The sequence below is a fragment of the Salmo salar genome, unplaced genomic scaffold (assembly GCF_905237065.1).
Source record: "Salmo salar unplaced genomic scaffold, Ssal_v3.1, whole genome shotgun sequence".
NCBI classification, from domain to species: Eukaryota; Metazoa; Chordata; class Actinopteri; order Salmoniformes; family Salmonidae; genus Salmo; species Salmo salar.
The window spans coordinates 1-68909 of record NW_025550321.1 but is presented as its reverse complement, the minus strand read 5'-3'; the positions used below and the strand labels follow the sequence as shown (position 1 = coordinate 68909).

The following is a 68909-nucleotide window of genomic DNA, read 5'->3' as shown; positions in this document are numbered from 1 at the left end:
ATGAGGAAGTCAATCTCTCTTCCATGAGATTGACATGCATATTATTAATTTTAGCTCTCTGTGTACATCCAAGGGCCAGCCGTGCTGCCCTGTTCTGAGCCAACTGCAATTTTCCCAAGTCCCTCTTTGTGGCACCTGACCACACGACTGAACAGTAGTCCAGGTGCGACAAAACCAGGGGAAGAAAATGTCTCAGGTTTTTGCCTGCCAAATGAGTTCTGTTATACTCACAGACACCATTCAAACACTTTTAGAAACTTTAGGGTGTTTTCTATCCATATATAATAAGTATATGCATATTCTAGTTACTGGGTAGGATTAGTAACCAGATTAAATCGGGTACGTTTTTTTATCCAGCCGTGAAAATACTGCCCCCTAGCCCCAACAGGTTAACAGCATGCCACTGCCTTTACTCAAAGCCTAACCCTAACCCTTTACTCAAAGCCAGTGACATGTCATTAGTAAAGATCGAAAAAACAGCTGCCCTGGGGAATTCCTGCTTCTACCTGGATTATGTTGGAGAGGCTTCCATTAAAGAACCCCCTCTGTGTTCTGTTAGACAGGTAACTCTTTATCCACATTATAGCAGGGGTGTAAAGCCATTATAGCAGGGGGTGTAAAGCCATAACACATACGTTTTTCCATCAGCAGACTATGATCGATAACGTCAAAATCTGCACTGAAGTCTCACAACACAATCATTTCCTCATCAATTTCTCTCAGCCAATCATCAGTCATTTGTGTAAGTGCTGTGCTTGTTGAGTGTCCCTATGAGCGTGCTGAAAGTCTGTCAATTTGTTTACTGTGAAATAGCATTGTATCTGGTCAAACACTATTTTTACAGAAGTTTACTAAGGGTTGGTAACAGGCTGATTGGTCGGCTATTTTAGCCAGTAAAGGGGGCTTTACTATTCTTAGGTAGCGGAATGACTTTAACTTCCCTCCAGGCCTAAGGGCACACACTTTCTAGTAGGGTCAAATTGAAGATGTGTCAACATCATCCCCTGTTATCCACAGTACTTCCATCCAAGTTGTCAGACCTCAGTGGCTTGTCATTGTTGATAGACAACAATAATTTGTTCACCTCTTCCACACTCACTTTAAGGAATTCAAAAGTATAATTATTGTCGTTTCATAATTTGTCAGATATACTTGGATGTGTAGTGTCAGCGTTTGTTGCTGGCATGTTATGCCTAAATTTGCTAATCTTGCCAATGGAAAAAAATCATTAATGTAGTTGGCAATATCAGTTGGTTGTGTGATGAATGAGCCATCTGTTTCAATGAATTATGGTGCTGAGTTTGCCTTTTTCCCAGAATTTAATTCAATGTGCTCCAAAGCTTTTTACTATCATTCTTTTATTTTATTTATCTTGGTTTCAAAGTGTGGTTTCTTCTAACCAAACCCTGAGAGACATGATATCTGGATCCATGTTAAACTAACCTCTAACCCAATCCTGAGAGACATGATATCTGGATCCATGTTAAACTAACCTCTAACCCAATCCTGAGAGACATGCTATCTGGATCCATGTTAAACTAACCTCTAACCCAATCCTGAGAGACATGATATCTGGATCCATGTTAAACTAACCTCTAACCCAATCCTGAGAGACATGATATCTGGATCCATGTTAAACTAACCTCTAACTCAATCCTGAGAGACATGATATCTGGATCCATGTTAAACTAACCTCTAACCCAATCTGAGAGACATGATATCTGGATCCATGTTAAACTAACCTCTAACCCAATCCTGAGAGACATGATATCTGGATCCATGTTAAACTAACCTCTAACCCAATCCTGAGAGACATGATATCTGGATCCATGTTAAACTAACCTCTAACCCAATCCTGAGAGACATGATATCTGGATCCATGTTAAACTAACCTCTAACCCAATCCTGAGAGACATGATATCTGGATCCATGTTAAACTAACCTCTAACCCAATCCTGAGAGACATGATATCTGGATCCATGTTAAACTAACCTCTAACCCAATCCTGAGAGACATGATATCTGGATCCATGTTAAACTAACCTCTAACCCAATCCTGAGAGACATGATATCTGGATCCATGTTAAACTAACCTCTAACCCAATCCTGAGAGACATGATATCTGGATCCATGTTAAACTAACCTCTAACCCAATCCTGAGAGACATGATATCTGGATCCATGTTAAACTAACCTCTAACCCAACCCTGAGAGACATGATATCTGGATCCATGTTAAACTAACCTCTAACCCAACCCTGAGAGACATGATATCTGGATCCATGTTAAACTAACCTCTAACCCAATCCTGAGAGACATGATATCCCTCCCAAGCTTCATTATGGACCCCTCATGTCTCCTTTGTAACTAATGTTCCTATACTCTGAGTATAACAATGTTCAACGTTTACCCCAGGATCCAAGAGTGTGCAAAGCTGTCATCAAGGCAAAGGGCGGCTACTTTGAAGAATCTCAAATATAAAATATATTTTGATTTGTTTAACATTTCTTAATTTTGATGTCTTCATTATCATTCTACAAAGTAGAAAACAAAGGGAAAAACCCTGGAATGAGTAGGTGTGTCCAAACTTTGGACTGGTACTGTATATCTGTTTTATTTCCTATCTTTTATACATTCATACAGGTTCTCAGAAATTGAGTTTTTTTTCTGCTGTATGTTATATGTTGAAAATGAGATGTTATATTGTCTTTTTTCAGGATCACAGAGGCCTTTATCAAGGCGAACCCCCACATCCAGATTCAAGGTTCAGGGGGAAAGATGTTCACCATCTCCGCAGCAATAGACGACATGGAGGCCTACACTAAACTCACTGGTCCGTTCAACCCCATAGAAATATAAAGTGTACAATGGCTCTGGTCTGTTCTACTTACCCAGACAACCAGAGCTTTGAGAGTTTTATGCCAGGCGTCAAGGCTGTCCAAACAGGCTGGGTTTGCCATACCTGTTTTCTTTGTGTGGTACATTCCTGTCCATACAATTACTGCTGGGTTTGGTTTGCATGATTACCTCTCATCTTCCCACGCTCCTTATCACCTTGTCTCTCCCTCTCACCTGTCTCTCTCCCTTTCTCCTCCCTTCCCCTGTAGACAATATGTTTGAGCAGATTCTGTACTCGTCGTCCTCTAAGCTGGCTGAGGCCAGAGAGATCCTTCAAAACATCACCTGCAGACGCCTCTACAAGTGTGTGGGACAGACCCAGACTGAGGTGCGCGTGGAGGTTTCACAGGTGTGTGTGTGCGTGTGTGTGCGTGTGTTTGGAGAGAGGATATCCTTCCAGGGCTTACTAGCAGAGCTTTCTACGAGATTCATATTATGTGCCTCCAGGGGCGAAAATCTGATATCCACTTTGGAGGGGACAATTACATGAGATTTTCTCAAGAGCCATTCCTGAGGGGGACACCAAAAGTAGTGCTGTAACACATAGCCTACATTGTAATATGGTAAATGTATATTGAGGAACCAAAGAAATAAGGTGTTTGCCGTACTCCTAACTACCGGTACCCAAAACTACACAACTAATCACAACAGCAATACCATTGCCTTTAACAAATCTTAGTTCAGTCACCAGTTTAAGTTGAGAGTGGGGGTATCCATGGCATTTTCCAATTATGTTCCTATTTTACAAGTCAAACAAATTGAGAACCTTTCATAATGTTGCCAAACAAAGACTCAACAAACTTACCTGAGACTCCCTGTCTCTGCCAGTCTGTCCCTGCATATCTGTCCCCAACTCTGCTATCTGTGTGCCATCTGTTGCCTGCTCTGCCTAATGACATCATTGTGAAACATTTCCATTAGAATTTCATTTCTTTCTTATGAACATTTTATCAACTAGTCTGAGATATTAGGCTACTAGGGTTCTTACTTTGCGTTTTGGTGTATTGAAAAATACTCTGATGTCCGTCTTTTATTTTTCTGCCATTTTTCTACCTGGCTGGCTGGCTGGCTGGCTACACACACAGTGTGTAGGTTATTTACAGTAGGAGATGGGCTTCTATCATCTTCAATCATTCTATTTGGGCTTCGATCTAAAAGGTAGCTAGCAAATGTGAAACAGATTAAAATGACAAGAGTTGACAGCTGTATGAGTTCACCATTTACACAACATATGCTGCAACCTTTTGTAATTTTAATAGTTTGTTTCATATTGGCTGGCTTCCAACAATAGCTGAATTTGCAAAGCTAGCGAGCACCAATTCAGTTTCAGTGGTGTTTGCTATAATCTTTGCTACCCGGGTTAAATAAAGGTGAAATAAAATAAATAAATAAAAGTTCCCTTGCGACAATTTAGCTTTTGCAACGAGACCATTAAATATATTTAAGACAATGGTAGAAGAGAGTGTAGTTCTGTTCAGTTTGGACTTCAGTTTATCGCTAACCTTATCACAGGGACTTTGAAGCAGTAACTTACATCATCTGCATGCTGATTCCATCTTTGACGAGGCCACATAAATGGAATTGGTACTAGCTAGCTTAATAGTTAATATTTGCGCGCTAGCTCTGCATATTCAGCTAGTGTGTGTGCACGCGATTGACTGGATGAACCTCACGGCAGTTACGTGCATTGAGTGCCTTTCAGACAGTAGATACGACCTCTCTGTTACCTAGCAAGCTAAGGAACTGGCAATGGATCAAACCATTGTGAGGCAAAGGGCGGGGTGTCGCAATCTTTTGAAACTTAAAAACGCGCTATTAAGTGTCTATAATCAGCACAATTGCTTTCATTGCGTATTATTAATATTATTTAAATGACATAGTTATGTTTCAGTGATATATTGGGGGGGACAAATCATATTTTTCCCAGGATGGGGGGTCGTGATTTCCGCCCCTGTGTGCCTCTCATCCTCGTCTTCTCTTCCCCCAGAAAAAGCTCCTGGAGTGGGCAGGCTGTGTGGCGAGGTCCAGGCCTCGGAATGACCTTAAACATGTTACTCTGCAGCCAGAGGACTTTGTTGTCCATGTGAGTGTCCAGTCTTTTCACCTCAATCAGGGAACTGATTGAATACATTTTACCATACCATCCCCCCCCGCCTTCTCTATAGGTAACCCTTTGTTACCAGTTGCTCTGTTGAAAATGGGTATCTCTTTGCATGTCCATCTCTCCTCCCTATCTTTCTCTCCATCAGATCATCAACATGGACTGGGGTATGAAGGAGAAGAACCCCATCAACAACATGCGTTTCTACTGTAAGAACGACCCAACCAAAGCTTACCAGATCAGCAAGGACCAGGTCACTACTTCAATGCACTTACGTATACCTATTTTAGAATTATCCAATCATTTTTGGAGCTTGGAAACATGATATAAGGCAATTGTTGTTCCTGTAGGTGTCCAAGCTGCTGCCAGAAAGGTTTGCTGAGCAGCTTATCAGGGTCTACTGTAAGAAGACTGATGAGAGGACCATGGAGGCAGCTAAGAAGAACTTTGTCCAGTGGTGTATGGATATGAACTTCTCCAAACCTCAGGTCAGGAGGCCTCGCTCTTTCCTTTATATATCATTTTACCTCAAGCTTTTAGCGTTTTTACATTGTGTGGGGAAGATGACAGTGCAAGGCCAAGCCAGCTAGCTATCACCATCTTACCTGCACCACACAGAGTATTTTCCCAATGTTTAAAATTTACACTGGTATCCCTGTGTGTTTGTGTTCACATTTGTTTAGGATGGAGATGTGATTGCACCAGAGCTCACCCCTCTTAAGGCAAGCTGGGCACACAACAATGACACTGAGGATAATGAGGGGAGGAAGAGGCTGGGCCACTGAGGATAATGAGGGGAGGAAGAGGCTGGGCCACTGAGGATAATGAGGGGAGGAAGAGGCTGGGCCACTGAGGATAATGAGGGGAGGAAGAGGCTGGGCTGCAATCAATGATGACCAGACTCTTTTAAGAGGAAGATGAGAAACAACAGAGAATCCTTCTGTTTACGGCAGTGGTTACCAATCATGGTCTTTGAGGGCCACAGGGTATGCAAGGTTTTGTTCCAACCCAGCACTAACACACTTGGTTCAGCTAATCTAGGTCATTAAGATGAACTGACTAGCTGAATCAGGTGTGTTCACGATGGGTTGGAACAAAAGCCTGCACACCCTGTTGCTCCCTAGGACCAGGGGTTGGTGACCACCACCTCAAGAAAATGTGAGTCAGGCTTTCGAAAGAAGTCACTTTACTCAGGGTTCTGTTCACTCTGATTCAGTTTTCCAGGGATTAGATCATGTAGTCTTTCTTTTATTTACTTTTGATGTTTTATTTCAAGCGTACATTTTAGGTTTGGTTATCTTAACGTTATGCTATTTCATGATAAGATAAGTGTAGGAGTATGTGAGTATACATACCTGTTCTCCCAGGCTATGCATGTTGACGTGCCACTCTCACACATGGCTCTTTCAGATAGCCAAGCAACGACTTTTACATATTTATCCATCCTGGTGGAAGTTACTCTTTGGACAATCATGCTTTACCTCGTAATACTCCCAAAGCTGAATGTGAACTTATCCTTAGTGTTATATTTGATCAACATGCAAACAAACAGGTAACCGTTGTTTGTGTTTCAGGGCATTGTCTTTCTTTTATGCATGGTTTCTACGCTGTTTTAGTTGTTATATACCCAGCTACCATAGTTAGCCTGGTCATGCATATCTACAGTATGTAGGCTAAAGTAGGAGTTGGCTAAGCACATACAGATCAAAGATCAGGGTACAATGTAGCTTAATTATCTTCAGAAAAGCCACCACTTTAACTGACAAACAATGTTAAGTTATCATATTATCTTCATCCATGTACCCTACTGAGGCAAGCAGCTATCTGTCTAGTGTTTGGTATCATTTGGGAGTCTCGTTATGTTATCTTCATTTAAACAACATGAACACAATGTTTACCCTAAAGTCTGCCTCGATGAGCCCACAGCTGTTGATCAGATATGTTTGTTGATTTAAGTTATGCACTTTGTTTTAAATAAATAATATAATTTTGAATGAAAGACTAATGGGGTGGAGAGTCTCACCATTTGAAGGGTTTTGTAATACAGAATGTAACCGGCCACATCATCTGCGAAATACGACCCTCTTCTCTGCCTAGCTATCTGAGTTCTGTTTCCTTAGAACTTTGTGTAGAAGACAGCTCTAGCATCCTGAATCCTCAATTTAATTATAGGGGTGAAAACAAAACAAATCTCGGTTAACCCATGGTCTATGGTAAATTGCTTGAGTCGTTCATCTTAGGTTATACTATGCATTCCATCCCGTTGTGAGAGGGTCAGTGCTGTCTGGGTTCCTTGGGACATCCCTACCCTAAACCTTAACCCCTAACCTTAACCCCTAACCTTAACCCCTAACCTTAACCCTTACCTTACGAAAATAGCTGGCTAGCTAACCTCGATAATTACTCTAAACTACACAATTATCTTTGATACAAAGACGCCTATGTAGCTAGCTAAAAAACAATTGCTCAGATCAATGTAATGTAATGAAATGTAATATTACCTGCGGAGCGAAGTGCAGCACGACTACTCGCTCCAAACCCGGAAGTCACATTCCTACCCTAAACCTTAACCCTTACCTTAACAATGCTGCTCGCTCAATAGGCCTATTTGGAAGTTCATAACTTGGTAGCCTACAGACAGAATAATCTTCTCTTTTCAGCAGGATCCATTTGCTTAACAACCTGCGATTGTATTTGAAATATTGCGAAAGCCCTGTTGTAGCTGCATCACTGACAGATTTGCCGCATGTTCCCAACTTGTAGGCATGCCTTGTGATTGGGCTACACACAATCCACAGCTATTTTAAAAATATAAGCTATTGCTCCTCTGTGGCTAAATTACAGGCCTACTCCTGGTGTAGTAATCTGAATGATTTCATTTCTTTCTGAACAGACAGAAGTAATTCTATCACTTTGGCAAATGTATTTTAATGTATCGGGTGCTGCACCAACTCAAGCACCCTTCCTGCGGGCCGATGATTCTATAAGGAAATAAATGATTAGGGTTAGGGTTAGACCATAACCCTAACCATAACCCTAACCATAACCCTAACCCTTCCTGCGGGGCTATGATTCTATAAGGAAATAAATGATTAGGGTTAGACCATAACCCTAACCCCAACCCCTAACCATAACCCCTAACCATAACCCCTAACCCCTAACCCTAGCCCCTAACCATAACCCCTAACCCCTAACCCTAACCCTTCCTGCGGGGCTATGATTCTATAAGGAAATAAATGATTAAGTGCAACTGCTGGAGAGAAGAGTTGCAGGCTCGTTTGTGTCAGAACACAGAGAGTGAGGGAGATTATAGAAACTGAATCTCCTAGTTCTCTCACCACAGCAATGGCCACTCGTTGGTCTATATAAAGTTGTGGCCAAAACTTTTGAGAATGACACAAATATTAATTTTCATAAAGTCTGCTGCCTCAGTTTGTATGATGGCAATTTGCATATACTCCAGAATGTTATGAAGAGTGATCAGATGAATTGCAATTAATTGCAAAGTCCCTCTTTGCCATGCAAATGAACTGAATTCCCCCCCCAAAATTCCACTGCATTTCAGCCCTGCCACAAAAGGACCAGCTGACATCATGTCAGTGATTCTCTCGTTAACACAGGTGTGAGTGTTGACGATGACAAGGCTGGAGATCACTCTCTCATGCTGATTGAGTTCGAATAACAGACTGGAAGCTTCAAAAGGAGGGTGGTGCTTGGAATCATTGTTCTTCCTCTGTCAACTATGGTTAACTGCAAGGAAACATGTGCCGTCATCATTGCTTTGCACAAAAAGGGCTTCACAGGCAAGGATATTGCTGCCAGTAAGATTGCACCTAAATCAACCATTTATTGGATCATCAAGACTTTCAAGGAGAGCGGTTCAATTGTTGTGAAGAAGGCTTCAAGGTGCCCAAGAAAGTCCAGCAAGTGCCAGGACCATCACCTAAAGTTGATTCAGCTGCGGGATCAGGGCACCACCAATACAGAGCTTGCTCAGGAATGGCAGCAGGCAGGTGTGAGTGCATCTGCATGCACAGTGAGGTGAAGACTTTTGGAGGATGGCCTGGTGTCAAGAAGGGCAGCAAAGAACCACTTCTCTTAACCTCTATGGGCTAGGTGGGACGCTAGCGTCCCACCCGTGGTGCACTCCATCAACAGCAGGTGCATTTCAAGAGCGGCAAATTTGAATCCAAATAAATGTCAAAATTCAAATTTTTCAAACATACAACTATTTTACACCCTTTGAAAGATAAACATCTCCTTAATCTAACCACGTTTTACGATTTCAAAAAGGTTTTACGGCGAAAGCATAAATTTAGAGTATGTTAGGACAGTACATTTACAAGAGTTGTGTGTAATGTTTTGTCAATTCAAAGACAGGGTCACCAAAACCATAAAACCAGCTAAAATGATGCACTAACCTTTTACAATCTCCATCAGATGACACTCCTAGGACATTATGTTAGACAATGCATGCATTTTTAGTTCTATCAAGTTCATATTTATATCCAAAAACAGCGTTTTACTATGGCATTGATGTTGAGGAAATCGTTTCCCTCCAATAACCGGCAGTCAAGTCAACACCACAAATTAAATAATTAAAATTAGAAAACATTGGTAAAATATTATATTGTCATTTAAAGAATTATATATTTACATCTCTTGAACGCAATCAACTTGCCAGATTTAAAAATAACCTTACTGGGAAATCACACTTTGCAATAATCTGAGCACTGCGCCCAGAAAAATACGCGTTGCGATACAGACTAGACGTCATGTTGGGGAGATCTAAAATCGAAAATACTATGTAAATAATCCATTACCTTTGATTCTCTTCATCAGATGTCACTTCCAGGTATCACAGGTCCATAACGAATGTAGTTTTGTTCAAAAAAGCTCATCATTTATGTCCAAAAATCTCCGTCTTGTTAGCACATGATCTAAGCCAGCCGGACTTCTCGTCATGAACGAGGGGAAAAAATATATTTACGTTCGTTCAAACATGTCAAACGTTGTGTAGCATAAATCATTAGGGCCTTTTTTAACCAGAACATGAATAATATTCAAGGTGGACGAATGCATACTCTTTTATAACGTATTGGAACGAGGGTACCCAACATGAACTCGCGCGCCAGGTGTCTAATGGGCCATCATCGTTCCATGGCTCTTGTTCGGTCAGATCTCCCTCCAGAAGACTCAAAACACTTTGTAAAGGCTGGTGACATCTAGTGGAAGCAATAGGAAGTGCCAAAATATTCCTCAGCCCCTGTGTTTTTCAATGGGATAGGTTTAAAGGTAATACAACACATCAGGTATCCACTTCCTGTCAAATGTCTCAGGGTTTTGCCTGCCAAATGAGTTCTGTTATACTCACAGACACCATTCAAACAGTTTTAGAAAATTTAGAGTGTTTTCTATCCATATGTAATAAGTATATGCATATTCTAGTTACTGGGTAGGATTAGTAACCAGATTAAATCGGGTACATTTTTTTTATCCAGCCGTGCAAATACTGCCCCCTAGCCCTAACAGGTTAAAAACACATTGGTTGCCCTCCCTCCCATTCACCCAACACTCACAGACCACATACAATCATCCACCTCTCCTAACCTTAACCTCAATCCTACTAGGGTTTAGGGTTAGGTTTAGGGTTTAGGGGTTAGGTGGTAGGGTTAGGGTCAGGGTTAGGGTAGGGTTAGGGTTAATCCTACTAGGGTTTAGGGTTAGGTTTAGGGTTTAGGGGTTAGGTGGTAGGGTTAGTGTTTAGGGTTAGGGGGTTAGGGTTTTAGGGTTAGGTTTGTTAAGGAATCCACAAGGTCGATCTGATTCCTTCAAGCTAATTTCGAGACCAGGGGAGGGTTGGGGTTAGGGGTTAGGGGTTGGGGTTAGGGTTAGGGGTTAGGGTTGTGTTTGTAAGGAATCCACAAGGTCGATCTGATTCCTTCAAGCAGAGACCAGGGGGAGGGTTGCACTCTGCTTGCCGAGGAGTCGAGGGGTCCGGGCACAGATCCGCCCAGGTTGTAGAACCCTATAGTTTCCGACTTTAGTAGAGTTGGTTTTGGGGTGCGTTGGTTTTAGGTGTCTTCATCCTTGGGCTTTCATCCATTTTAAGTCCAGTTAGGGGTTAGGGTTAGGGGTTAGGGTCAGGGGTTAGGGTCAGGGGTTAGGGTCAAGGGTAGGGTTAGAGGGTTAGGGTTAGGGTCAGGGTTAGGGTAGGGTTAGGTTTCTAGTTTTGAGTCGGTTGATCCACTTCCATCTCTGACACATGGAAGCCGAAGGGGAAGGGGAATGGGTGCACAACATAGCATTGACGCGCGGGCCAGGGGGGTCCGGGAGCACCCGGCCAAAGTTGTAGACCCCATTGTTGCCCACTTGTAGAAATGCCCTAGGGTTTGTTGGTTGGGCTTAAAACCGTCCGTCCGTATGGTTAAGGGATGGTTAAGGTTAGGGTTGGGGTTAGGGTTAGAATGGTTAAGGTTAGGGTTAGGGTTAGAGATGGTTAAGGTTAGGGTTGGAGTGGTTAAGGTTAGGGTTAAGGTTGGGGTTAGGGTTAGAATGGTTAAGGTTAAGGTTAGGGTTAGAGTTAGGTTTAGGTAGGTCTTTCAAGGTCTGTTTGTCAACGGAAGTGGAAAGCATAGGTTAGGGTTAGGGTTAGAGAGGTTAAGGTTAGGGTTAAGGTTGGGGTTAGAGTTAGGTTTAGGTGAGTCTTTTCAAGGGTCTGTTTGTCAACGGAAGTGGAAAGCATAGTTCAATCTAGGAGTTACTCCCCATCGGATCCTTCTTTTTATCTCCACGTTGTCTATGTATTTACTCCATGTCCATCTGTCTCTAGTCCTGGATGTTTTCATTCATAAGTAAAATTTGAGAGTTATTCCCGTCCAGGATCCAGGAATTATCCCATGTCTAGTCAAATCCAGCTGGTCTGTTTTGGGTAAACTCGACGTAGGATCATTTTATTACATTTTTACATTTTAGTCATTTAGCAGACGCCTTTATCCAGAGCGATTTACAGTAGTGAACGCATACATTTCATTTCATGCATTTTTTTGTTGTTGTACTGGCCCCCGTGGGAATCGAACTCACAACCCTCTCTACGGTTGTCATGCATCCGCCCTTGGAGTTCCGTCCCGCATCCTTGTAGATACATGGTGGGTTCAGGATCAGGCAAACTCCTCGAGTTGCGTACCGTATGAGGGTCCGGTTTCTCGGTTGGTTGCCATGTGTCCATACCAGCCATGTCAGTCTGTCACGCTTGCGAGTTTTGGCAGACAAAAACCCCAAGGAGGAAACCGCCTATACGGCTGTCATGCATCCGCCCCAAGTGTAGTCCTTGGTCAATCCAGTGGTTCGGGTGGCAGTGACCCATGGGGCTACTCCCTTCCAGGATCGTAGCGTTCCAGTTGTATGTCATCCCTAGACAGTGAATTTATTTCATAGTCAAAAGGTCAAAAAGTGGTTTGGCTGTCCAGGCTGAGTACGGCAGAAGGAGGGGTCCCCCAGTGAAAAGTTGCTTTGTGGGATCCAATGCTCCGCCAGACATCATCTGAGCACCCCAGGGATCTCCCGGCCCGGGGATAATTCCAGCGGCACCGCCCACCTCCCAAAGCACCTTTTTACTTTATTTAAAAAAACTCCCACCACACTCAGAGAAAACACGCGCTACTGGACATACTACCAATCCAATTCTAAATTGGGGTAGGTAGTCGTCCAGCGCGGTACGTGAGTCTTCATTGGACGGGGCGGAGATGTTGGCCTATTGGTCTGCACAACAGGACCTGGAGAGGTCCCGAAGGAGACCGGTCTTTCCACCTTAACCGGCAGTCTCATTCAGGGCGTGGAAGGGCCTATGTTGCTTAGGAAGCAATCGCTGCGGGGGAGTCCCCTGGGTCAGGGTCCCCAGAGTAGTTGGAGAAAAAATATTTCTCGTCCATTGGGGGTGTAGGTGGGTATATATATAAAAAAAATATATATATATACACAAAAGGAAGATGGTAGGTTGGTGAGAGGATATTTTTGGTGGGTCCGTGGTCACGGTAACTCTGAAATGTTATTAAAGATCTATTTTTATGGTCCTAATGACCCCCTTTTTTTGTGGGATGTGGGGTTTGGGTTGTGTATGTGTAGTATATGTCCGGGAGTGCCTTGTTGTTAAAGTTTGGGTGATGATCCAGCTTGTGGTAGTGGTATTAATATCCAAAGGGAGGTTCGAGATCCATCCTAAGGCTGTAGGTCCCGGTGAGATTCTTTGGTTCTTTGCGGGAGCTTTAGAGACGGCTGCGTACCAAGATATCCCTCAGGTTGGTATTTCTTTTGAATGCCAGAATGGGTGTGTGGAGAGGGAGTAGTTGCTTTGAGAGTAGCCTCTTCTTAAGTTTAGTCGCCACCTGACAGCTTGGTGAGTTGTAGGTAATGATGATTGGTATGATTTTGTTGTTTTCTTTGGGTTTGCCTCTCCATGAGTGTGTCCTGAGGTTATGTTTTGCTTTGTTAAGGGCTGTGCGGGTATATCCTCTTTTTCTTCTTAAAGCCTTGGAGAGGGTGTGAGTTGCAGTTTTAAGGTCTTTTGGTTGAGTGCATATCCTTTTGTATCTCAGGAATTGAGATTTCAGTATGCCTCCACTGGTGTGTGGAGGGTGGAAGCTGGTAGCATGCAGGAGGGCATGTGTGTCTGTTTTCTTGAAGTACATTTTTGTATCCAATCTGCCTTTCTTGAGAAGGTTGGGTCCTTTGTAGGTTATGGTATCCAGGAAGTGTACTTCAGAGCGATTTATTTTGTGCGTCAGGTGGATGGAGGGATGGTGGTTATTTAGGATGGCAGTGAATTATAAGAATTCTTCTACGCTCTGTTTCCATATGCCCCATATGTCATCCAGGTATCGGTAGAAGCGGAATGGTTTGAGTTGGCATAGGGGGTAGACAGTGTTTTCCCATTCTGCTAGGTAGATGTCTGCGTAGGCCGGTGCAAATCTTTTATCCATTGCCACTCCTTTTACCTGTAGATAGGTGCTGCCGTTGAATTCAAAGTTGTTGTGCTATTTCAAGAAGACGTAGGAGGTGATGATCTGGTCTTCCTGGTTGTGGGTATCGTAGTAGATAGGTTCTTACTGCTGCGAGGCCTTGTTCCACTTCAATGTTGTTGTAGAGGCTCTGGATGTCCATGGTAAAGAGGAAGTCTTCCGTGGTTACAGGTGTGTTGGCAACTTTGCCGAGAATGTCGGAGGTGTCTTTGATATAACTATTATGTTTTGATGCCAATGGGCGTAGGTGTATATCGATCCATTGTGATATTCCATATGTTTCGATAGCACAATCCGAGATGATCCGTCTCCCTGGTGGGACTTCGAAGGGGAGAGGCCAAGAGAAGGGGTCCTTATGGATTTTCGGAAGTAGGTAGAAGCTCCTGCTTCTAGTGGGTTTGTAACCTGTGAGGTAATCCTGTTGTCTGGAGGTGATGTGATTCTTGCGTTCTAATTGTTTTAGTTCTCTTCTTATGAGTGCTATCCAATGTTAGATGATGTTGGGGTGTTGTAATTGGATTGCTGAGTCTCATGAGTCTCTGTACGTAGGTAAAAATATTGGTCCTGGCAGGGGTAAGATTCATCCGGTGTGGGATGAGTTTCTTGGTATGTTGTAGCCTGAAAATGTGGCTCTGTACGTAACGGAGACGACGTATTCACAGTGAGACTCGGTTGCCAGTCAAAACTTTTTTCGGCTGACCCCTCTATGCGTCTCCTCTTAAAAGATGTAGAGGGCTTAAATGAGTGTTTCTGCCCCGTCTAAATTTTTGGGCCTGTTTTGTGGTGCTCTTGTATCGACGTGGTAGAAGCGTTAGAGTCCCAGCTATGTCGTGAATCTTCCATGTTATGTGTCCCTGTGTAAAACTCAAAGTAAGGGAAAAGAAAAGTACAAAGTAAATAGGTAGCCAAAAGGAGATACCTCTGACGTCCGTGTGGATCCTGCCTTCCTTACAGCTACACAACGGATCTAGAGGTATCCCAGCCACGACGCGTTTCTGCCTTACTCGGCTTCATCAGGTAGCAGGGAGATGAAAGGTAAAAGTGTGCCAAAATGTGCACTCGGTCGTGATACGGGAAAAAGCCGTTTTGGACCGGAAAAATGGTTTATGTGTGTGTGTGTGTATGTGGGTGAGTGTCGTGGAGGTTGAGACTCTATGGTCTGAAGTTCGATGAAGTATCGTGATGATTGCAAAAGGGCGTTGATTCGTGGGAGTATAAGCTCCGTGATGAAGGAATCCCCCCAAAAAGGCCGTGGACGCAAGGATTGAAACGGGTTGAAGATATCAAAATTCCGGGTGTAGCATGAGGCTGGTGCCTGGTGGTTTAGTAAGAAATGGTGGTCCAAAGTGAAATGTATTCGCTGGAAGTTGGAAGATCAAAATTGCATGTTGTCCAGGTGCAAGTGTCTTCAAAAAGTTTTTCCACCCAATGGTGCTGAGACTGAGGGATGCTCTTCTTTTATAGGAAAGGAAGGGGGCGTGGTCACAAGGTGAGTGAAATCCTATTGGTGCATGAGGCGTGCATGCAGCGTACATGTGAGGGGTATGGCCATGATCATCCAATGAGATTGCTGCGTTGCTTTAGATGAAGGGTCTTTAACCTGTTCGTGTTGGTAGAGGCCTCCTCCGTTGATTTCTATGGGGAATTGTATGGGGTGGTAGCCCCTTGCATTTTGGGGTACCATTTGCGTTGTGGGTGTCCGAGAGGTTCCGGGTGAATTGCAGAAAAGACTAGAAGTCCGAAGGGTTAGAATGAGCCATTCGGGAAGTTCCTGTGATGTGTAGAAGGTGGTGTGTTTGACCTCTGCTCTGCCATTGACTTGTATGTTAACGTGGAGAATGGTCGGCTCCGGTTTAGGGATTTTGGCTGTAAAATCCCATGTGGAATTCTGTGGGTCCAGAGGGGGTGGATGGTAGAGTGGACATCTGTAGGTTATAATGGATTTGTAGTAGGAGGTATGTGGTATCCGACAGGTCTGGTTATGGGTCTACCATTATAGTTGGACAGTTTTTCCTCCGCTATTGGAGTAGCGTCACTTGGAGGCCGTATTACAGTAGGGTGCGATGTGCAGAGAGAGGTTGTATCCATGGTATTTTTTCCTTTGTGATGCTAAAGATCTTGATCCTGGTTTCATTTTTAAGGGGTAATTGTAGGTTGGGGTCCCAGAGAAGTGTTCCCTTTTAAAGATTTAAAAGGTGCTTTTTATCGTCTTTGCTGATGCATTTTAGCGGAGTTGGTATTATCGTGTTCAGCTGCATTAGGGTTCCCGTAATTGCGGTTGAGTGTCCCGTTTTGATGTGTTCAAATCCTCTTTGAGGAATGGGAAGTATGGGCCCGAAAAAACTTTTTGAGGTATTTCCAGTAATATTTTCATCCGAAGTTGATCCTACCCATCCTATAAGGGGGATACTTACCTGGGGTGAATATTGATACTTACCTGGGGGGGGGCACCGGTGTTGAATACTGATACTTACCTGGGGGGGGCACCGGTGTTGAATACTGATACTTACCTGGGGTGGGCACCGGTGTTGAATATTGATACTTACCTGGGGTGAATACTGATACTTACCTGGGGTGGGCACCGGTGTTGAATATTGATACTTACCTGGGGGGGGCACCGGTGTTGAATATTGATACTTACCTGGGGTGGGTTAGGGTTAGGGTTAGGGTTGGGTTAGGGTTAAGGTTAGGGTTAAGGTTAGGGGTTAGGGTTAGGGGTTAGGGGTTAGGGTTAGGGTTAGGGTTAGGGTTAGGGGTTAGGGTTAGGGTTAGGTTTGAAAAAAAACAGACGAATCTGATATGCACTGGCACAGGCAAAACTTTAAATAAATGGTAAAACCATAGTATAAAATACCTTAATTAAAAACAGGGGAGGGAGAAGAAAAAAAGGGGGAGGGAGGGGGAAAAAAATACAAATAAAAAATAAATAATAAAAAGATTGATAAAAAGATTGCCCGGAAAATAAAGCCTGGGTTCACAACCCGAGATGCAATCCCTAAGGGATAGAGGCCAAAACCCAAGGTCAACACAACAAACCTGAAATTAGGATGGTCATAAAAGTCCAGAGGTTGGAGTTCGGCACGCCAGCTCCAAGAGTTAGGGCCAGACGAGGGGATATAAGGGTCAGATAAGGGGGTATGAGGGGTTAGATGAGGGGGTATAAGGGGTTAGATGAGGGGGTATAAAGGTTAGGGTTAGATGAGGGGGTATAAAGGTTAGGGTTAGATGAGGGGGTATAAGGGGTTAGATGAGGGGGTATAAGGGGTTAGATAAGGGGGTATAAGGGGTTAGATGAGGGGGTATAAAGGTTAGGGTTAGATGAGGGGATATAAGGGTTAGATAAGAGGATATAAGGGTTAGATGAGGGGGTATAAGGGGTTAGATGAGGGGGTATAAGGGGTTAGATGAGGGGGTATAAAGGGTTAGATGAGGGGGTATAAAGGTTAGGGTTAGATGAGGGGGTATAAAGGTTAGGGTTAGATGAGGGGGTATAAAGGTTAGGGTTAGATAAAAAGGTATTTAGGGTTAGAACTAAAGGGATGTAAGGGTTAAATAAAGGGATATAAAGGGTTGAGGTTAGGGTTAGATAAGGGGTTATAAGGGTTAGGGTTAGATAAGGGGGTATAAAGGTTAGGGTTAGATAAGGGGGTATAAAGGTTAGGGTTAGATAAGGGGGTATAAAGGTTAAGGTTAGAACTAATGGGATGTAAGTGTTAAATAAAGCGATATAAAGGGTTGAGGTTAGGGTTAGATAAAGGGGTATAAGGGTTAGGGTTAGATAAGGGGTATAAAGGTTAGGATTAGGTTAGGGTTAGATAAGAGGATATAAGGGTTAGGGTTAGAAATAAGGGGATGTAAGGGTTAAATATAGGGATATAAAGGGTTGAGCTTAGGGTTAGATAAGGGGGTATAAAGGTTAGGGTTGAATAAGGGGGTATGAGGATTAGGGTTAGATAAAGGGATATGAGGGTTAGGGTAGGGGTTAGGTAAGAAAGGTGCAGAGGTTGAGGTGAAAGTGAAAGATTAGGGTTGGGACCTGAGAACTGGGGCTTGGAGTTAGAGTTAAGATCAACCCAAGAATCAGGGTCAGATATAGGGTCTAGAGGTTAGGGTTAGGCATGAGGATCTATAAATTAGGGTAGATAATTAGGATTTTAGAATTAGGGTTGAATATAAGGGTCTAGGATAGGGAATCAGGATTTCGAGGAGTAGAATTTCAGGAGTGGGGAACCGCCCGACAAACACACAAATAAAAAGTACCGATACAGGGCAATAATAAGTGCTACTACACAAAGGCAAGACCACAATAAACGGATCAACGTCCCACACTGAGTGTAAAAATAAGTGCTATCAAATTCAGATAAGTGCTCAAAAAAAGTAAAATAAAACCACGCCACACTAAAAGATACAGAAAATTAATATACATAAAATAAATACCATCATAAATGCTAAAAAAGCATATAAAAATATATATAAATCATAAATAAACGATTAAAAAGAGACATAATTAAGTATAAAAATAAATGCTTTGATAAATAAATAGACAAACATACCCCACTAAATATACAAGTGCTTTCAACTCAAAATAAGTGCTATGGGGGTATATAAAAAAGATAAGGTAAGACCACGCCACAATAAATAAATAATAATAACATAAATCTAATCATATAAATAAAATAAGTGCCATAATATTAATAATAAGTGCTTGAAAACATATATAAAAAATAAATAAATAATTAAATTATTTGGTAAACTAACATTTATCTTGCGCGGTTCTCCCACAGCCCCCCACTATCCTATCCCCCAACCAAAAACTCCACTCATCCAACCCCACCAGAGATGGCACCTCCCACCAGGTAAATAAGCCAGAATAAATTTAATATTTTTCATTCAGGCCCTTGGGATCTATTGTTTGGAGGCGCCCAATCCAAATTCTTTCCATCCCCTGTCGTTGTTTCCTAGACCAGCCCCCGTTTGTCTCCAGACCAAAGATACTCAAATGATCAATTGCATGTAGGCTAAAATGTAAATACAACACAGTGCTCTTATTACCTTTAGCCATATTGTATAGGTGTTGTTTTAGTCTAGCCTGTAGTGCATTCTTGGTTTCTCCTATATACATCTTTTGGCACAATTTGCACTTAATTACATAAATCAAGTTTACCGTTGACAATTCGATTCTCTGTCTTATAGGGAACCCCAAGCCCGAGAAGGCATTAGTAATATATTTTGGTCTCTCCAGATATTTTTCCAATTTGTTGGGTACCTCTTTCGGCCGGAAGGCAGAGTGGACTAATTTATCCCCAAGGTTTTTATTTTTCCTATATGCTGAGATTATTCTACAATTCAACAGCCCATCCACCGCTTGTTGCGCTTCCCGGAAGTTAGACCTCAACGTCCTGCTAAATCCACCCAGACTCCCAGAGTATGTAGCAACAAATGGTATCAGATTATGTGTTTCTGCTGTTTTATTGTAACCTTCTTCCATTCCGAATAATTTTCCTACCTCTGCTTTTATCTCCCTAAGGAAACGTTTTGAATATCCCCGTGGCCTCAAAGCTTCAAAAAGAATGGTTGTTGCCTCCTCCACATGCTCACCCAATGTACAAATTCTGTTGAACCGGATCAACTGGGATTTAATTATCCCTCTAAAGGTATGTTTTGGATGATAACTTGCCTTATGTAGCAAAGCATGCCTATCTGTCTCCTTAAAGAAGACTTTAGTAGCCAATGATTTAGTCTGCCCCTCAGAAGGTACAAAGAAAACCTGATTGTCTAAAACTCTAGTTTGTCTCTTTGTATATTGTGGGATATTGTAATTGCAGGATGATGTGTATTTAGGGATTCCAAGAAACACTCAAACTCCCTCATAGAATTCACCCAAATCCCAAAGATGTCATCCAAATACCTAAGATACAAAGAGGGGAGGGTCTTACACTTCACAAACACTGTCTCTTCCAAAAACACATATATAAGTTGGCAAAGGCTGGGGCAAACTTCTTCCCCATGGCCGTTCCATGGATCTGAAGATAAAACTTATCATTAAAATTAAAATCATTCCTCAAAAACTCAACTCCAACAAATCTAAGATTTCTTTATCCGGGCGCTGAGGGTCAGGAAACCTATCAAAGGCCCGTTTAACTGCCCGCAGTCCCAAAGGGGTATCAATATTTGTGTATAGTGAGTTGATATCTATTGAAATAAAAACGCCCCCAATGGTAGTTCAAGACCTTTAAGTTTACCAACAAAATCATATGTATCTTTTACATAGGAAGCATGCTTCTGTGATAGTGGATTGATGAAATAATCAATATATTCAGCAATTCGATATGATTCCGATCCACAGTCACTAACAATTGGGCGTCCACTAGGGATCTGAAATGGCACCGACCACTCTTCCAAAGGTTTATGGATTTTTGGGAGGAGATAAAATTGTCGCGGTCTAGGTACATCTGGGCCCAGAAGATAGGTATATTGCTTTGAAATGATAAACTTTTTTTCAAGCAATTCCAACAATATCATCTTAATCATGTTTTTGGTTTCAGATTGAATAGAGTGATCTAATGCAACATAATTTTTCGGGTTATTCAGTTGTCTGTTAGCTTCCAATAAGTACTGTACTCTATCCATGATTACAATATGTGATCCTTTATCTGCAGGCTTAATAACTATATTCCGGTTTGACCCCAACAATTTAATAGTGTCTGACTCCGATACCGTCATATTCCCCCCAGTTACCGGCCCAGGTCGGAAGCGCCTAAATGCCTCGAGATCCTTCCTAATCAATGTTTAGATGGATGGAGATATCGATTGTATTCTGGGTTCCCAAACCGAGGGATCTGTAAACGGTACAAACGGAATGTCAGTATCATAATTAAAATGATCCAACAATTTCAGCCTCCTATGATATATGTGTAAGTCCCTACGAAGCTCCATCCGGTCTAAAATTCCGGGAGTGGGGATAAAAGACAATCCCCGTTCCAATACATTTCTTTCTATCTCAGAAAGCATATATGAGTGCGAGAGATTAGTAATGTTTGAAGGTGGAGCTGTATTAAAGCACTGTTCTCCCCTTACCTGTTTAAATTATCCAACTAAAAATTTAAGATGGTATGTCCTGTTTCAGGTGTCCAATGTACTGGGTCCCGTGGCAATGTGTGAAACCTAAGTTTACTAATCTCAGGTAAATAATTACATTGCTCTAGGATCCTTCGATTAAGTTGATCCAAGAGTGACTGTTGCTGTTTTTCCAGTCTATCTGAGTAGTTAATAATAGGCACAGAGTATTGCATTAGGAAATGTACTTTCTGCCACTTTCAACAGTTGTTGTAGTTGCTTCCAGGAGGTCAACGCCAGCTGTTTCAACAGGCAGTTGTTTAGCCCTCCTGATAACACCACCTTCTCCACTGTTGGATGTTCTAGTTTTTCTACTACTCCTTTTAAGTGGTGGAATGTAGCCCCAGGGAAGCCATCTGCTTGCACTCTGGAATCGGTAAACCCAGGTATCCGTGAAATATTAGAGTCTCCAATTATAACAATTGGTTTTCTAATTGTAAGTTCCCAATCCAAAATGTTCCTGGTAGAATTTGGGTGTCTAACTGGTTCAAGGTTAATTGATCCCGGCCTCCTAACAGGTAAATTAATCACCGGGATAGAGGAGGAAGAGGAGGAAACCCCTGGGTAGGCTTCGGCTGATATGAGTCCCACTATTTTACTCTTACCTCGGCCAAGAGGAGAAGTCCCCGAGGGGAGTAACAGCGGGGAAACCGGAGCGGCGGTAAATTGGGACCGCCCTGGGGGCTCAGACAAGGACGTATTCAGGAAAAGTTCAGTTTTGTCGTCACTTATCATCATCTGTTCCTCCCCCTCTAGGTTCCCAATCGCAACCTCACACGGGTCCCGCTCCCCTCCAACTCCAGGTTCCTCCTGGCCAGAGTCAGACAGAGGCAATAGTATTACTCCATTGTAGGACAACATTGCTATATAAGAACCTCTCAGGGCCATTAACAAGAGCCTGCCTCACCTGTGTTTGTTTTCCAATCTCCACCCCCCTTGGGACCAACTCTATTGTTAATGGATCTCCAGCCAATGCTTGGGGTCTAGGGGAATATGTTTCAGCCATAACCGAGATAGTTTTCCCCCTCTGGGAGACTGAATCCAGCTCTAAAGCTGGTAGACTTGGGGGCATCCTAGGGGTGCTCCTCTTTGGTCCGTTCTTAGCCCCACCCTTAACTAAACCACTTGCTGGACTACCATTTCCCACTCCCACCACATTACTGGGGGCTGGAGACAGGACACCCGACAAGGGCGGGAAGGCCTCCATAGTCAATTGGCCTGGACCTACCACCTCGCTAGCACTTGCCTTTGGGAGCATAGCCTGTAACGTTGCCACTGAGGACTCTAAACTTAAGTCTACATCTTACCCTTGCCCAAGAAACCGCTCGATCAAAGGAGTTAGTATCGAATCTCCCCACCTCCTGTAGCCCTGCTGCCAGAACTGAATCATAGTGGTCCACTAAGATGCACATATTAGTGTCCATCCAGTGGTCCGTATTCTCCTTTACCAGTTCCAAAACAGTGGGATTGGGTGAGGAAGGTTTGATAAAAGCCGTAAGTCTCACCACCTGCTTCATCATGCCAGGCGGGAAAGACCTTTTCCTGTGATGCCGGGCTATCTACTGAGAATATTGCAAAATGTGCTTTCACCGAAAAGCTATTTTAAAATCGGACATATCGAGTGCATAGAGGAGTTCTGTATCTATAATTCTTAAAATAATTGTTGTGCTTTTTGTGAACGTTTATCGTGAGTAATTTAGTAAATTCACCGGCAGTGTTCGGTGGGAATGCTAGTAACATGCTAGTCACCTGCTAATGTAAAAAGCTGGTTTTTGATATAAATATGAACTTGATTGAACAAAACATGCATGTATTGTATAACATAATGTCCTAGGGTTGTCATCTGATGAAGATCATCAAAGGTTAGTGCTGCATTTAGCTGTGGTTTTGGTTTTTGTGACATTATATGCTAGCTTGAAAAATGGGTGTCTGATTTATTTCTGGCTCGGTACTCTGCTGACATAATCTAATGTTTTGCTTTCGTTGTAAAGCCTTTTTGAAATCGGACAGTGTGGTTAGATTAACGAGAGTCTTATCTTTAAAATGGTGTAAAATAGTCATATTTTTGAAAAATTTAAGTAATATCATATCTAAGGTATTTGAATAACGCGCCACAGGATTCAACTGGCTGTTGAGTAGGTGGGACACAAGCGTCCCACCTAGCCCATAGAGGTTAAGGGATGGTTAACCTGTTATGGCTAGGGGGCAGTATTTTCACAGCCGGATAAAAAACGTACCCGATTTAATCTGATTATTACTCCTGCCCAGAAACTAGAATATGCATGTAATTATTAGCTTTGGATAGAAAACACTCCAAAGTTTCTAAAACTGTTTGAATGGTGTCTGTGAGTATAACAGAACTCATTTGAGAAGATTCCATGCAGGAAGTGTCCCGTCTGACAATTTCTTGCCCTTCTTGATTATCTCTATCCATTACAGAGGATCTCTGCTGTTACGTGACACTTCCTACGGCTCCCATGGGCTCTCAGAAGGCGGCAAAAAGCTGAATCGTGGCTTTGCAGGCTCTGGCTGAAAAAAAGTAGCGCGTTTGGGTAGTGGCTGGTCACAGTACTGTGAGACTCAGGCTCGTGCCCGCGTCGACCCCATGCTTTGTTTTCTTTCGTCTGTTTACCTAAACGCAGATTCCCGGTCGGAATATTATCGCATTTTTACGAGAAAAATGGCATAAAAATTGATTTTAAACAGCGGTTGTCATGCTTCGAAGTATGGTAATTGAATATTGGCCTTTGGTCGGTGTTCAGACGGACGGTTCCTCCCGCCCCACGTGGAATTGCCTCTATCGGGGGAGCCCCTGTCGGAGACGGTTATCCACGCCTTGATGACAAGCTTCAGCCGCGCTCCGTTCGTGCGAGATCTAGCCGACCCGTCTGTCTCAGTGGCCCTACATTGGTGTTCCGGTTCGGGGAGTGGAGTACCCAGGTAGCTATGCCTGCGGATGACGTTCACCCATGCCGTACCGGCGCCAGAAACACATGTATTTCTCAAACCCTGTCTTTTATCCACGTTGATGGTGTTCCGAATAAACCCTCCAGCTAAGACAAGATACCTGATTAAGCGGTGCCCCGGCACCTGTGGCTCTGGCCACGGGCAGTTCAGGGCCTCCCGCTGGGCGCACGGTGGATTGACCTAGGGCCTCCTCCCCTCACGGGATAGGAGTGGTCCCTGGCTGTTCTCCGCTTAGTGTGCCCAGGTACAACCTCTATGTTGTGAGTGGCTTTCTGGTTGATCCTGCCAGTAGCATATGCTTGTCTCAAAGATTAAGCCATGCAAGTCTAAGTACACACGGCCGGTACAGTGAAACTGCGAATGGCTCATTAAATCAGTTATGGTTCCTTTGATCGCTCCAACGTTACTTGGATAACTGTGGCATTTCTAGAGCTAATACATGCAGACGAGCGCTGACCTCCGGGGATGCGTGCATTTATCAGACCCAAAACCCATGCGGGCCAATCTCGGTTGCCCCGGCCGCTTTGGTGACTCTAGATAACCTCGAGCCGATCGCGCGCCCTTTATGGCGGTGACGTCTCATTCGAATGTCTGCCCTATCAACTTTCGATGGTACTTTCTGTGCCTACCATGGTGACCACGGGTAACGGGGAATCAGGGTTCGATTCCGGAGAGGGAGCCTGAGAAACGGCTACCACATCCAAGGAAGGCAGCAGGCGCGCAAATTACCCACTCCCGACTCGGGGAGGTAGTGATGAAAAATAACAATACAGGACTCTTTCGAGGCCCTGTAATTGGAATGAGTACACTTTAAATCCTTTAACGAGGATCCATTGGAGGGCAAGTCTGGTGCCAGCAGCCGCGGTAATTCCAGCTCCAATAGCGTATCTTAAAGTTGCTGCAGTTAACCTGTTAGGGCTAGGGGGCAGTATTTGCACGGCTGGATAAAAAAATGTACCCGATTTAATCTGGTTACTAATCCTACCCAGTAACTAGAATATGCATATACGTATTATATATGGATAGAAAACACTCTAAAGTTTCTAAAACTGTTTGAATGGTGTCTGTGAGTATAACAGAACTCATTTGGCAGGCAAAACCCTGAGACATTTTCTGACAGGAAGTGGATACCTGATGTGTTGTATTACCTTTAAACCTATGCCATTGAAAAACACAGGGGCTGAGGAATATTTTGGCACTTCCTATTGCTTCCACTAGATGTCACCAGCCTTTACAAAGTGTTTTGAGTCTTCTGGAGGGAGATCTGACCGAACAAGAGCCATGGAACGATGATGGCCCATTAGACACCTGGCGCGCGAGTTCATGTTGGGTACCCTCGTTCCAATACGTTATAAAAGAGTATGCATTCGTCCACCTTGAATATTATTCATGTTCTGGTTAAAAAAGGCCCTAATGATTTATGCTATACAACGTTTGACATGTTTGAACGAACGTAAATATATTTTTTCCCCTCGTTCATGACGAGAAGTCCGGCTGGCTTAGATCATGTGCTAACAAGACGGAGATTTTTGGACATAAATGATGAGCTTTTTTGAACAAAACTACATTCGTTATGGACCTGTGATACCTGGAAGTGACATCTGATGAAGAGAATCAAAGGTAATGGATTATTTACATAGTATTTTCGATTTTAGATCTCCCCAACATGACGACTAGTCTGTATCGCAACGCGTATTTTTCTGGGCGCAGTGCTCAGATTATTGCAAAGTGTGATTTCCCAGTAAGGTTATTTTTAAATCTGGCAAGTTGATTGCGTTCAAGAGATGTAAATCTATAATTCTTTAAATGACAATATAATATTTTACCAATGTTTTCTAATTTTAATTATTTAATTTCTGTTGCTGACTTGACTGCCGGTTATTGGAGGGAAACGATTTCCTCAACATCAATGCCATAGTAAAACGCTGTTTTTGGATATAAATATGAACTTGATAGAACTAAAAATGCATGCATTGTCTAACATAATGTCCTAGGAGTGTCATCTGATGGAGATTGTAAAAGGTTAGTGCATCATTTTAGCTGGTTTTATGGTTTTGGTGACCCTGTCTTTGAATTGACAAAACATTACACACAACTCTTGTAAATGTACTGTCCTAACATACTCTAAATTTATGCTTTCGCCGTAAAACCTTTTTGAAATCGTAAAACGTGGTTAGATTAAGGAGATGTTTATCTTTCAAAGGGTGTAAAATAGTTGTATGTTTGAAAAATGTGAATTTTGACATTTATTTGGATTCAAATTTGCCGCTCTTGAAATGCACCTGCTGTTGATCGAGTGCACCACGGGGGGGACGCAGGCGTCCCACCTAGCCCATAGAGGTTAATACATTCTATACAACCATGTGGATGCAAGTCTCAAGCTGAGGCTATTATATAAACAGTTTTATGGTAATATGGCTATATTGTCTCTTCTGAGTATCACAAAATTGTACCAAGCAGACCAGTTCGTAGCTGGATTCTTCACCAGTCTTCCATACCTTCTCCAGAACACAAATGTCGCTTGGCTCCCCAATTCTGTGAGTTGGAAGAATTTCCTGTGTCTCTCTATGGGCCATGTGGCCAGAGACTCTCCTGGAATTTTACCACTCCTTCACACAGGGACTGGGTGAGGGAAGGTAGGTTGGGGGATGGTGCAAAGGGGGGGAGGGGGTCAACTCTCCTCCCTGTACTCAAAAGGCCAACGTCATGACATACCCCCCCTGGTGGTTTGGATCTTGTTTATCCTGCAAGTTACAAATCAACATAAAATCATGACCACGTGATGTCCCGTTGGTAGAACTGTTATAGGCTCTCTGGAAGCGGAGCAGTCCACCACAAGGATGGGCAGTTGATGTCCGGTTGGTGATCGCCGTTGCGGTCTCCTCTAGTGGTGTACCTTGGTAGGTTCCCTGGAAGCTGCAAAGTACCCCAGGAAGGGCCAGGGGATGTCCTGGTTGGTGATCGCCGTTGCGGTCCCCCCCTCTGGTGGTTTACCTTGGTGGGCTCTCTGACAGCGGGCATGCCGCCACAAGGATAGGCTGTGGGTGTCCGGATTTGGGGTCGCTGTTCCGGACCCATCGTCCAGACTGGAAGATCTGGGCAGTAACTTAGGCAGATGTTAACAACGCACACACACTCATGAAATATATATAATTACATTCATTCCCCAATGAGCGGCGTTGTGGCAATAAGTGATGGTTGTATGGGGACTTTGTTTATGGCTCTATCACTTCCTAAGTGTCAAAGGAACTGAACCGAAAAGGAATGAAAGCATAAACAAAACAAAAAAATATACAAAATATAGTTCTCACACAAAAAAAAATCATCTAATTGGACTGTATTCTATATATGTCCAATGTTCTGGCAAAATGATTATCATGGCATTGTCTCTAATGACATATCTAGGGTTTTTCCTACTTGGTGTGTTGCTTAGGCGCTATCCTAAGTTTAACTATATGATAAGTCTACAGCTGTAATGCACTAGTTTTGGGCAGTCTACAGGGATGACCTATGGACTTCTGGTTAGAAAACTGGTGAGTGCTGTAGAGTCAAAGGCCTAGAAGTAAATGTTCAACTTTACTAAGGCTGGTATATTGCTTGGGCCCTTAAGCCGCGACAGCAAACTGATGATGAGTGTTGACAAATGAATATTGAGCAAAATGAGGTCAATTAATATTTTAAAAGAGAAAATGAAAAAATAAAACTTCAAAAAGAATGGAGCTCATTTATTTTGAGTCGATTGATGCATTACATGACATCAAAGCAAACTGATGATGAGTGTTGACAAATGAATATTGAGCAAAATGAGGTCAATTAATATTTTAAAAGAGAAAATGAAAAAATAAAACTTAAAAAGAATGGAGCTCATTTATTTTGAGTCGATTGATGCATCAGTACGTGAATCAAAGTAAACGAACGTAAAAAATACCCATTCAAATCGATCAGTTTTCAACTAGAGAGATTGAAACGCGTCGTATCTGTCTCAAGCCTCCGTAACTGTTTATGTTACAACTCCACATCTGCAATAAATGGTGGTGGAGCTAGAGCGGTGTTTGTCAAACCATGAGACATACCAATAATCGGTATTCTCACAAAAACATCTGTAGCATCTGAACCGTTTGACCTACAACATCGTATGACCACTCCCTGGAAAGGGGAGACCCTCACGAACACGGTGGTGTTCTCAATTTGTCTCTACGTCCCCCACAAGTGTCAGGGGACTCGTCTGAAGTCGGAACCCTCTATGTGCAAACATCTGTTTGTAGAATCCAAAATCTTTGGGCTACAAACTAATGTGACCCCACTTGTCACAATGTTCTCCGTTTTGCCCTACGTTTTCCACAAGTGTCACGGGACTAATCTGAAGGTAACAGGTACTGATTAAAATGATAGATTTTTTAACCAGGGACCTCTCGCACCCTAAGCCATAATAGTACAACTATACCAACGATCCGTTTGGTCAAAGAATTTTCACTTTCCACAAAAATGACGGTCAGGATATGAATCGATGTCTCCATGTTGCTTAAGAGCTTCACATAGCATTGGTGGTATAGTGGTGAGCATAGCTGCCTTCCAAGCAGTTGACCAGGGTTCGATTCCCAGCCAATGCAGAGCATGAGATATTCACTAGGTTTAGGAGCTGGGTGTCATTTCAAGTGTATTACATTGGAATCAATGTCCTTGTTAGTGGAAGTCAGATTTGCTCTTAGTTTTTGCAGGTTTTCTAAATGAAGTGCGATATTGAGCCAACTAGTGAATATCACTCAGTCCATCGCCTAAACCATTCAGCCACCTCGTCCTGCGCCCAAGAGGTGGCTGTTTGCAACTCAGTGGCCAGAGATCTGCCTGTCTGAGCTTGTTAAAAGATCTGCAAAAGGGCTCATCCGGGATTTGAACCCGGGACCTCTCGCACCCAAAGCGAGAATCATACCCCTAGACCAACGAGCCTTAGACAAGAATAAAATTGTTTTGCTTTCTGCGGCAATTACAATGAGGATATCAATTGTTCTTGTCCATGGTGCTTGGAAAGATTGAACCTCATGTGAGTGTTTGTGCTATACTTGTGAGCATAGCAGTCTTCCAAACTGTTGACCAGGCTTCAGTTCAAATCTTTTGTATTTCATCTGCTGTGTCTTTCACATTCTGTCTTCTTAAGCCGCGACAGCAAACTGATGATGAGTGTTGACAAATGAATATTGAGCAAAATGAGGTCAATTAATATTTTAAAAGAGAAAATGAAAAAATAAAACTTAAAAAGAATGGAGCTCATTTATTTTGAGTCGATTGATGCATCAGTACGTGAATCAAAGTAAACGAACGTAAAAAATACCCATTCAAATCGATCAGTTTTCAACTAGAGAGATTGAAACGCGTCGTATCTGTCTCAAGCCTCCGTAACTGTTTATGTTACAACTCCACATCTGCAATAAATGGTGGTGGAGCTAGAGCGGTGTTTGTCAAACCATGAGACATACCAATAATCGGTATTCTCACAAAAACATCTGTAGCATCTGAACCGTTTGACCTACAACATCGTATGACCACTCCCTGGAAAGGGGAGACCCTCACGAACACGGTGGTGTTCTCAATTTGTCTCTACGTCCCCCACAAGTGTCAGGGGACTCGTCTGAAGTCGGAACCCTCTATGTGCAAACATCTGTTTGTAGAATCCAAAATCTTTGGGCTACAAACTAATGTGACCCCACTTGTCACAATGTTCTCCGTTTTGCCCTACGTTTTCCACAAGTGTCACGGGACTAATCTGAAGGTAACAGGTACTGATTAAAATGATAGATTTTTTAACCAGGGACCTCTCGCACCCTAAGCCATAATAGTACAACTATACCAACGATCCGTTTGGTCAAAGAATTTTCACTTTCCACAAAAATGACGGTCAGGATATTAATCGATGTCTCCATGTTGCTTAAGAGCTTCACATAGCATTGGTGGTATAGTGGTGAGCATAGCTGCCTTCCAAGCAGTTGACCAGGGTTCGATTCCCAGCCAATGCAGAGCATGAGATATTCACTAGTTTTAGGAGCTGGGTGTCATTTCAAGTGTATTACATTGGAATCAATGTCCTTGTTAGTGGAAGTCAGATTTGCTCTTAGTTTTTGCAGGTTTTCTAAATGAAGTGCGATATTGAGCCAACTAGTGAATATCACTTCATCGCCTAAACCATTCAGCCACCTCGTCCTGCGCCCAAGAGGTGGCTGTTTGCAACTCAGTGGCCAGAGATCTGCCTGTCTGAGCTTGTTAAAAGATCTGCAAAAGGGCTCATCCGGGATTTGAACCCGGGACCTCTCGCACCCAAAGCGAGAATCATACCCCTAGACCAACGAGCCTTAGACAAGAATAAAATTGTTTTGCTTTCTGCGGCAATTACAATGAGGATATCAATTGTTCTTGTCCATGGTGCTTGGAAAGATTGAACCTCATGTGAGTGTTTGTGCTATACTTGTGAGCATAGCAGTCTTCCAAACTGTTGACCAGGCTTCAGTTCAAATCTTTTGTATTTCATCTGCTGTGTCTTTCACATTCTGTCTTCTTAAGCCGCGACAGCAAACTGATGATGAGTGTTGACAAATGAATATTGAGCAAAATGAGGTCAATTAATATTTTAAAAGAGAAAATGAAAAAATAAAACTTAAAAAGAATGGAGCTCATTTATTTTGAGTCGATTGATGCATCAGTACGTGAATCAAAGTAAACGAACGTAAAAAATACCCATTCAAATCGATCAGTTTTCAACTAGAGAGATTGAAACGCGTCGTATCTGTCTCAAGCCTCCGTAACTGTTTATGTTACAACTCCACATCTGCAATAAATGGTGGTGGAGCTAGAGCGGTGTTTGTCAAACCATGAGACATACCAATAATCGGTATTCTCACAAAAACATCTGTAGCATCTGAACCGTTTGACCTACAACATCGTATGACCACTCCCTGGAAAGGGGAGACCCTCACGAACACGGTGGTGTTCTCAATTTGTCTCTACGTCCCCCACAAGTGTCAGGGGACTCGTCTGAAGTCGGAACCCTCTATGTGCAAACATCTGTTTGTAGAATCCAAAATCTTTGGGCTACAAACTAATGTGACCCCACTTGTCACAATGTTCTCCGTTTTGCCCTACGTTTTCCACAAGTGTCACGGGACTAATCTGAAGGTAACAGGTACTGATTAAAATGATAGATTTTTTAACCAGGGACCTCTCGCACCCTAAGCCATAATAGTACAACTATACCAACGATCCGTTTGGTCAAAGAATTTTCACTTTCCACAAAAATGACGGTCAGGATATTAATCGATGTCTCCATGTTGCTTAAGAGCTTCACATAGCATTGGTGGTATAGTGGTGAGCATAGCTGCCTTCCAAGCAGTTGACCAGGGTTCGATTCCCAGCCAATGCAGAGCATGAGATATTCACTAGGTTTAGGAGCTGGGTGTCATTTCAAGTGTATTACATTGGAATCAATGTCCTTGTTAGTGGAAGTCAGATTTGCTCTTAGTTTTTGCAGGTTTTCTAAATGAAGTGCGATATTGAGCCAACTAGTGAATATCATTCTCCATCGCCTAAACCATTCAGCCACCTCGTCCTGCGCCCAAGAGGTGGCTGTTTGCAACTCAGTGGCCAGAGATCTGCCTGTCTGAGCTTGTTAAAAGATCTGCAAAAGGGCTCATCCGGGATTTGAACCCGGGACCTCTCGCACCCAAAGCGAGAATCATACCCCTAGACCAACGAGCCTTAGACAAGAATAAAATTGTTTTGCTTTCTGCGGCAATTACAATGAGGATATCAATTGTTCTTGTCCATGGTGCTTGGAAAGATTGAACCTCATGTGAGTGTTTGTGCTATACTTGTGAGCATAGCAGTCTTCCAAACTGTTGACCAGGCTTCAGTTCAAATCTTTTGTATTTCATCTGCTGTGTCTTTCACATTCTGTCTTCTTAAGCCGCGACAGCAAACTGATGATGAGTGTTGACAAATGAATATTGAGCAAAATGAGGTCAATTAATATTTTAAAAGAGAAAATGAAAAAATAAAACTTAAAAAGAATGGAGCTCATTTATTTTGAGTCGATTGATGCATCAGTACGTGAATCAAAGTAAACGAACGTAAAAAATACCCATTCAAATCGATCAGTTTTCAACTAGAGAGATTGAAACGCGTCGTATCTGTCTCAAGCCTCCGTAACTGTTTATGTTACAACTCCACATCTGCAATAAATGGTGGTGGAGCTAGAGCGGTGTTTGTCAAACCATGAGACATACCAATAATCGGTATTCTCACAAAAACATCTGTAGCATCTGAACCGTTTGACCTACAACATCGTATGACCACTCCCTGGAAAGGGGAGACCCTCACGAACACGGTGGTGTTCTCAATTTGTCTCTACGTCCCCCACAAGTGTCAGGGGACTCGTCTGAAGTCGGAACCCTCTATGTGCAAACATCTGTTTGTAGAATCCAAAATCTTTGGGCTACAAACTAATGTGACCCCACTTGTCACAATGTTCTCCGTTTTGCCCTACGTTTTCCACAAGTGTCACGGGACTAATCTGAAGGTAACAGGTACTGATTAAAATGATAGATTTTTTAACCAGGGACCTCTCGCACCCTAAGCCATAATAGTACAACTATACCAACGATCCGTTTGGTCAAAGAATTTTCACTTTCCACAAAAATGACGGTCAGGATATTAATCGATGTCTCCATGTTGCTTAAGAGCTTCACATAGCATTGGTGGTATAGTGGTGAGCATAGCTGCCTTCCAAGCAGTTGACCAGGGTTCGATTCCCAGCCAATGCAGAGCATGAGATATTCACTAGGTTTAGGAGCTGGGTGTCATTTCAAGTGTATTACATTGGAATCAATGTCCTTGTTAGTGGAAGTCAGATTTGCTCTTAGTTTTTGCAGGTTTTCTAAATGAAGTGCGATATTGAGCCAACTAGTGAATATCCTAATACGTCCATCGCCTAAACCATTCAGCCACCTCGTCCTGCGCCCAAGAGGTGGCTGTTTGCAACTCAGTGGCCAGAGATCTGCCTGTCTGAGCTTGTTAAAAGATCTGCAAAAGGGCTCATCCGGGATTTGAACCCGGGACCTCTCGCACCCAAAGCGAGAATCATACCCCTAGACCAACGAGCCTTAGACAAGAATAAAATTGTTTTGCTTTCTGCGGCAATTACAATGAGGATATCAATTGTTCTTGTCCATGGTGCTTGGAAAGATTGAACCTCATGTGAGTGTTTGTGCTATACTTGTGAGCATAGCAGTCTTCCAAACTGTTGACCAGGCTTCAGTTCAAATCTTTTGTATTTCATCTGCTGTGTCTTTCACATTCTGTCTTCTTAAGCCGCGACAGCAAACTGATGATGAGTGTTGACAAATGAATATTGAGCAAAATGAGGTCAATTAATATTTTAAAAGAGAAAATGAAAAAATAAAACTTAAAAAGAATGGAGCTCATTTATTTTGAGTCGATTGATGCATCAGTACGTGAATCAAAGTAAACGAACGTAAAAAATACCCATTCAAATCGATCAGTTTTCAACTAGAGAGATTGAAACGCGTCGTATCTGTCTCAAGCCTCCGTAACTGTTTATGTTACAACTCCACATCTGCAATAAATGGTGGTGGAGCTAGAGCGGTGTTTGTCAAACCATGAGACATACCAATAATCGGTATTCTCACAAAAACATCTGTAGCATCTGAACCGTTTGACCTACAACATCGTATGACCACTCCCTGGAAAGGGGAGACCCTCACGAACACGGTGGTGTTCTCAATTTGTCTCTACGTCCCCCACAAGTGTCAGGGGACTCGTCTGAAGTCGGAACCCTCTATGTGCAAACATCTGTTTGTAGAATCCAAAATCTTTGGGCTACAAACTAATGTGACCCCACTTGTCACAATGTTCTCCGTTTTGCCCTACGTTTTCCACAAGTGTCACGGGACTAATCTGAAGGTAACAGGTACTGATTAAAATGATAGATTTTTTAACCAGGGACCTCTCGCACCCTAAGCCATAATAGTACAACTATACCAACGATCCGTTTGGTCAAAGAATTTTCACTTTCCACAAAAATGACGGTCAGGATATTAATCGATGTCTCCATGTTGCTTAAGAGCTTCACATAGCATTGGTGGTATAGTGGTGAGCATAGCTGCCTTCCAAGCAGTTGACCAGGGTTCAATTCCCAGCCAATGCAGAGCATGAGATATTCACTAGGTTTAGGGGCTGGGTGTCATTTCAAGTGTATTACATTGGAATCAATGTCCTTGTTAGTGGAAGTCAGATTTGCTCTTAGTTTTTGCAGGTTTTCTAAATGAAGTGCGATATTGAGCCAACTAGTGAATATCTCTCCATCGCCTAAACCATTCAGCCACCTCGTCCTGCGCCCAAGAGGTGGCTGTTTGCAACTCAGTGGCCAGAGATCTGCCTGTCTGAGCTTGTTAAAAGATCTGCAAAAGGGCTCATCCGGGATTTGAACCCGGGACCTCTCGCACCCAAAGCGAGAATCATACCCCTAGACCAACGAGCCTTAGACAAGAATAAAATTGTTTTGCTTTCTGCGGCAATTACAATGAGGATATCAATTGTTCTTGTCCATGGTGCTTGGAAAGATTGAACCTCATGTGAGTGTTTGTGCTATACTTGTGAGCATAGCAGTCTTCCAAACTGTTGACCAGGCTTCAGTTCAAATCTTTTGTATTTCATCTGCTGTGTCTTTCACATTCTGTCTTCTTAAGCCGCGACAGCAAACTGATGATGAGTGTTGACAAATGAATATTGAGCAAAATGAGGTCAATTAATATTTTAAAAGAGAAAATGAAAAAATAAAACTTAAAAAGAATGGAGCTCATTTATTTTGAGTCGATTGATGCATCAGTACGTGAATCAAAGTAAACGAACGTAAAAAATACCCATTCAAATCGATCAGTTTTCAACTAGAGAGATTGAAACGCGTCGTATCTGTCTCAAGCCTCCGTAACTGTTTATGTTACAACTCCACATCTGCAATAAATGGTGGTGGAGCTAGAGCGGTGTTTGTCAAACCATGAGACATACCAATAATCGGTATTCTCACAAAAACATCTGTAGCATCTGAACCGTTTGACCTACAACATCGTATGACCACTCCCTGGAAAGGGGAGACCCTCACGAACACGGTGGTGTTCTCAATTTGTCTCTACGTCCCCCACAAGTGTCAGGGGACTCGTCTGAAGTCGGAACCCTCTATGTGCAAACATCTGTTTGTAGAATCCAAAATCTTTGGGCTACAAACTAATGTGACCCCACTTGTCACAATGTTCTCCGTTTTGCCCTACGTTTTCCACAAGTGTCACGGGACTAATCTGAAGGTAACAGGTACTGATTAAAATGATAGATTTTTTAACCAGGGACCTCTCGCACCCTAAGCCATAATAGTACAACTATACCAACGATCCGTTTGGTCAAAGAATTTTCACTTTCCACAAAAATGACGGTCAGGATATTAATCGATGTCTCCATGTTGCTTAAGAGCTTCACATAGCATTGGTGGTATAGTGGTGAGCATAGCTGCCTTCCAAGCAGTTGACCAGGGTTCAATTCCCAGCCAATGCAGAGCATGAGATATTCACTAGGTTTAGGAGCTGGGTGTCATTTCAAGTGTATTACATTGGAATCAATGTCCTTGTTAGTGGAAGTCAGATTTGCTCTTAGTTTTTGCAGGTTTTCTAAATGAAGTGCGATATTGAGCCAACTAGTGAATATCACTAATAGCGTCCATCGCCTAAACCATTCAGCCACCTCGTCCTGCGCCCAAGAGGTGGCTGTTTGCAACTCAGTGGCCAGAGATCTGCCTGTCTGAGCTTGTTAAAAGATCTGCAAAAGGGCTCATCCGGGATTTGAACCCGGGACCTCTCGCACCCAAAGCGAGAATCATACCCCTAGACCAACGAGCCTTAGACAAGAATAAAATTGTTTTGCTTTCTGCGGCAATTACAATGAGGATATCAATTGTTCTTGTCCATGGTGCTTGGAAAGATTGAACCTCATGTGAGTGTTTGTGCTATACTTGTGAGCATAGCAGTCTTCCAAACTGTTGACCAGGCTTCAGTTCAAATCTTTTGTATTTCATCTGCTGTGTCTTTCACATTCTGTCTTCTTAAGCCGCGACAGCAAACTGATGATGAGTGTTGACAAATGAATATTGAGCAAAATGAGGTCAATTAATATTTTAAAAGAGAAAATGAAAAAATAAAACTTAAAAAGAATGGAGCTCATTTATTTTGAGTCGATTGATGCATCAGTACGTGAATCAAAGTAAACGAACGTAAAAAATACCCATTCAAATCGATCAGTTTTCAACTAGAGAGATTGAAACGCGTCGTATCTGTCTCAAGCCTCCGTAACTGTTTATGTTACAACTCCACATCTGCAATAAATGGTGGTGGAGCTAGAGCGGTGTTTGTCAAACCATGAGACATACCAATAATCGGTATTCTCACAAAAACATCTGTAGCATCTGAACCGTTTGACCTACAACATCGTATGACCACTCCCTGGAAAGGGGAGACCCTCACGAACACGGTGGTGTTCTCAATTTGTCTCTACGTCCCCCACAAGTGTCAGGGGACTCGTCTGAAGTCGGAACCCTCTATGTGCAAACATCTGTTTGTAGAATCCAAAATCTTTGGGCTACAAACTAATGTGACCCCACTTGTCACAATGTTCTCCGTTTTGCCCTACGTTTTCCACAAGTGTCACGGGACTAATCTGAAGGTAACAGGTACTGATTAAAATGATAGATTTTTTAACCAGGGACCTCTCGCACCCTAAGCCATAATAGTACAACTATACCAACGATCCGTTTGGTCAAAGAATTTTCACTTTCCACAAAAATGACGGTCAGGATATGAATCGATGTCTCCATGTTGCTTAAGAGCTTCACATAGCATTGGTGGTATAGTGGTGAGCATAGCTGCCTTCCAAGCAGTTGACCAGGGTTCAATTCCCAGCCAATGCAGAGCATGAGATATTCACTAGGTTTAGGGGCTGGGTGTCATTTCAAGTGTATTACATTGGAATCAATGTCCTTGTTAGTGGAAGTCAGATTTGCTCTTAGTTTTTGCAGGTTTTCTAAATGAAGTGCGATATTGAGCCAACTAGTGAATATCACTATGCTCCATCGCCTAAACCATTCAGCCACCTCGTCCTGCGCCCAAGAGGTGGCTGTTTGCAACTCAGTGGCCAGAGATCTGCCTGTCTGAGCTTGTTAAAAGATCTGCAAAAGGGCTCATCCGGGATTTGAACCCGGGACCTCTCGCACCCAAAGCGAGAATCATACCCCTAGACCAACGAGCCTTAGACAAGAATAAAATTGTTTTGCTTTCTGCGGCAATTACAATGAGGATATCAATTGTTCTTGTCCATGGTGCTTGGAAAGATTGAACCTCATGTGAGTGTTTGTGCTATACTTGTGAGCATAGCAGTCTTCCAAACTGTTGACCAGGCTTCAGTTCAAATCTTTTGTATTTCATCTGCTGTGTCTTTCACATTCTGTCTTCTTAAGCCGCGACAGCAAACTGATGATGAGTGTTGACAAATGAATATTGAGCAAAATGAGGTCAATTAATATTTTAAAAGAGAAAATGAAAAAATAAAACTTAAAAAGAATGGAGCTCATTTATTTTGAGTCGATTGATGCATCAGTACGTGAATCAAAGTAAACGAACGTAAAAAATACCCATTCAAATCGATCAGTTTTCAACTAGAGAGATTGAAACGCGTCGTATCTGTCTCAAGCCTCCGTAACTGTTTATGTTACAACTCCACATCTGCAATAAATGGTGGTGGAGCTAGAGCGGTGTTTGTCAAACCATGAGACATACCAATAATCGGTATTCTCACAAAAACATCTGTAGCATCTGAACCGTTTGACCTACAACATCGTATGACCACTCCCTGGAAAGGGGAGACCCTCACGAACACGGTGGTGTTCTCAATTTGTCTCTACGTCCCCCACAAGTGTCAGGGGACTCGTCTGAAGTCGGAACCCTCTATGTGCAAACATCTGTTTGTAGAATCCAAAATCTTTGGGCTACAAACTAATGTGACCCCACTTGTCACAATGTTCTCCGTTTTGCCCTACGTTTTCCACAAGTGTCACGGGACTAATCTGAAGGTAACAGGTACTGATTAAAATGATAGATTTTTTAACCAGGGACCTCTCGCACCCTAAGCCATAATAGTACAACTATACCAACGATCCGTTTGGTCAAAGAATTTTCACTTTCCACAAAAATGACGGTCAGGATATTAATCGATGTCTCCATGTTGCTTAAGAGCTTCACATAGCATTGGTGGTATAGTGGTGAGCATAGCTGCCTTCCAAGCAGTTGACCAGGGTTCGATTCCCAGCCAATGCAGAGCATGAGATATTCACTAGGTTTAGGGGCTGGGTGTCATTTCAAGTGTATTACATTGGAATCAATGTCCTTGTTAGTGGAAGTCAGATTTGCTCTTAGTTTTTGCAGGTTTTCTAAATGAAGTGCGATATTGAGCCAACTAGTGAATATCACTTACGTCCATCGCCTAAACCATTCAGCCACCTCGTCCTGCGCCCAAGAGGTGGCTGTTTGCAACTCAGTGGCCAGAGATCTGCCTGTCTGAGCTTGTTAAAAGATCTGCAAAAGGGTTCATCCGGGATTTGAACCCGGGACCTCTCGCACCCAAAGCGAGAATCATACCCCTAGACCAACGAGCCTTAGACAAGAATAAAATTGTTTTGCTTTCTGCGGCAATTACAATGAGGATATCAATTGTTCTTGTCCATGGTGCTTGGATAGATTGAACCTCATGTGAGTGTTTGTGCTATACTTGTGAGCATAGCAGTCTTCCAAACTGTTGACCAGGCTTCAGTTCAAATCTTTTGTATTTCATCTGCTGTGTCTTTCACATTCTGTCTTCTTAAGCCGCGACAGCAAACTGATGATGAGTGTTGACAAATGAATATTGAGCAAAATGAGGTCAATTAATATTTTAAAAGAGAAAATGAAAAAATAAAACTTAAAAAGAATGGAGCTCATTTATTTTGAGTCGATTGATGCATCAGTACGTGAATCAAAGTAAACGAACGTAAAAAATACCCATTCAAATCGATCAGTTTTCAACTAGAGAGATTGAAACGCGTCGTATCTGTCTCAAGCCTCCGTAACTGTTTATGTTACAACTCCACATCTGCAATAAATGGTGGTGGAGCTAGAGCGGTGTTTGTCAAACCATGAGACATACCAATAATCGGTATTCTCACAAAAACATCTGTAGCATCTGAACCGTTTGACCTACAACATCGTATGACCACTCCCTGGAAAGGGGAGACCCTCACGAACACGGTGGTGTTCTCAATTTGTCTCTACGTCCCCCACAAGTGTCAGGGGACTCGTCTGAAGTCGGAACCCTCTATGTGCAAACATCTGTTTGTAGAATCCAAAATCTTTGGGCTACAAACTAATGTGACCCCACTTGTCACAATGTTCTCCGTTTTGCCCTACGTTTTCCACAAGTGTCACGGGACTAATCTGAAGGTAACAGGTACTGATTAAAATGATAGATTTTTTAACCAGGGACCTCTCGCACCCTAAGCCATAATAGTACAACTATACCAACGATCCGTTTGGTCAAAGAATTTTCACTTTCCACAAAAATGACGGTCAGGATATGAATCGATGTCTCCATGTTGCTTAAGAGCTTCACATAGCATTGGTGGTATAGTGGTGAGCATAGCTGCCTTCCAAGCAGTTGACCAGGGTTCGATTCCCAGCCAATGCAGAGCATGAGATATTCACTAGGTTTAGGGGCTGGGTGTCATTTCAAGTGTATTACATTGGAATCAATGTCCTTGTTAGTGGAAGTCAGATTTGCTCTTAGTTTTTGCAGGTTTTCTAAATGAAGTGCGATATTGAGCCAACTAGTGAATATCACAATATCGTCCATCGCCTAAACCATTCAGCCACCTCGTCCTGCGCCCAAGAGGTGGCTGTTTGCAACTCAGTGGCCAGAGATCTGCCTGTCTGAGCTTGTTAAAAGATCTGCAAAAGGGCTCATCCGGGATTTGAACCCGGGACCTCTCGCACCCAAAGCGAGAATCATACCCCTAGACCAACGAGCCTTAGACAAGAATAAAATTGTTTTGCTTTCTGCGGCAATTACAATGAGGATATCAATTGTTCTTGTCCATGGTGCTTGGATAGATTGAACCTCATGTGAGTGTTTGTGCTATACTTGTGAGCATAGCAGTCTTCCAAACTGTTGACCAGGCTTCAGTTCAAATCTTTTGTATTTCATCTGCTGTGTCTTTCACATTCTGTCTTCTTAAGCCGCGACAGCAAACTGATGATGAGTGTTGACAAATGAATATTGAGCAAAATGAGGTCAATTAATATTTTAAAAGAGAAAATGAAAAAATAAAACTTAAAAAGAATGGAGCTCATTTATTTTGAGTCGATTGATGCATCAGTACGTGAATCAAAGTAAACGAACGTAAAAATACCCATTCAAATCGATCAGTTTTCAACTAGAGAGATTGAAACGCGTCGTATCTGTCTCAAGCCTCCGTAACTGTTTATGTTACAACTCCACATCTGCAATAAATGGTGGTGGAGCTAGAGCGGTGTTTGTCAAACCATGAGACATACCAATAATCGGTATTCTCACAAAAACATCTGTAGCATCTGAACCGTTTGACCTACAACATCGTATGACCACTCCCTGGAAAGGGGAGACCCTCACGAACACGGTGGTGTTCTCAATTTGTCTCTACGTCCCCCACAAGTGTCAGGGGACTCGTCTGAAGTCGGAACCCTCTATGTGCAAACATCTGTTTGTAGAATCCAAAATCTTTGGGCTACAAACTAATGTGACCCCACTTGTCACAATGTTCTCCGTTTTGCCCTACGTTTTCCACAAGTGTCACGGGACTAATCTGAAGGTAACAGGTACTGATTAAAATGATAGATTTTTTAACCAGGGACCTCTCGCACCCTAAGCCATAATAGTACAACTATACCAACGATCCGTTTGGTCAAAGAATTTTCACTTTCCACAAAAATGACGGTCAGGATATGAATCGATGTCTCCATGTTGCTTAAGAGCTTCACATAGCATTGGTGGTATAGTGGTGAGCATAGCTGCCTTCCAAGCAGTTGACCAGGGTTCGATTCCCAGCCAATGCAGAGCATGAGATATTCACTAGGTTTAGGGGCTGGGTGTCATTTCAAGTGTATTACATTGGAATCAATGTCCTTGTTAGTGGAAGTCAGATTTGCTCTTAGTTTTTGCAGGTTTTCTAAATGAAGTGCGATATTGAGCCAACTAGTGAATATCACAATATGCAGTCCATCGCCTAAACCATTCAGCCACCTCGTCCTGCGCCCAAGAGGTGGCTGTTTGCAACTCAGTGGCCAGAGATCTGCCTGTCTGAGCTTGTTAAAAGATCTGCAAAAGGGCTCATCCGGGATTTGAACCCGGGACCTCTCGCACCCAAAGCGAGAATCATACCCCTAGACCAACGAGCCTTAGACAAGAATAAAATTGTTTTGCTTTCTGCGGCAATTACAATGAGGATATCAATTGTTCTTGTCCATGGTGCTTGGAAAGATTGAACCTCATGTGAGTGTTTGTGCTATACTTGTGAGCATAGCAGTCTTCCAAACTGTTGACCAGGCTTCAGTTCAAATCTTTTGTATTTCATCTGCTGTGTCTTTCACATTCTGTCTTCTTAAGCCGCGACAGCAAACTGATGATGAGTGTTGACAAATGAATATTGAGCAAAATGAGGTCAATTAATATTTTAAAAGAGAAAATGAAAAAATAAAACTTCAAAAAGAATGGAGCTCATTTATTTTGAGTCGATTGATGCATCAGTACGTGAATCAAAGTAAACGAACGTAAAAAATACCCATTCAAATCGATCAGTTTTCAACTAGAGAGATTGAAACGCGTCGTATCTGTCTCAAGCCTCCGTAACTGTTTATGTTACAACTCCACATCTGCAATAAATGGTGGTGGAGCTAGAGCGGTGTTTGTCAAACCATGAGACATACCAATAATCGGTCTTCTCACAAAAACATCTGTAGCATCTGAACCGTTTGACCTACACTCCCTGGAAAGGGGAGACCCTCACGAACACGGTGGTGTTCTCAATTTGTCTCTACGTCCCCCACAAGTGTCAGGGGACTCGTCTGAAGTCGGAACCCTCTATGTGCAAACATCTGTTTGTAGAATCCAAAATCTTTGGGCTACAAACTAATGTGACCCCACTTGTCACAATGTTCTCCGTTTTGCCCTACGTTTTCCACAAGTGTCACGGGACTAATCTGAAGGTAACAGGTACTGATTAAAATGATAGATTTTTTAACCAGGGACCTCTCGCACCCTAAGCCATAATAGTACAACTATACCAACGATCCGTTTGGTCAAAGAATTTTCACTTTCCACAAAAATGACGGTCAGGATATGAATCGATGTCTCCATGTTGCTTAAGAGCTTCACATAGCATTGGTGGTATAGTGGTGAGCATAGCTGCCTTCCAAGCAATTGACCAGGGTTCGATTCCCAGCCAATGCAGAGCATGAGATATTCACTAGTTTTAGGGGCTGGGTGTCATTTCAAGTGTATTACATTGGAATCAATGTCCTTGTTAGTGGAAGTCAGATTTGCTCTTAGTTTTTGCAGGTTTTCTAAATGAAGTGCGATATTGAGCCAACTAGTGAATATCACAATAGATACGCGTCCATCGCCTAAACCATTCAGCCACCTTGTCCTGCGCCCAAGAGGTGGCTGTTTGCAACCAGTGGCCAGAGATCTGCCTGTCTGAGCTTGTTAACCTGTTGGGTCTAGGGGGCAGCATTTGCACGGCTGGATAAAAAAAATGACCCGATTTAATCTGGTTACCACTCCTACCCAGTAACTAGAATATGCATATACTTATTACATATGGATAGAAAACACTCCTAAATTTTCCAAAACTGTTTGAATGGTGTCTGTGAGTATAACAGAACTCAATTGGCAGGTCAAAACCCTGAGACATTCCTTTACAGGAAGTGGTCCTGTCTGACCATTTCTGGAACTTCTTTGCCATCTCTATCATTTACTAAGGATCTCTGCTCTAACGTGACACTTCCCACGTCGCTCCATAGGCTCTCATAGCCCGGGAAAAAGAGAATGTCGTCATTCCAGCCCCAGGGCTGAAACACATTATCGCCTTTCTCAAGTGGCCCATCAAGAGACACTAGCTTATGCGCGTGACCCCGACCGCCCCCGCCTTTGGGATTTTTTCCTCTGTTTGCGAAAAGGAGATTCCCTGTCGGAATTTTACCGCTTTTCTACGAGAAAAATGACGTAAAAATTGATTTTAAACAGCGTTTGACATGCTTCGACGTACGGCAATTGAATACTTTGAATTTTATTGTCAGGAATTGCGCCAGCGCGCGACACTTCTTTACTATTTCGGATAGTGTCTGGAACGCACGAACAAAACGCCGCTATTCGGATATAACGATGGATTATTTTGGACCAAACCAACATTTGTTATTGAAGTAGACGTCCTGGGTGTGCATTCTGACGAAGACAACAAAAGGTAATGACATTTTTATAATAGTAAATATGATTATGGTGAGTGCTAAACTTGCCGGGTGTCTAAATAGCGAGCCCGTGATGCCTGGGCTATAGTACTTAGATTATTGCAAAATGTGCTTTCACCAAAAGTTATTTTAAAATCTGACATATTGAGTGCATAGAGGAGTTGTAAATCTATAATTCTTAAAATAATTGTTATGCTTTTTGTAAACGTTTATCTATAATTTTAAAATGTTAGCGACTTCCCGTTAGTTTGCGGAGGTATGCTATTTCCTGAACATCACATGCCATAATGTAAAACGCTGTTTTTTGATATAAATATGAACTTGATAGAACTAAACATGCATGTATTGTCTAACATAATGTCCTAGGATTGTCATCTGATGAAGATTATAAAAGGTTAGTGCTTCATTTTAGCTGTTTTATGGGTTTTGGTGACCTTATATTCTGACTTGACAAAATTTCTGATTATTTCTGGCTTGTTGTACTGTGCTAACATACTCTAAATTTTTGCTTTCGTTGTAAAACCTTTTTGAAATCGTACAGCGTGGTTAGATTAACGAGATGTCTTATCTTTAAATGGCTGTAACATAGTTATATTTTTGAAAAATTTGAAGTAATAGGATTTTGAAGATTTTGAAAATCGCGCTACAGGCTGGCAGTGGATGTTACGTAGGTGGGACGAATTCGTCCCGCCTGTCCCATAGAGCTTGTTAAAAGATCTGCAAAAGGGCTCATCCGGGATTTGAACCCGGGACCTCTCGCACCCAAAGCGAGAATCATACCCCTAGACCAACGAGCCTTAGACAAGAATAAAATTGTTTTGCTTTCTGCGGCAATTACAATGAGGATATCAATTGTTCTTGTCCATGGTGCTTGGAAAGATTGAACCTCATGTGAGTGTTTGTGCTATACTTGTGAGCATAGCAGTCTTCCAAACTGTTGACCAGGCTTCAGTTCAAATCTTTTGTATTTCATCTGCTGTGTCTTTCACATTCTGTCTTCTTAAGCCGCGACAGCAAACTGATGATGAGTGTTGACAAATGAATATTGAGCAAAATGAGGTCAATTAATATTTTAAAGAGAAAATGAAAAAATAAAACTTAAAAAGAATGGAGCTCATTTATTTTGAGTCGATTGATGCATCAGTACGTGAATCAAAGTAAACGAACGTAAAAATACCCATTCAAATCGATCAGTTTTCAACTAGAGAGATTGAAACGCGTCGTATCTGTCTCAAGCCTCCGTAACTGTTTATGTTACAACTCCACATCTGCAATAAATGGTGGTGGAGCTAGAGCGGTGTTTGTCAAACCATGAGACATACCAATAATCGGTATTCTCACAAAAACATCTGTAGCATCTGAACCGTTTGACCTACAACATCGTATGACCACTCCCTGGAAAGGGGAGACCCTCACGAACACGGTGGTGTTCTCAATTTGTCTCTACGTCCCCCACAAGTGTCAGGGGACTCGTCTGAAGTCGGAACCCTCTATGTGCAAACATCTGTTTGTAGAATCCAAAATCTTTGGGCTACAAACTAATGTGACCCCACTTGTCACAATGTTCTCCGTTTTGCCCTACGTTTTCCACAAGTGTCACGGGACTAATCTGAAGGTAACAGGTACTGATTAAAATGATAGATTTTTTAACCAGGGACCTCTCGCACCCTAAGCCATAATAGTACAACTATACCAACGATCCGTTTGGTCAAAGAATTTTCACTTTCCACAAAAATGACGGTCAGGATATGAATCGATGTCTCCATGTTGCTTAAGAGCTTCACATAGCATTGGTGGTATAGTGGTGAGCATAGCTGCCTTCCAAGCAGTTGACCAGGGTTCAATTCCCAGCCAATGCAGAGCATGAGATATTCACTAGGTTTAGGGGCTGGGTGTCATTTCAAGTGTATTACATTGGAATCAATGTCCTTGTTAGTGGAAGTCAGATTTGCTCTTAGTTTTTGCAGGTTTTCTAAATGAAGTGCGATATTGAGCCAACTAGTGAATATCACAATAGATACGCAGTCCATCGCCTAAACCATTCAGCCACCTCGTCCTGCGCCCAAGAGGTGGCTGTTTGCAACTCAGTGGCCAGAGATCTGCCTGTCTGAGCTTGTTAAAAGATCTGCAAAAGGGCTCATCCGGGATTTGAACCCGGGACCTCTCGCACCCAAAGCGAGAATCATACCCCTAGACCAACGAGCCTTAGACAAGAATAAAATTGTTTTGCTTTCTGCGGCAATTACAATGAGGATATCAATTGTTCTTGTCCATGGTGCTTGGATAGATTGAACCTCATGTGAGTGTTTGTGCTATACTTGTGAGCATAGCAGTCTTCCAAACTGTTGACCAGGCTTCAGTTCAAATCTTTTGTATTTCATCTGCTGTGTCTTTCACATTCTGTCTTCTTAAGCCGCGACAGCAAACTGATGATGAGTGTTGACAAATGAATATTGAGCAAAATGAGGTCAATTAATATTTTAAAAGAGAAAATGAAAAAATAAAACTTAAAAAGAATGGAGCTCATTTATTTTGAGTCGATTGATGCATCAGTACGTGAATCAAAGTAAACGAACGTAAAAAATACCCATTCAAATCGATCAGTTTTCAACTAGAGAGATTGAAACGCGTCGTATCTGTCTCAAGCCTCCGTAACTGTTTATGTTACAACTCCACATCTGCAATAAATGGTGGTGGAGCTAGAGCGGTGTTTGTCAAACCATGAGACATACCAATAATCGGTATTCTCACAAAAACATCTGTAGCATCTGAACCGTTTGACCTACAACATCGTATGACCACTCCCTGGAAAGGGGAGACCCTCACGAACACGGTGGTGTTCTCAATTTGTCTCTACGTCCCCCCACAAGTGTCAGGGGACTCGTCTGAAGTCGGAACCCTCTATGTGCAAACATCTGTTTGTAGAATCCAAAATCTTTGGGCTACAAACTAATGTGACCCCACTTGTCACAATGTTCTCCGTTTTGCCCTACGTTTTCCACAAGTGTCACGGGACTAATCTGAAGGTAACAGGTACTGATTAAAATGATAGATTTTTTAACCAGGGACCTCTCGCACCCTAAGCCATAATAGTACAACTATACCAACGATCCGTTTGGTCAAAGAATTTTCACTTTCCACAAAAATGACGGTCAGGATATGAATCGATGTCTCCATGTTGCTTAAGAGCTTCACATAGCATTGGTGGTATAGTGGTGAGCATAGCTGCCTTCCAAGCAGTTGACCAGGGTTCAATTCCCAGCCAATGCAGAGCATGAGATATTCACTAGGTTTAGGGGCTGGGTGTCATTTCAAGTGTATTACATTGGAATCAATGTCCTTGTTAGTGGAAGTCAGATTTGCTCTTAGTTTTTGCAGGTTTTCTAAATGAAGTGCGATATTGAGCCAACTAGTGAATATCACAATAATGTCCATCGCCTAAACCATTCAGCCACCTCGTCCTGCGCCCAAGAGGTGGCTGTTTGCAACTCAGTGGCCAGAGATCTGCCTGTCTGAGCTTGTTAAAAGATCTGCAAAAGGGCTCATCCGGGATTTGAACCCGGGACCTCTCGCACCCAAAGCGAGAATCATACCCCTAGACCAACGAGCCTTAGACAAGAATAAAATTGTTTTGCTTTCTGCGGCAATTACAATGAGGATATCAATTGTTCTTGTCCATGGTGCTTGGATAGATTGAACCTCATGTGAGTGTTTGTGCTATACTTGTGAGCATAGCAGTCTTCCAAACTGTTGACCAGGCTTCAGTTCAAATCTTTTGTATTTCATCTGCTGTGTCTTTCACATTCTGTCTTCTTAAGCCGCGACAGCAAACTGATGATGAGTGTTGACAAATGAATATTGAGCAAAATGAGGTCAATTAATATTTTAAAAGAGAAAATGAAAAAATAAAACTTAAAAAGAATGGAGCTCATTTATTTTGAGTCGATTGATGCATCAGTACGTGAATCAAAGTAAACGAACGTAAAAAATACCCATTCAAATCGATCAGTTTTCAACTAGAGAGATTGAAACGCGTCGTATCTGTCTCAAGCCTCCGTAACTGTTTATGTTACAACTCCACATCTGCAATAAATGGTGGTGGAGCTAGAGCGGTGTTTGTCAAACCATGAGACATACCAATAATCGGTATTCTCACAAAAACATCTGTAGCATCTGAACCGTTTGACCTACAACATCGTATGACCACTCCCTGGAAAGGGGAGACCCTCACGAACACGGTGGTGTTCTCAATTTGTCTCTACGTCCCCCACAAGTGTCAGGGGACTCGTCTGAAGTCGGAACCCTCTATGTGCAAACATCTGTTTGTAGAATCCAAAATCTTTGGGCTACAAACTAATGTGACCCCACTTGTCACAATGTTCTCCGTTTTGCCCTACGTTTTCCACAAGTGTCACGGGACTAATCTGAAGGTAACAGGTACTGATTAAAATGATAGATTTTTTAACCAGGGACCTCTCGCACCCTAAGCCATAATAGTACAACTATACCAACGATCCGTTTGGTCAAAGAATTTTCACTTTCCACAAAAATGACGGTCAGGATATGAATCGATGTCTCCATGTTGCTTACGAGCTTCACATAGCATTGGTGGTATAGTGGTGAGCATAGCTGCCTTCCAAGCAGTTGACCAGGGTTCAATTCCCAGCCAATGCAGAGCATGAGATATTCACTAGGTTTAGGGGCTGGGTGTCATTTCAAGTGTATTACATTGGAATCAATGTCCTTGTTAGTGGAAGTCAGATTTGCTCTTAGTTTTTGCAGGTTTTCTAAATGAAGTGCGATATTGAGCCAACTAGTGAATATCACAATAATAGCGTCCATCGCCTAAACCATTCAGCCACCTCGTCCTGCGCCCAAGAGGTGGCTGTTTGCAACTCAGTGGCCAGAGATCTGCCTGTCTGAGCTTGTTAAAAGATCTGCAAAAGGGCTCATCCGGGATTTGAACCCGGGACCTCTCGCACCCAAAGCGAGAATCATACCCCTAGACCAACGAGCCTTAGACAAGAATAAAATTGTTTTGCTTTCTGCGGCAATTACAATGAGGATATCAATTGTTCTTGTCCATGGTGCTTGGAAAGATTGAACCTCATGTGAGTGTTTGTGCTATACTTGTGAGCATAGCAGTCTTCCAAACTGTTGACCAGGCTTCAGTTCAAATCTTTTGTATTTCATCTGCTGTGTCTTTCACATTCTGTCTTCTTAAGCCGCGACAGCAAACTGATGATGAGTGTTGACAAATGAATATTGAGCAAAATGAGGTCAATTAATATTTTAAAAGAGAAAATGAAAAAATAAAACTTAAAAAGAATGGAGCTCATTTATTTTGAGTCGATTGATGCATCAGTACGTGAATCAAAGTAAACGAACGTAAAAAATACCCATTCAAATCGATCAGTTTTCAACTAGAGAGATTGAAACGCGTCGTATCTGTCTCAAGCCTCCGTAACTGTTTATGTTACAACTCCACATCTGCAATAAATGGTGGTGGAGCTAGAGCGGTGTTTGTCAAACCATGAGACATACCAATAATCGGTATTCTCACAAAAACATCTGTAGCATCTGAACCGTTTGACCTACAACATCGTATGACCACTCCCTGGAAAGGGGAGACCCTCACGAACACGGTGGTGTTCTCAATTTGTCTCTACGTCCCCCACAAGTGTCAGGGGACTCGTCTGAAGTCGGAACCCTCTATGTGCAAACATCTGTTTGTAGAATCCAAAATCTTTGGGCTACAAACTAATGTGACCCCACTTGTCACAATGTTCTCCGTTTTGCCCTACGTTTTCCACAAGTGTCACGGGACTAATCTGAAGGTAACAGGTACTGATTAAAATGATAGATTTTTTAACCAGGGACCTCTCGCACCCTAAGCCATAATAGTACAACTATACCAACGATCCGTTTGGTCAAAGAATTTTCACTTTCCACAAAAATGACGGTCAGGATATGAATCGATGTCTCCATGTTGCTTAAGAGCTTCACATAGCATTGGTGGTATAGTGGTGAGCATAGCTGCCTTCCAAGCAGTTGACCAGGGTTCGATTCCCAGCCAATGCAGAGCATGAGATATTCACTAGGTTTAGGGGCTGGGTGTCATTTCAAGTGTATTACATTGGAATCAATGTCCTTGTTAGTGGAAGTCAGATTTGCTCTTAGTTTTTGCAGGTTTTCTAAATGAAGTGCGATATTGAGCCAACTAGTGAATATCACAATATCAGTCCATCGCCTAAACCATTCAGCCACCTCGTCCTGCGCCCAAGAGGTGGCTGTTTGCAACCAGTGGCCAGAGATCTGCCTGTCTGAGCTTGTTAAAAGATCTGCAAAAGGGCTCATCCGGGATTTGAACCCGGGACCTCTCGCACCCAAAGCGAGAATCATACCCCTAGACCAACGAGCCTTAGACAAGAATAAAATTGTTTTGCTTTCTGCGGCAATTACAATGAGGATATCAATTGTTCTTGTCCATGGTGCTTGGATAGATTGAACCTCATGTGAGTGTTTGTGCTATACTTGTGAGCATAGCAGTCTTCCAAACTGTTGACCAGGCTTCAGTTCAAATCTTTTGTATTTCATCTGCTGTGTCTTTCACATTCTGTCTTCTTAAGCCGCGACAGCAAACTGATGATGAGTGTTGACAAATGAATATTGAGCAAAATGAGGTCAATTAATATTTTAAAAGAGAAAATGAAAAAATAAAACTTAAAAAGAATGGAGCTCATTTATTTTGAGTCGATTGATGCATCAGTACGTGAATCAAAGTAAACGAACGTAAAAAATACCCATTCAAATCGATCAGTTTTCAACTAGAGAGATTGAAACGCGTCGTATCTGTCTCAAGCCTCCGTAACTGTTTATGTTACAACTCCACATCTGCAATAAATGGTGGTGGAGCTAGAGCGGTGTTTGTCAAACCATGAGACATACCAATAATCGGTATTCTCACAAAAACATCTGTAGCATCTGAACCGTTTGACCTACAACATCGTATGACCACTCCCTGGAAAGGGGAGACCCTCACGAACACGGTGGTGTTCTCAATTTGTCTCTACGTCCCCCACAAGTGTCAGGGGACTCGTCTGAAGTCGGAACCCTCTATGTGCAAACATCTGTTTGTAGAATCCAAAATCTTTGGGCTACAAACTAATGTGACCCCACTTGTCACAATGTTCTCCGTTTTGCCCTACGTTTTCCACAAGTGTCACGGGACTAATCTGAAGGTAACAGGTACTGATTAAAATGATAGATTTTTTAACCAGGGACCTCTCGCACCCTAAGCCATAATAGTACAACTATACCAACGATCCGTTTGGTCAAAGAATTTTCACTTTCCACAAAAATGACGGTCAGGATATGAATCGATGTCTCCATGTTGCTTACGAGCTTCACATAGCATTGGTGGTATAGTGGTGAGCATAGCTGCCTTCCAAGCAGTTGACCAGGGTTCAATTCCCAGCCAATGCAGAGCATGAGATATTCACTAGGTTTAGGGGCTGGGTGTCATTTCAAGTGTATTACATTGGAATCAATGTCCTTGTTAGTGGAAGTCAGATTTGCTCTTAGTTTTTGCAGGTTTTCTAAATGAAGTGCGATATTGAGCCAACTAGTGAATATCACAATAATGCGTCCATCGCCTAAACCATTCAGCCACCTCGTCCTGCGCCCAAGAGGTGGCTGTTTGCAACTCAGTGGCCAGAGATCTGCCTGTCTGAGCTTGTTAAAAGATCTGCAAAAGGGCTCATCCGGGATTTGAACCCGGGACCTCTCGCACCCAAAGCGAGAATCATACCCCTAGACCAACGAGCCTTAGACAAGAATAAAATTGTTTTGCTTTCTGCGGCAATTACAATGAGGATATCAATTGTTCTTGTCCATGGTGCTTGGATAGATTGAACCTCATGTGAGTGTTTGTGCTATACTTGTGAGCATAGCAGTCTTCCAAACTGTTGACCAGGCTTCAGTTCAAATCTTTTGTATTTCATCTGCTGTGTCTTTCACATTCTGTCTTCTTAAGCCGCGACAGCAAACTGATGATGAGTGTTGACAAATGAATATTGAGCAAAATGAGGTCAATTAATATTTTAAAAGAGAAAATGAAAAAATAAAACTTAAAAAGAATGGAGCTCATTTATTTTGAGTCGATTGATGCATCAGTACGTGAATCAAAGTAAACGAACGTAAAAATACCCATTCAAATCGATCAGTTTTCAACTAGAGAGATTGAAACGCGTCGTATCTGTCTCAAGCCTCCGTAACTGTTTATGTTACAACTCCACATCTGCAATAAATGGTGGTGGAGCTAGAGCGGTGTTTGTCAAACCATGAGACATACCAATAATCGGTATTCTCACAAAAACATCTGTAGCATCTGAACCGTTTGACCTACAACATCGTATGACCACTCCCTGGAAAGGGGAGACCCTCACGAACACGGTGGTGTTCTCAATTTGTCTCTACGTCCCCCACAAGTGTCAGGGGACTCGTCTGAAGTCGGAACCCTCTATGTGCAAACATCTGTTTGTAGAATCCAAAATCTTTGGGCTACAAACTAATGTGACCCCACTTGTCACAATGTTCTCCGTTTTGCCCTACGTTTTCCACAAGTGTCACGGGACTAATCTGAAGGTAACAGGTACTGATTAAAATGATAGATTTTTTAACCAGGGACCTCTCGCACCCTAAGCCATAATAGTACAACTATACCAACGATCCGTTTGGTCAAAGAATTTTCACTTTCCACAAAAATGACGGTCAGGATATGAATCGATGTCTCCATGTTGCTTAAGAGCTTCACATAGCATTGGTGGTATAGTGGTGAGCATAGCTGCCTTCCAAGCAGTTGACCAGGGTTCAATTCCCAGCCAATGCAGAGCATGAGATATTCACTAGGTTTAGGGGCTGGGTGTCATTTCAAGTGTATTACATTGGAATCAATGTCCTTGTTAGTGGAAGTCAGATTTGCTCTTAGTTTTTGCAGGTTTTCTAAATGAAGTGCGATATTGAGCCAACTAGTGAATATCACTAATGTCCATCGCCTAAACCATTCAGCCACCTCGTCCTGCGCCCAAGAGGTGGCTGTTTGCAACTCAGTGGCCAGAGATCTGCCTGTCTGAGCTTGTTAAAAGATCTGCAAAAGGGCTCATCCGGGATTTGAACCCGGGACCTCTCGCACCCAAAGCGAGAATCATACCCCTAGACCAACGAGCCTTAGACAAGAATAAAATTGTTTTGCTTTCTGCGGCAATTACAATGAGGATATCAATTGTTCTTGTCCATGGTGCTTGGATAGATTGAACCTCATGTGAGTGTTTGTGCTATACTTGTGAGCATAGCAGTCTTCCAAACTGTTGACCAGGCTTCAGTTCAAATCTTTTGTATTTCATCTGCTGTGTCTTTCACATTCTGTCTTCTTAAGCCGCGACAGCAAACTGATGATGAGTGTTGACAAATGAATATTGAGCAAAATGAGGTCAATTAATATTTTAAAAGAGAAAATGAAAAAATAAAACTTAAAAAGAATGGAGCTCATTTATTTTGAGTCGATTGATGCATCAGTACGTGAATCAAAGTAAACGAACGTAAAAAATACCCATTCAAATCGATCAGTTTTCAACTAGAGAGATTGAAACGCGTCGTATCTGTCTCAAGCCTCCGTAACTGTTTATGTTACAACTCCACATCTGCAATAAATGGTGGTGGAGCTAGAGCGGTGTTTGTCAAACCATGAGACATACCAATAATCGGTATTCTCACAAAAACATCTGTAGCATCTGAACCGTTTGACCTACAACATCGTATGACCACTCCCTGGAAAGGGGAGACCCTCACGAACACGGTGGTGTTCTCAATTTGTCTCTACGTCCCCCACAAGTGTCAGGGGACTCGTCTGAAGTCGGAACCCTCTATGTGCAAACATCTGTTTGTAGAATCCAAAATCTTTGGGCTACAAACTAATGTGACCCCACTTGTCACAATGTTCTCCGTTTTGCCCTACGTTTTCCACAAGTGTCACGGGACTAATCTGAAGGTAACAGGTACTGATTAAAATGATAGATTTTTTAACCAGGGACCTCTCGCACCCTAAGCCATAATAGTACAACTATACCAACGATCCGTTTGGTCAAAGAATTTTCACTTTCCACAAAAATGACGGTCAGGATATGAATCGATGTCTCCATGTTGCTTAAGAGCTTCACATAGCATTGGTGGTATAGTGGTGAGCATAGCTGCCTTCCAAGCAGTTGACCAGGGTTCAATTCCCAGCCAATGCAGAGCATGAGATATTCACTAGGTTTAGGGGCTGGGTGTCATTTCAAGTGTATTACATTGGAATCAATGTCCTTGTTAGTGGAAGTCAGATTTGCTCTTAGTTTTTGCAGGTTTTCTAAATGAAGTGCGATATTGAGCCAACTAGTGAATATCACAATAATACGTCCATCGCCTAAACCATTCAGCCACCTCGTCCTGCGCCCAAGAGGTGGCTGTTTGCAACTCAGTGGCCAGAGATCTGCCTGTCTGAGCTTGTTAAAAGATCTGCAAAAGGGCTCATCCGGGATTTGAACCCGGGACCTCTCGCACCCAAAGCGAGAATCATACCCCTAGACCAACGAGCCTTAGACAAGAATAAAATTGTTTTGCTTTCTGCGGCAATTACAATGAGGATATCAATTGTTCTTGTCCATGGTGCTTGGATAGATTGAACCTCATGTGAGTGTTTGTGCTATACTTGTGAGCATAGCAGTCTTCCAAACTGTTGACCAGGCTTCAGTTCAAATCTTTTGTATTTCATCTGCTGTGTCTTTCACATTCTGTCTTCTTAAGCCGCGACAGCAAACTGATGATGAGTGTTGACAAATGAATATTGAGCAAAATGAGGTCAATTAATATTTTAAAAGAGAAAATGAAAAAATAAAACTTAAAAAGAATGGAGCTCATTTATTTTGAGTCGATTGATGCATCAGTACGTGAATCAAAGTAAACGAACGTAAAAAATACCCATTCAAATCGATCAGTTTTCAACTAGAGAGATTGAAACGCGTCGTATCTGTCTCAAGCCTCCGTAACTGTTTATGTTACAACTCCACATCTGCAATAAATGGTGGTGGAGCTAGAGCGGTGTTTGTCAAACCATGAGACATACCAATAATCGGTATTCTCACAAAAACATCTGTAGCATCTGAACCGTTTGACCTACAACATCGTATGACCACTCCCTGGAAAGGGGAGACCCTCACGAACACGGTGGTGTTCTCAATTTGTCTCTACGTCCCCCACAAGTGTCAGGGGACTCGTCTGAAGTCGGAACCCTCTATGTGCAAACATCTGTTTGTAGAATCCAAAATCTTTGGGCTACAAACTAATGTGACCCCACTTGTCACAATGTTCTCCGTTTTGCCCTACGTTTTCCACAAGTGTCACGGGACTAATCTGAAGGTAACAGGTACTGATTAAAATGATAGATTTTTTAACCAGGGACCTCTCGCACCCTAAGCCATAATAGTACAACTATACCAACGATCCGTTTGGTCAAAGAATTTTCACTTTCCACAAAAATGACGGTCAGGATATGAATCGATGTCTCCATGTTGCTTAAGAGCTTCACATAGCATTGGTGGTATAGTGGTGAGCATAGCTGCCTTCCAAGCAGTTGACCAGGGTTCAATTCCCAGCCAATGCAGAGCATGAGATATTCACTAGGTTTAGGGGCTGGGTGTCATTTCAAGTGTATTACATTGGAATCAATGTCCTTGTTAGTGGAAGTCAGATTTGCTCTTAGTTTTTGCAGGTTTTCTAAATGAAGTGCGATATTGAGCCAACTAGTGAATATCACAATAGATAGCGTCCATCGCCTAAACCATTCAGCCACCTCGTCCTGCGCCCAAGAGGTGGCTGTTTGCAACCAGTGGCCAGAGATCTGCCTGTCTGAGCTTGTTAAAAGATCTGCAAAAGGGCTCATCCGGGATTTGAACCCGGGACCTCTCGCACCCAAAGCGAGAATCATACCCCTAGACCAACGAGCCTTAGACAAGAATAAAATTGTTTTGCTTTCTGCGGCAATTACAATGAGGATATCAATTGTTCTTGTCCATGGTGCTTGGATAGATTGAACCTCATGTGAGTGTTTGTGCTATACTTGTGAGCATAGCAGTCTTCCAAACTGTTGACCAGGCTTCAGTTCAAATCTTTTGTATTTCATCTGCTGTGTCTTTCACATTCTGTCTTCTTAAGCCGCGACAGCAAACTGATGATGAGTGTTGACAAATGAATATTGAGCAAAATGAGGTCAATTAATATTTTAAAAGAGAAAATGAAAAAATAAAACTTAAAAAGAATGGAGCTCATTTATTTTGAGTCGATTGATGCATCAGTACGTGAATCAAAGTAAACGAACGTAAAAAATACCCATTCAAATCGATCAGTTTTCAACTAGAGAGATTGAAACGCGTCGTATCTGTCTCAAGCCTCCGTAACTGTTTATGTTACAACTCCACATCTGCAATAAATGGTGGTGGAGCTAGAGCGGTGTTTGTCAAACCATGAGACATACCAATAATCGGTATTCTCACAAAAACATCTGTAGCATCTGAACCGTTTGACCTACAACATCGTATGACCACTCCCTGGAAAGGGGAGACCCTCACGAACACGGTGGTGTTCTCAATTTGTCTCTACGTCCCCCACAAGTGTCAGGGGACTCGTCTGAAGTCGGAACCCTCTATGTGCAAACATCTGTTTGTAGAATCCAAAATCTTTGGGCTACAAACTAATGTGACCCCACTTGTCACAATGTTCTCCGTTTTGCCCTACGTTTTCCACAAGTGTCACGGGACTAATCTGAAGGTAACAGGTACTGATTAAAATGATAGATTTTTTAACCAGGGACCTCTCGCACCCTAAGCCATAATAGTACAACTATACCAACGATCCGTTTGGTCAAAGAATTTTCACTTTCCACAAAAATGACGGTCAGGATATGAATCGATGTCTCCATGTTGCTTAAGAGCTTCACATAGCATTGGTGGTATAGTGGTGAGCATAGCTGCCTTCCAAGCAGTTGACCAGGGTTCAATTCCCAGCCAATGCAGAGCATGAGATATTCACTAGGTTTAGGGGCTGGGTGTCATTTCAAGTGTATTACATTGGAATCAATGTCCTTGTTAGTGGAAGTCAGATTTGCTCTTAGTTTTTGCAGGTTTTCTAAATGAAGTGCGATATTGAGCCAACTAGTGAATATCACAATAATACGCGTCCATCGCCTAAACCATTCAGCCACCTCGTCCTGCGCCCAAGAGGTGGCTGTTTGCAACTCAGTGGCCAGAGATCTGCCTGTCTGAGCTTGTTAAAAGATCTGCAAAAGGGCTCATCCGGGATTTGAACCCGGGACCTCTCGCACCCAAAGCGAGAATCATACCCCTAGACCAACGAGCCTTAGACAAGAATAAAATTGTTTTGCTTTCTGCGGCAATTACAATGAGGATATCAATTGTTCTTGTCCATGGTGCTTGGATAGATTGAACCTCATGTGAGTGTTTGTGCTATACTTGTGAGCATAGCAGTCTTCCAAACTGTTGACCAGGCTTCAGTTCAAATCTTTTGTATTTCATCTGCTGTGTCTTTCACATTCTGTCTTCTTAAGCCGCGACAGCAAACTGATGATGAGTGTTGACAAATGAATATTGAGCAAAATGAGGTCAATTAATATTTTAAAAGAGAAAATGAAAAAATAAAACTTAAAAAGAATGGAGCTCATTTATTTTGAGTCGATTGATGCATCAGTACGTGAATCAAAGTAAACGAACGTAAAAAATACCCATTCAAATCGATCAGTTTTCAACTAGAGAGATTGAAACGCGTCGTATCTGTCTCAAGCCTCCGTAACTGTTTATGTTACAACTCCACATCTGCAATAAATGGTGGTGGAGCTAGAGCGGTGTTTGTCAAACCATGAGACATACCAATAATCGGTATTCTCACAAAAACATCTGTAGCATCTGAACCGTTTGACCTACAACATCGTATGACCACTCCCTGGAAAGGGGAGACCCTCACGAACACGGTGGTGTTCTCAATTTGTCTCTACGTCCCCCACAAGTGTCAGGGGACTCGTCTGAAGTCGGAACCCTCTATGTGCAAACATCTGTTTGTAGAATCCAAAATCTTTGGGCTACAAACTAATGTGACCCCACTTGTCACAATGTTCTCCGTTTTGCCCTACGTTTTCCACAAGTGTCACGGGACTAATCTGAAGGTAACAGGTACTGATTAAAATGATAGATTTTTTAACCAGGGACCTCTCGCACCCTAAGCCATAATAGTACAACTATACCAACGATCCGTTTGGTCAAAGAATTTTCACTTTCCACAAAAATGACGGTCAGGATATGAATCGATGTCTCCATGTTGCTTAAGAGCTTCACATAGCATTGGTGGTATAGTGGTGAGCATAGCTGCCTTCCAAGCAGTTGACCAGGGTTCAATTCCCAGCCAATGCAGAGCATGAGATATTCACTAGGTTTAGGGGCTGGGTGTCATTTCAAGTGTATTACATTGGAATCAATGTCCTTGTTAGTGGAAGTCAGATTTGCTCTTAGTTTTTGCAGGTTTTCTAAATGAAGTGCGATATTGAGCCAACTAGTGAATATCACAATAGATAGCAGTCCATCGCCTAAACCATTCAGCCACCTCGTCCTGCGCCCAAGAGGTGGCTGTTTGCAACCAGTGGCCAGAGATCTGCCTGTCTGAGCTTGTTAAAAGATCTGCAAAAGGGCTCATCCGGGATTTGAACCCGGGACCTCTCGCACCCAAAGCGAGAATCATACCCCTAGACCAACGAGCCTTAGACAAGAATAAAATTGTTTTGCTTTCTGCGGCAATTACAATGAGGATATCAATTGTTCTTGTCCATGGTGCTTGGATAGATTGAACCTCATGTGAGTGTTTGTGCTATACTTGTGAGCATAGCAGTCTTCCAAACTGTTGACCAGGCTTCAGTTCAAATCTTTTGTATTTCATCTGCTGTGTCTTTCACATTCTGTCTTCTTAAGCCGCGACAGCAAACTGATGATGAGTGTTGACAAATGAATATTGAGCAAAATGAGGTCAATTAATATTTTAAAAGAGAAAATGAAAAATAAAACTTAAAAAGAATGGAGCTCATTTATTTTGAGTCGATTGATGCATCAGTACGTGAATCAAAGTAAACGAACGTAAAAAATACCCATTCAAATCGATCAGTTTTCAACTAGAGAGATTGAAACGCGTCGTATCTGTCTCAAGCCTCCGTAACTGTTTATGTTACAACTCCACATCTGCAATAAATGGTGGTGGAGCTAGAGCGGTGTTTGTCAAACCATGAGACATACCAATAATCGGTATTCTCACAAAAACATCTGTAGCATCTGAACCGTTTGACCTACAACATCGTATGACCACTCCCTGGAAAGGGGAGACCCTCACGAACACGGTGGTGTTCTCAATTTGTCTCTACGTCCCCCACAAGTGTCAGGGGACTCGTCTGAAGTCGGAACCCTCTATGTGCAAACATCTGTTTGTAGAATCCAAAATCTTTGGGCTACAAACTAATGTGACCCCACTTGTCACAATGTTCTCCGTTTTGCCCTACGTTTTCCACAAGTGTCACGGGACTAATCTGAAGGTAACAGGTACTGATTAAAATGATAGATTTTTTAACCAGGGACCTCTCGCACCCTAAGCCATAATAGTACAACTATACCAACGATCCGTTTGGTCAAAGAATTTTCACTTTCCACAAAAATGACGGTCAGGATATGAATCGATGTCTCCATGTTGCTTAAGAGCTTCACATAGCATTGGTGGTATAGTGGTGAGCATAGCTGCCTTCCAAGCAGTTGACCAGGGTTCAATTCCCAGCCAATGCAGAGCATGAGATATTCACTAGGTTTAGGGGCTGGGTGTCATTTCAAGTGTATTACATTGGAATCAATGTCCTTGTTAGTGGAAGTCAGATTTGCTCTTAGTTTTTGCAGGTTTTCTAAATGAAGTGCGATATTGAGCCAACTAGTGAATATCACAATAGATACGCAGTCCATCGCCTAAACCATTCAGCCACCTCGTCCTGCGCCCAAGAGGTGGCTGTTTGCAACTCAGTGGCCAGAGATCTGCCTGTCTGAGCTTGTTAAAAGATCTGCAAAAGGGCTCATCCGGGATTTGAACCCGGGACCTCTCGCACCCAAAGCGAGAATCATACCCCTAGACCAACGAGCCTTAGACAAGAATAAAATTGTTTTGCTTTCTGCGGCAATTACAATGAGGATATCAATTGTTCTTGTCCATGGTGCTTGGATAGATTGAACCTCATGTGAGTGTTTGTGCTATACTTGTGAGCATAGCAGTCTTCCAAACTGTTGACCAGGCTTCAGTTCAAATCTTTTGTATTTCATCTGCTGTGTCTTTCACATTCTGTCTTCTTAAGCCGCGACAGCAAACTGATGATGAGTGTTGACAAATGAATATTGAGCAAAATGAGGTCAATTAATATTTTAAAAGAGAAAATGAAAAAATAAAACTTAAAAAGAATGGAGCTCATTTATTTTGAGTCGATTGATGCATCAGTACGTGAATCAAAGTAAACGAACGTAAAAAATACCCATTCAAATCGATCAGTTTTCAACTAGAGAGATTGAAACGCGTCGTATCTGTCTCAAGCCTCCGTAACTGTTTATGTTACAACTCCACATCTGCAATAAATGGTGGTGGAGCTAGAGCGGTGTTTGTCAAACCATGAGACATACCAATAATCGGTATTCTCACAAAAACATCTGTAGCATCTGAACCGTTTGACCTACAACATCGTATGACCACTCCCTGGAAAGGGGAGACCCTCACGAACACGGTGGTGTTCTCAATTTGTCTCTACGTCCCCCACAAGTGTCAGGGGACTCGTCTGAAGTCGGAACCCTCTATGTGCAAACATCTGTTTGTAGAATCCAAAATCTTTGGGCTACAAACTAATGTGACCCCACTTGTCACAATGTTCTCCGTTTTGCCCTACGTTTTCCACAAGTGTCACGGGACTAATCTGAAGGTAACAGGTACTGATTAAAATGATAGATTTTTTAACCAGGGACCTCTCGCACCCTAAGCCATAATAGTACAACTATACCAACGATCCGTTTGGTCAAAGAATTTTCACTTTCCACAAAAATGACGGTCAGGATATGAATCGATGTCTCCATGTTGCTTAAGAGCTTCACATAGCATTGGTGGTATAGTGGTGAGCATAGCTGCCTTCCAAGCAGTTGACCAGGGTTCAATTCCCAGCCAATGCAGAGCATGAGATATTCACTAGGTTTAGGGGCTGGGTGTCATTTCAAGTGTATTACATTGGAATCAATGTCCTTGTTAGTGGAAGTCAGATTTGCTCTTAGTTTTTGCAGGTTTTCTAAATGAAGTGCGATATTGAGCCAACTAGTGAATATCACAATAGATACGCAGTCCATCGCCTAAACCATTCAGCCACCTCGTCCTGCGCCCAAGAGGTGGCTGTTTGCAACCAGTGGCCAGAGATCTGCCTGTCTGAGCTTGTTAACCTGTTGGGTCTAGGGGGCAGCATTTGCACGTCTGGATAAAAAAAATGTACCCGATTTAATCTGGTTACTAATCCTACCCAGTAACTAGAATATGCATATACTTATTACATATGGATAGAAAACACCCTAAATTTTCCAAAACTGTTTGAATGGTGTCTGTGAGTATAACAGAACTCATTTGGCAGGTCAAAACCCTGAGAGATTCCTTTACAGGAAGTGGCCTGTCTGACCATTTCTGGAACTTCTTTGCCATCTCTATCATTTACTAAGGATCTCTGCTCTAACGTGACACTTCCCACGTCGTCCATAGGCTCTCATAGCCCGGGAAAAAGAGAATGTCGTCATTCCAGCCCCAGGCTGAAACACATTATCGCCTTTCTCAAGTGGCCCATCAAGAGACACTAGCTTATGCGCGTGACCCCGACCGCCCCCGCCTTTGGGATTTTTTTCCTCTGTTTGCCGAAAAGGAGATTCCCTGTCGGAATTTTATCGCTTTTCTACGAGAAAAATGACGTAAAAATTGATTTTAAACAGCGGTTGACATGCTTCGACGTACGGCAATTGAATACTTTGAATTTTATTGTCAGGAATTGCGCCAAGCGCGACACTTCTTTACTATTTCGGATAGTGTCTGGAACGCACGAACAAAACGCCGCTATTCGGATATAACGATGGATTATTTTGGACCAAACCAACATTTGTTATTGAAGTAGACGTCCTGGGTGTGCATTCTGACGAAGACAACAAAAGGTAATGACATTTTTATAATAGTAAATATGATTATGGTGAGTGCTAAACTTGCCGGGTGTCTAAATAGCGAGCCCGTGATGCCTGGGCTATATACTTAGAATATTGCAAAATGTGCTTTCACCAAAAAGCTATTTTAAAATCGGACATATCGAGTGCATAGAGGAGGTCTGTATCTATAATTCTTAAAATAATTGTTATGCTTTTTGTGAACGTTTATCGTGAGTAATTTAGTAAAATGTTAGCGAATTCCCCGTAAGTTTGCGGGGGTATGCTAGTTCTGAACGTCACATGCTAATGTAAAAAGCTGGTTTTTGATATAAATATGAACTTGATTGAACAAAACATGCATGTATTGTATAACATAATGTCCTAGGGTTGTCATCTGATGAAGATCATCAAAGGTGAGTGCTGCATTTAGCTGTCTTCTGGGTTTTGGTGACATTATATGCTGGCTTGAAAAATGGGTGTCTGATTATTTCTGGCTTGGTACTCTGCTGACATAATCTAATGTTTTGCTTTCGTTGTAAAGCCTTTTTGAAATCGGACAGTGTGGTTAGATTAACGAGAGTCTTATCTTTAAATGGCTGTAAAATAGTCATATGTTTGAGAAATTGAAGTAATAGGATTTTGAAGATTTTGAAAATCGCGCCACAGGCTGGCAGTGGATGTTACGTAGGTGGGACGAATTCGTCCCGCCGGTCCCATAGAGGTTAAAAGATCTGCAAAAGGGCTCATCCGGGATTTGAACCCGGGACCTCTCGCACCCAAAGCGAGAATCATACCCCTAGACCAACGAGCCTTAGACAAGAATAAAATTGTTTTGCTTTCTGCGGCAATTACAATGAGGATATCAATTGTTCTTGTCCATGGTGCTTGGATAGATTGAACCTCATGTGAGTGTTTGTGCTATACTTGTGAGCATAGCAGTCTTCCAAACTGTTGACCAGGCTTCAGTTCAAATCTTTTGTATTTCATCTGCTGTGTCTTTCACATTCTGTCTTCTTAAGCCGCGACAGCAAACTGATGATGAGTGTTGACAAATGAATATTGAGCAAAATGAGGTCAATTAATATTTTAAAAGAGAAAATGAAAAAATAAAACTTCAAAAAGAATGGAGCTCATTTATTTTGAGTCGATTGATGCATCAGTACGTGAATCAAAGTAAACGAACGTAAAAAATACCCATTCAAATCGATCAGTTTTCAACTAGAGAGATTGAAACGCGTCGTATCTGTCTCAATCCTCCATAACTGTTTATGTTACACCTCCACATCTGCAATAAATGGTGGTGGAGCTAGAGCGGTGTTTGTCAAACCATGAGACATACCAATAATCGGTCTTCTCACAAAAACATCTGTAGCATCTGAACCGTTTGACCTACAACATCGTATGACCACTCCCTGGAAAGGGGAGACCCTCACGAACACGGTGGTGTTCTCAATTTGTCTCTACGTCCCCCCACAACTGTCAGGGGACTCGTCTGAAGTCGGAACCCTCTATGTGCAAACTTCTGTTTGTAGAATCCAAAATCTTTGGGCTACAAACTAATGTGACCCCACTTGTCACAATGTTCTCCGTTTTGCCCTACGTTTTCCACAAGTGTCACGGGACTAATCTGAAGGTAACAGGTACTGATTAAAATGATAGATTTTTTAACCAGGGACCTCTCGCACCCTAAGCCATAATAGTACAACTATACCAACGATCCGTTTGGTCAAAGAATTTTCACTTTCCACAAAAATGACGGTCAGGATATGAATCGATGTCTCCATGTTGCTTACGAGCTTCACATAGCATTGGTGGTATAGTGGTGAGCATAGCTGCCTTCCAAGCAGTTGACCAGGGTTCGATTCCCAGCCAATGCAGAGCATGAGATATTCACTAGGTTTAGGGGCTGGGTGTCATTTCAAGTGTATTACATTGGAATAAATGTCCTTGTTCGTGGAAGTCAGATTTGCTCTTCGTTTTTGCAGGTTTTCTAAATGAAGTGCGATATTGAGCCAACTAGTGAATATCACAATAGATACGCAGTCCATCGCCTAAACCATTCAGCCACCTCGTCCTGCGCCCAAGAGGTGGCTGTTTGCAACCAGTGGCCAGAGATCTGCCTGTCTGAGCTTGTTAAAAGATCTGCAAAAGGGCTCATCCGGGATTTGAACGCGGGACCTCTCGCACCCAAAGCGAGAATCATACCCCTAGACCAACGAGCCTTAGACAAGAATAAAATTGTTTTGCTTTCTGCGGCAATTACAATGAGGATATCAATTGTTCTTGTCCATGGTGCTTGGAAAGATTGAACCTCATGTGAGTGTTTGTGCTATACTTGTGAGCATAGCAGTCTTCCAAACTGTTGACCAGGCTTCAGTTCAAATCTTTTGTATTTCATCTGCTGTGTCTTTCACATTCTGTCTTCTTAAGCCGCGACAGCAAACTGATGATGAGTGTTGACAAATGAATATTGAGCAAAATGAGGTCAATTAATATTTTAAAAGAGAAAATGAAAAAATAAAACTTCAAAAAGAATGGAGCTCATTTATTTTGAGTCGATTGATGCATCAGTACGTGAATCAAAGTAAACGAACGTAAAAAATACCCATTCAAATCGATCAGTTTTCAACTAGAGAGATTGAAACGCGTCGTATCTGTCTCAATCCTCCATAACTGTTTATGTTACACCTCCACATCTGCAATAAATGGTGGTGGAGCTAGAGCGGTGTTTGTCAAACCATGAGACATACCAATAATCGGTATTCTCACAAAAACATCTGTAGCATCTGAACCGTTTGACCTACAACATCGTATGACCACTCCCTGGAAAGGGGAGACCCTCACAAACACGGTGGTGTTCTCAATTTGTCTCTACGTCCCCCACAACTGTCAGGGGACTCGTCTGGAGTCGGAACCCTCTATGTGCCAACTTCTGTTTGTAGAATCCAAAATCTTTGGGCTACAAACTAATGTGACCCCACTTGTCACAATGTTCTCCGTTTTGCCCTACGTTTTCCACAAGTGTCACGGGACTAATCTGAAGGTAACAGGTACTGATTAAAATGATAGATTTTTTAACCAGGGACCTCTCGCACCCTAAGCCATAATAGTACAACTATACCAACGATCCGTTTGGTCAAAGTATTTTCACTTTCCACAAAAATGACGGCCAGGATATGAATCGATGTCTCCATGTTGCTTACGGGCTATACATAGCATTGGTGGTATTGTGGTGAGCATAGCTGCCTTCCAAGCAGTTGACCCGGGTTCAATTCCTGCCCAATGCAGAGCATGAGATATTCACTAGTTTTAGGGGCTGGGTGTCATTTCAAGTGTATTACATTGGAATCAATGTCCTTGTTCGTGGAAGTCAGATTTGCTCTGCGTTTTTGTAGGTTTTCTAAATGAAGTGCGATATTGAGCCAACTAGTGAATATCACAATAGATACGGAGTCCATCGACTAAACCATTCAGCCACCTCGTCCTACGCCCAAGAGGTGGCTGTTTGCAACCAGTGGCCAGAGATCTGCCTGTCTGAGCTTGTTAAAAGATCTGCAAAAGGGCTCATCCGGGACTTGAACCCGGGACCTCTCGCACCCAAAGCGAGAATCATACCCCTAGACCAACGAGCCTTAGACAAGAATAAAATTGTTTTGCTTTCTGCGGCAATTACAATGAGGATATCAATTGTTCTTGTCCATGGTGCTTGGAAAGATTGAACCTCATGTGAGTGTTTGTGCTATACTTGTGAGCATAGCAGTCTTCCAAACTGTTGACCAGGCTTCAGTTCAAATCTTTTGTATTTCATCTGCTGTGTCTTTCACATTCTGTCTTCTTAAGCCGCGACAGCAAACTGATGATGAGTGTTGACAAATGAATATTGAGCAAAATGAGGTCAATTAATATTTTAAAAGAGAAAATGAAAAAATAAAACTTCAAAAAGAATGGAGCTCATTTATTTTGAGTCGATTGATGCATCAGTACGTGAATCAAAGTAAACGAACGTAAAAAATACCCATTCAAATCGATCAGTTTTCAACTAGAGAGATTGAAACGCGTCGTATCTGTCTCAAGCCTCCATAACTGTTTATGTTACACCTCCACATCTGCAATAAATGGTGGTGGAGCTAGAGCGGTGTTTGTCAAACCATGAGACATACCAATAATCGGTCTTCTCACAAAAACATCTGTAGCATCTGAACCGTTTGACCTACAACATCGTATGACCACTCCCTGGAAAGGGGAGACCCTCACGAACACGGTGGTGTTCTCAATTTGTCTCTACGTCCCCCACAACTGTCAGGGGACTCGTCTGGAGTCGGAACCCTCTATGTGCCAACTTCTGTTTGTAGAATCCAAAATCTTTGGGCTACAAACTAATGTGACCCCACTTGTCACAATGTTCTCCGTTTTGCCCTACGTTTTCCACAAGTGTCACGGGACTAATCTGAAGGTAACAGGTACTGATTAAAATGATAGATTTTTTAACCAGGGACCTCTCGCACCCTAAGCCATAATAGTACAACTATACCAACGATCCGTTTGGTCAAAGTATTTTCACTTTCCACAAAAATGACGGCCAGGATATGAATCGATGTCTCCATGTTGCTTACGAGCTATACATAGCATTGGTGGTATAGTGGTGAGCATAGCTGCCTTCCAAGCAGTTGACCCGGGTTCAATTCCTGGCCAATGCAGAGCATGAGATATTCACTAGTTTTAGGGGCTGGGTGTCATTTCAAGTGTATTACATTGGAATCAATGTCCTTGTTCGTGGAAGTCAGATTTGCTCTTAGTTTTTGCAGGTTTTCTAAATGAAGTGCGATATTGAGCCAACTAGTGAATATCCAATATCGTCATCGCCTAAACCATTCAGCCACCTCGTCCTGCGCCCAAGAGGTGGCTGTTTGCAACCAGTGGCCAGAGATCTGCCTGTCTGAGCTTGTTAAAAGATCTGCAAAAGGGCTCATCCGGGATTTGAACCCGGGACCTCTCGCACCCAAAGCGAGAATCATACCCCTAGACCAACGAGCCTTAGACAAGAATAAAATTGTTTTGCTTTCTGCGGCAATTACAATGAGGATATCAATTGTTCTTGTCCATGGTGCTTGGAAAGATTGAACCTCATGTGAGTGTTTGTGCTATACTTGTGAGCATAGCAGTCTTCCAAACTGTTGACCAGGCTTCAGTTCAAATCTTTTGTATTTCATCTGCTGTGTCTTTCACATTCTGTCTTCTTAAGCCGCGACAGCAAACTGATGATGAGTGTTGACAAATGAATATTGAGCAAAATGAGGTCAATTAATATTTTAAAAGAGAAAATGAAAAAATAAAACTTAAAAAAGAATGGAGCTCATTTATTTTGAGTCGATTGATGCATCAGTACGTGAATCAAAGTAAACGAACGTAAAAAATACCCATTCAAATCGATCAGTTTTCAACTAGAGAGATTGAAACGCGTCGTATCTGTCTCAAGCCTCCATAACTGTTTATGTTACACCTCCACATCTGCAATAAATGGTGGTGGAGCTAGAGCGGTGTTTGTCAAACCATGAGACATACCAATAATCGGTCTTCTCACAAAAACATCTGTAGCATCTGAACCGTTTGACCTACAACATCGTATGACCACTCCCTGGAAAGGGGAGACCCTCACGAACACGGTGGTGTTCTCAATTTGTCTCTACGTCCCCCACAAGTGTCAGGGGACTCGTCTGAAGTCGGAACCCTCTATGTGCAAACATCTGTTTGTAGAATCCAAAATCTTTGGGCTACAAACTAATGTGACCCCACTTGTCACAATGTTCTCCGTTTTGCCCTACGTTTTCCACAAGTGTCACGGGACTAATCTGAAGGTAACAGGTACTGATTAAAATGATAGATTTTTTAACCAGGGACCTCTCGCACCCTAAGCCATAATAGTACAACTATACCAACGATCCGTTTGGTCAAAGAATTTTCACTTTCCACAAAAATGACGGTCAGGATATGAATCGATGTCTCCATGTTGCTTACGAGCTTCGCATAGCATTGGTGGTATAGTGGTGAGCATAGCTGCCTTCCAAGCAATTGACCCGGGTTCGATTCTCGGCCAATGCAGAGCATGAGATATTCACTAGTTTTAGGGGCTGGGTGTCATTTCAAGTGTATTACATTGGAATCAATGTCCTTGTTCGTGGAAGTCAGATTTGCTCTTCGTTTTTGTAGGTTTTCTAAATGAAGTGCGATATTGAGCCAACTAGTGAATATCACAATAGATACGGAGTCCATCGCCTAAACCATTCAGCCACCTCGTCCTGCGCCCAAGAGGTGGCTGTTTGCAACCAGTGGCCAGAGATCTGCCTGTCTGAGCTTGTTAAAACCTGTTAGGGCTAGGGGGCAGCATTGACACGGCTGGATAAAAAACATACCCGATTTAATCTGGTTACCACTCCTACTCAGTAACTAGAATATGCATATACTTATTACATATGGATAGAAAACACCCTAAATTTTCTAAAACTGTTTGAATGGTGTCTGTGAGTATAACAGAACTCAAATGGCAGGTCAAAACCTGAGAGATTCCTTTACAGGAAGTGGCCTGTCTGACCATTTCTGGAACTTCTTTGCCATCTCTATCATTTACTAAGGATCTCTGCTCTAACGTGACACTTCCCACGTCGTCCATAGGCTCTCATAGCCCGGGAAAAAAGAGAATGTCGTCATTCCAGCCCCAGGCTGAAACACATTATCGCCTTTCTCAAGTGGCCCATCAAGAGACACTAGCTTATGCGCGTGACCCCGACCGCCCCGCCTTTGGGATTTTTTTCCTCTGTTTGCCGAAAAGGAGATTCCCTGTCGGAATTTTACCGCTTTC

General features: G+C 42.4%; 1 protein-coding gene and 32 non-coding genes across 37 annotated transcripts in view; 7 read left to right on the top strand and 26 right to left on the bottom strand.

Moving 5' to 3' along the window:
• Positions 1–6258, top strand: part of LOC123739282 (deoxynucleoside triphosphate triphosphohydrolase SAMHD1) — a 21003-nt gene extending 14745 nt beyond the window's left edge. The window contains exons 11-18 of one of the 5 annotated variants that reach the window (XM_045713717.1): positions 2715–2830; positions 3105–3244; positions 4883–4978; positions 5145–5249; positions 5347–5484; positions 5680–5748; positions 5783–5836; positions 5871–6258. In XM_045713717.1, the coding sequence (XP_045569673.1) occupies positions 2715–2830; positions 3105–3244; positions 4883–4978; positions 5145–5249; positions 5347–5484; positions 5680–5748; positions 5783–5815 (697 nt within the window). In that variant the 3' untranslated portion in view covers positions 5816–5836; positions 5871–6258. Of the gene's footprint in view, positions 1–2714; positions 2831–3104; positions 3245–4882; positions 4979–5144; positions 5250–5346; positions 5485–5679 lie in introns of all 5 variants that reach the window. The other 4 variants (XR_006767655.1, XM_045713716.1, XM_045713718.1 and 1 more) reach the window with 4 other exon arrangements.
• Positions 6259–28971: 22713 nt separating this feature from the next.
• Positions 28972–29043, bottom strand: trnap-ugg (transfer RNA proline (anticodon UGG)). The gene has a single exon. It is a non-coding gene; the product is annotated as a tRNA-Pro (tRNA).
• A 1325-nt stretch (positions 29044–30368) lies between these two features.
• trnap-ugg (transfer RNA proline (anticodon UGG)) lies at positions 30369–30440 on the bottom strand. Its single transcript has one exon. It is a non-coding gene; the product is annotated as a tRNA-Pro (tRNA).
• A 1327-nt stretch (positions 30441–31767) lies between these two features.
• On the bottom strand, positions 31768–31839 carry trnap-ugg (transfer RNA proline (anticodon UGG)). Its single transcript has one exon. It is a non-coding gene; the product is annotated as a tRNA-Pro (tRNA).
• Positions 31840–33170: 1331 nt separating this feature from the next.
• Positions 33171–33242, bottom strand: trnap-ugg (transfer RNA proline (anticodon UGG)). Its single transcript has one exon. It is a non-coding gene; the product is annotated as a tRNA-Pro (tRNA).
• A 1325-nt stretch (positions 33243–34567) lies between these two features.
• Positions 34568–34639, bottom strand: trnap-ugg (transfer RNA proline (anticodon UGG)). Its single transcript has one exon. It is a non-coding gene; the product is annotated as a tRNA-Pro (tRNA).
• Positions 34640–35972: 1333 nt separating this feature from the next.
• trnap-ugg (transfer RNA proline (anticodon UGG)) lies at positions 35973–36044 on the bottom strand. Its single transcript has one exon. It is a non-coding gene; the product is annotated as a tRNA-Pro (tRNA).
• Positions 36045–37374: 1330 nt separating this feature from the next.
• trnap-ugg (transfer RNA proline (anticodon UGG)) lies at positions 37375–37446 on the bottom strand. Its single transcript has one exon. It is a non-coding gene; the product is annotated as a tRNA-Pro (tRNA).
• A 992-nt stretch (positions 37447–38438) lies between these two features.
• Positions 38439–38510, top strand: trnag-ucc (transfer RNA glycine (anticodon UCC)). Its single transcript has one exon. It is a non-coding gene; the product is annotated as a tRNA-Gly (tRNA).
• A 266-nt stretch (positions 38511–38776) lies between these two features.
• trnap-ugg (transfer RNA proline (anticodon UGG)) lies at positions 38777–38848 on the bottom strand. The gene has a single exon. It is a non-coding gene; the product is annotated as a tRNA-Pro (tRNA).
• A 992-nt stretch (positions 38849–39840) lies between these two features.
• trnag-ucc (transfer RNA glycine (anticodon UCC)) lies at positions 39841–39912 on the top strand. The gene has a single exon. It is a non-coding gene; the product is annotated as a tRNA-Gly (tRNA).
• A 268-nt stretch (positions 39913–40180) lies between these two features.
• trnap-ugg (transfer RNA proline (anticodon UGG)) lies at positions 40181–40252 on the bottom strand. The gene has a single exon. It is a non-coding gene; the product is annotated as a tRNA-Pro (tRNA).
• A 991-nt stretch (positions 40253–41243) lies between these two features.
• Positions 41244–41315, top strand: trnag-ucc (transfer RNA glycine (anticodon UCC)). Its single transcript has one exon. It is a non-coding gene; the product is annotated as a tRNA-Gly (tRNA).
• Positions 41316–41585: 270 nt separating this feature from the next.
• Positions 41586–41657, bottom strand: trnap-ugg (transfer RNA proline (anticodon UGG)). The gene has a single exon. It is a non-coding gene; the product is annotated as a tRNA-Pro (tRNA).
• A 2792-nt stretch (positions 41658–44449) lies between these two features.
• trnap-ugg (transfer RNA proline (anticodon UGG)) lies at positions 44450–44521 on the bottom strand. Its single transcript has one exon. It is a non-coding gene; the product is annotated as a tRNA-Pro (tRNA).
• A 1336-nt stretch (positions 44522–45857) lies between these two features.
• On the bottom strand, positions 45858–45929 carry trnap-ugg (transfer RNA proline (anticodon UGG)). Its single transcript has one exon. It is a non-coding gene; the product is annotated as a tRNA-Pro (tRNA).
• A 1333-nt stretch (positions 45930–47262) lies between these two features.
• trnap-ugg (transfer RNA proline (anticodon UGG)) lies at positions 47263–47334 on the bottom strand. Its single transcript has one exon. It is a non-coding gene; the product is annotated as a tRNA-Pro (tRNA).
• A 1335-nt stretch (positions 47335–48669) lies between these two features.
• trnap-ugg (transfer RNA proline (anticodon UGG)) lies at positions 48670–48741 on the bottom strand. Its single transcript has one exon. It is a non-coding gene; the product is annotated as a tRNA-Pro (tRNA).
• Positions 48742–49733: 992 nt separating this feature from the next.
• trnag-ucc (transfer RNA glycine (anticodon UCC)) lies at positions 49734–49805 on the top strand. The gene has a single exon. It is a non-coding gene; the product is annotated as a tRNA-Gly (tRNA).
• A 268-nt stretch (positions 49806–50073) lies between these two features.
• trnap-ugg (transfer RNA proline (anticodon UGG)) lies at positions 50074–50145 on the bottom strand. The gene has a single exon. It is a non-coding gene; the product is annotated as a tRNA-Pro (tRNA).
• Positions 50146–51479: 1334 nt separating this feature from the next.
• On the bottom strand, positions 51480–51551 carry trnap-ugg (transfer RNA proline (anticodon UGG)). The gene has a single exon. It is a non-coding gene; the product is annotated as a tRNA-Pro (tRNA).
• Positions 51552–52880: 1329 nt separating this feature from the next.
• On the bottom strand, positions 52881–52952 carry trnap-ugg (transfer RNA proline (anticodon UGG)). The gene has a single exon. It is a non-coding gene; the product is annotated as a tRNA-Pro (tRNA).
• A 1334-nt stretch (positions 52953–54286) lies between these two features.
• trnap-ugg (transfer RNA proline (anticodon UGG)) lies at positions 54287–54358 on the bottom strand. The gene has a single exon. It is a non-coding gene; the product is annotated as a tRNA-Pro (tRNA).
• A 1335-nt stretch (positions 54359–55693) lies between these two features.
• Positions 55694–55765, bottom strand: trnap-ugg (transfer RNA proline (anticodon UGG)). Its single transcript has one exon. It is a non-coding gene; the product is annotated as a tRNA-Pro (tRNA).
• A 1336-nt stretch (positions 55766–57101) lies between these two features.
• On the bottom strand, positions 57102–57173 carry trnap-ugg (transfer RNA proline (anticodon UGG)). Its single transcript has one exon. It is a non-coding gene; the product is annotated as a tRNA-Pro (tRNA).
• A 1336-nt stretch (positions 57174–58509) lies between these two features.
• Positions 58510–58581, bottom strand: trnap-ugg (transfer RNA proline (anticodon UGG)). Its single transcript has one exon. It is a non-coding gene; the product is annotated as a tRNA-Pro (tRNA).
• Positions 58582–59918: 1337 nt separating this feature from the next.
• On the bottom strand, positions 59919–59990 carry trnap-ugg (transfer RNA proline (anticodon UGG)). Its single transcript has one exon. It is a non-coding gene; the product is annotated as a tRNA-Pro (tRNA).
• Positions 59991–62792: 2802 nt separating this feature from the next.
• Positions 62793–62864, bottom strand: trnap-ugg (transfer RNA proline (anticodon UGG)). Its single transcript has one exon. It is a non-coding gene; the product is annotated as a tRNA-Pro (tRNA).
• Positions 62865–63858: 994 nt separating this feature from the next.
• trnag-ucc (transfer RNA glycine (anticodon UCC)) lies at positions 63859–63930 on the top strand. Its single transcript has one exon. It is a non-coding gene; the product is annotated as a tRNA-Gly (tRNA).
• Positions 63931–64203: 273 nt separating this feature from the next.
• On the bottom strand, positions 64204–64275 carry trnap-ugg (transfer RNA proline (anticodon UGG)). The gene has a single exon. It is a non-coding gene; the product is annotated as a tRNA-Pro (tRNA).
• Positions 64276–65613: 1338 nt separating this feature from the next.
• trnap-ugg (transfer RNA proline (anticodon UGG)) lies at positions 65614–65685 on the bottom strand. Its single transcript has one exon. It is a non-coding gene; the product is annotated as a tRNA-Pro (tRNA).
• A 993-nt stretch (positions 65686–66678) lies between these two features.
• trnag-ucc (transfer RNA glycine (anticodon UCC)) lies at positions 66679–66750 on the top strand. The gene has a single exon. It is a non-coding gene; the product is annotated as a tRNA-Gly (tRNA).
• A 265-nt stretch (positions 66751–67015) lies between these two features.
• Positions 67016–67087, bottom strand: trnap-ugg (transfer RNA proline (anticodon UGG)). Its single transcript has one exon. It is a non-coding gene; the product is annotated as a tRNA-Pro (tRNA).
• Between the last annotated feature and the right edge of the window lie 1822 nt (positions 67088–68909).